General features: G+C 46.9%; 1 protein-coding gene across 2 annotated transcripts; it reads left to right on the plus strand.

The window, feature by feature from the left end:
- The first annotated feature begins 2,455 nt into the window (after positions 1-2,455).
- PLK4 (polo like kinase 4) lies at positions 2,456-40,470 on the plus strand. 2 transcript variants are annotated; one of them, XM_077279110.1, is made up of 16 exons: positions 2,456-3,001; positions 4,723-4,818; positions 4,944-5,039; positions 5,127-5,241; positions 6,154-7,177; positions 11,187-11,287; positions 15,209-15,516; positions 15,618-15,722; positions 17,460-17,562; positions 18,789-18,938; positions 27,864-27,997; positions 28,349-28,440; positions 31,584-31,731; positions 39,585-39,716; positions 39,878-39,984; positions 40,065-40,470. In XM_077279110.1, the coding sequence occupies exons 1-16, from the start codon at positions 2,972-2,974 to the stop codon at positions 40,162-40,164; spliced, it is 2,841 nt and encodes a 946-aa protein (XP_077135225.1). In that variant the 5' UTR covers positions 2,456-2,971; the 3' UTR covers positions 40,165-40,470. The 2 variants fall into 2 exon arrangements, with proteins under 2 accessions (XP_077135225.1, XP_077135224.1); XM_077279109.1 differs by lacking the exon at positions 2,456-3,001 and adding an exon at positions 3,076-3,324.
- Positions 40,471-61,365: the final 20,895 nt, after the last annotated feature.

The raw sequence follows: 61,365 nt of genomic DNA on the forward strand, positions 1-61,365 counted from the left end.
ATCAAGCTGGCTAACAGATGTAAATACTGGCTAACAGATGTAAATATACTCGAGTAACGAGTATATTCGCTCATCACTAGTGTGCACGAAATCTAACGACTAGTGGTCTGATAAGTTTTTCCTATGTAATAAAATAAACATACAAATTTACTTTTACATGAGATGAAGTCGCAAACCCTATGTTGGATCGATTCAATTTGCCGAGGATTTCTGGTAATATGCAGATAGCAGTAATTACAATTTCTACATTTGTAATTGCCTTGTGGGGAATTATTTTTTAACCTTTTTTAACCAGTTATTGTCTGTTGGCAGAAGGCGATTATGAACTAATAAATCAGCCAAATTATGTGTCCTTTTATAAGCAAATTGTGGACTTACAGAACTTATTCTGCATAAGTCTTGATCTGACTGTAACACATGGCAGTTTTTCCAAATGGCTGCATGGACAATGCTATCAATAGGACTGTTTAAAACGATAGATAATTCTCCGGCCAAAATTAAGGTACCGTCACACTCAGCGACGCTGCGGCGATATAGACAACGAGCCGACCTAAACTAGATCGCTGGAGCGTCGCTGTTTAGGTAGCTGTAGAGACGTCAAACACAGCAACTCCAGAACGATGCAGGAGCGATCCAGTGACGTAACGGCGACTCACTTCTCGTTCTCGCTGGTTGTTAGCTCCATTACATCCATTGTTAGCGTCGTTGCTTTTGATGTCAAACACGACGATACACGCCGACCTGGCGACGAAATAAAGTTCTGGACTTCTAGCTCCGACCAGCGATGGCACAGCGGGATCCAGATCGCTGCTGCGTGTCAAACACAACGAGATTGCTATCCAGGACACTGAAACCTCACGGATTGTTGTTGTTCTCTTTGCAAAGTTGCCGAGTGTGACGGTACCTTTAGTGTCATTATGTCCTTAGGCTATGTTTCCACGGTCAGGAAATGGTCAGGATTTGCTGCAGATTGGACTCCGCAGCGTCCAGATATCACAGCATAGTGGATGTGATTTTATGAAATCCCTTCTCCACTATGTGCGCCCGGCCGCATCCGGTGGCCCTGCGTATCCGGACATGTGGCGCGTCTTTAGCGACCGCAGCAGGTCTGTTCACCTTGCGGCGACGCTCCGTCTCTGCAAGATAAATAACCCGGTCTATGTATAGAATGCGGTGATTCCACGTGTTCAGTGAGCAGATTCAGAATCACCACGCGTACAACAGGGGGCGGCACTTTGGGCGGAGCAGGGTACCTGCTGTGTCCAAAGCACAGAGCTTCCGAACCATGGAAACATGCCCTAACTAACAATGGCTGCTGGCGGAGCAGCATGTCACCAGACCTGTCCAGCAGTGACCTCCAGTTATAAAACACCTCACATTGGAAAGCTGCTTTTCTTTTGGAGGAGGATGATGGACAGATCTGGTCACATGCTCCTCCGCCAGCAGCCATTGTATGAGGAAAGCTGCACTAAGAGCATGTTCACACATCACGTTTTTTTTTTTTCACAAAAAAGCAGCATTTTACTGTGGCAGCAAAATGAACGAGTCCTCTAAGGCTGTGCGCACACGTTCCGGATTTTTCACTTCCAGTTTTTCACGTTCCAGGTTTTTTTTTTTCGGGCATGCACAGTTGCGCTGCCCTTCGAACTTACAGCGCAGGCGCCAGGGACGCTAATGAAGGAAGAGGAGGCGCCCAGAGGCCATGAGTGATGGCTGTGAGGCGTCTGTATTAGGGGGAAAAGACCTGCCCCGTGGTGATTTCAGGGTATGAGGGACACATTTCAAAAACGATTCTTTCAGCAGTGCCAGGGACCCGAAATAAGAGCCACCTTGTCAGAATGAAGCATTAGTGCTGCACAAGGTGGCTCTTTTAGGCTACTTTCACACTAGCGTCGTGCACTGCACGTCGCTATGCGACGTTGCGGCGCACCGACGCTAGCAGTGAAAGCGCCGCACAACGGGGGCAGCGGATGCTGTTTTTCAACGCATCCGCTGCCCCATTGTGAGGTGCGGGGAGGCAGGGGCGGAGTTCCGGCCGCGCATGCGTGGTTGGAAATGCTGGACACGACGCACCAAAAAACGTTACATGCAACGTTTTTGGTGGCGACGGTCCGACACAACAAGGTTGCGACGTGTGGCACAACGGTTGCGACGTGTGGCAATGCGTCGCTAATGCAAGTCAATGGAGAAAAAACGCATCCTGCAAGCACTTTTGCAGGATGCGTTTTTTCTACAAAACGACGCATAGCGACATGCAGTGCACGACGCTAGTGTGAAAGAGGCCTACAAATTCCCGAGGGGGGGTGACAAGTTCCCTTTAAGTGGTTTTCACCCATTCTAAGAACTGGGAAAAAAAGGTGCTACATGGCGCTGAGCCACAGGCGGCAGGGACCAGGACCCGGAGTGCCAGGACTCTGCCCACACACATGCACATGCGGGGAGAGGCCGCTAGGGGGCCCCTGTCTGGCGGAGCAGTGTCGGGCCCTGGCGGTTTTCTGCTTTCCTCTGCGGCCCGGCACTGTATAGCCGTGTGCACACATAACCTAAGGAGAAAGCGGCCGCCCCTGTAATGCACGCTGCAGACCAGGCGTCACACACAGACCGAGCCACCAGTGCTCACATCACGGGGAGACAGTGGCCGTCCGTGCAGCCCCACCCGGGACACTACGAGGACCCGTACGGCCTCGCACACGGGCACGGTCACCGCATTGCTGGAAGCAGCGGCGGAAAACAAACTTTTCCCATAAAACTTTATTAAAAACAGACACGGAGCTCCTCACAACCGCGGGCACTGCAGCGCGGCGCTTCCTCTGACGTCACCTCCGTCGCGTCACGTGACTATAACGGGCGGAATATTCAAACAACAACTTTTAGTCACGGAAATGGACCCGAGAGCCCCAGCCTTCCCCGCCGACATCCCCCGGTCACCGCCACAGTCCCGGCTCCGGCAGTGAGACAGCGAGGATGAGCCATGGCGAGCAGCATTGGCGGGAGGATAGAGGTAGGCGCTGCCAGGGCTCCGGGCCTCCCCGGTTGCTATGGTGGCAGGGAGCCGTAGTTACTGTGGCGTCCCCGGGGGCTGTCATGTTGTGCAGCTGTTGTCATGTTGTGCTGCTGTCGGTTGGGGCAGCGGGAACAGCACCGGGATGTAGTGCCGAGTCCTGTCACTAGTGTCTGCGCACTGCTGCTGGCAACATGCTGGAGAGGGTCCTCACCTTCCTCTTCCCCAACCTCACCTCCAGGGAGCCGTCCCCAGAGGGAGGCCGTGGCCAGCAGGACGGAGGGGGCTGCAAACCTCTGCTCCAGGGGGAGAACAGCATCGAGGTAACTGGGGCTCCCCCTGTACTCTGGGATCAGACTGCGGATCTGGGGGCTCCCCCTGTACTCTGGGATCAGGCTGCAGATCTGGGGGCTCCCCCTGTACTCTGGGCTCAGGCTGCGGATCTGGGGGCTCCCCCTGTACTCTGGGCTCAGGCTGCGGATCTGGGGGCTCCCCCTGTACTCTGGGCTCAGGCTGCGGATCTGGGGGCTCCCCCTGTACTCTGGGCTCAGGCTGCGGATCTGGGGGCTCCCCCTGTACTCTGGGCTCAGGCTGCGGATCTGGGGGCTCCCCCTGTACGCTGGGCTCAGGCTGCGGATCTGGGGGCAACCCCTGTACTCTGGGCTCAGGCTGCGGATCTGGGGGCTCCCCCTGTACTCTGGGCTCAGGCTGCGGATCTGGGGGCTCCCCCTGTACTCTGGGCTCAGGCTGCGGATCTGGGGGCTCCCCCTGTACTCTGGGCTCAGGCTGCGGATCTGGGGGCTCCCCCTGTACTCTGGGCTCAGGCTGCGGATCTGGGGGCTCCCCCTGTACTCTGGGCTCAGGCTGCGGATCTGGGGGCTCCCCCTGTACGCTGGGCTCAGGCTGCGGATCTGGGGGCAACCCCTGTACTCTGGGATCAGGCTGCGGATCTGGGGGCTCCCCCTGTACTCTGGGATCAGGCTGCGGATCTGGGGGCTCCCCCTGTACTCTGGGATCAGGCTGCGGATCTGGGGGCTCCCCCTGTACTCTGGGATCAGGCTGCGGATCTGGGGGCCCCCCCTGTACTCTGGGATCAGGCTGCGGATCTGGGGGATCCCCCTGTACTCTGGGATCAGGCTGCGGATCTGGGGGATCCCCCTGTACTCTGGGATCAGGCTGCGGATCTGGGGGATCCCCCTGTACTCTGGGATCAGGCTGCGGATCTGGGGGATCCCCCTGTACAATGGGATCAGGCTGCGGATCTGGGGGATCCCCCTGTACAATGGGATCAGGCTGCGGATTTGGGGGCTCCCCCTGTACACTGGGATCAGGCTGCGGATCTGGGGGCTCCCCCTGTACACTGGGATCAGGCTGCGGATCTGGGGGCTCCCCCTGTACACTGGGATCAGGCTGCGGATCTGGGGGCTCCCCCCTGTACACTGGGATTAGGCTTCCCCTGTACAATGGGATCAGGCTGCAGATCTGGGGGCTCCCCCTGTACACTGGGACCAGCCTGTGGCTGCAGATTAGTGGGGGCTTCACAGTTATACCCCACTGCTCTTCGACCTGCCGTAACACTAGGACACCCTGGAAACGTATGCTGTGATGGCAGCACGTCCAGAGATCGATTATCCTTGTAGACACTCTGACTGATCGTTACCTGCTGGCAGCTATAGCCCCTTCACTGGGTGATTGATCCTTTTTATCTTTTTATTTTCAAGGACTTCAAGGTCCTCAACCTCCTGGGAAAAGGCTCCTTTGCCTGCGTATACAGGGCACAGTCCATAAATACCGGCATCGAGGTTGCAATCAAAATGGTAAGTCCCATGTAAATTTGCATAATATTGCATGTGTTTTGAGTTTGACACTCCTTAATTATATCAGTTTAATATGATTTGTGCCCTACATTTAATGTGATGTCCTTTTTTGTTCCGTACCTTAGATAGATAAAAAGGCCATGCAGAGGGTTGGCATGGTGCAGAGGGTGCGCAATGAGGTGGAGATCCACTGCCAGCTAAAACATCCGTCTATTTTGGAGGTATGAGAGTTTATGGCTTGGAGTCATTGTGATTTTACAAACATCTTTTTAGAAAATTTCATCCACATTTTCTTTCCCCGTTTTTAGCTTTACAACTATTTTGAGGACAGCAATTATGTTTACCTGATACTTGAGATGTGTCACAATGGAGAGATGAACAGATATTTAAAGAATAGAAAGAAGCCATTTGCTGAGAAAGAAGGTGAGTGTAACGTGTTACGTGATGTTCTGTTATAGGCTTTATAAATGATGATTTGTTTAATACACCTATAGGGTGTAACATGTAATGCACCATGGCAAAAACCACATGGACCCAGTTATGGTCAATAGGGTCTGTGGGGCGCTGCTGATGGCTGGCATTCAGGGGCACAGTGCTACACTTATATGTCAGAAATACCTGGCACAGATGTGAACAGGGTCCTGTAAAAGACTTCATTTTGGAAAGTCTTGTGCTTATGCATTAAAGCACCACTTCAGTGGACTGGTTTTTTTTATATCCCGCCTCAGTGCTGCTTTAAATGTAAGTTCCCCACCCCTGGTCATATACTCTCATGAGCGTAGCTTCTGGAGGGCCGGGAAGTCAGAAGCTACGTCACAAGCTCTCAATGCAAGTCTATGAGAGCCAGAACGAAGCTCTTATAGACTAACATTGATTAGTGACCTCCGGCGCGCTCCATAAAACATTGGTAGGTCACAAACGGCAGGAGATGGAGTGGCGGCGAAAAATTTCCTTTATGAAAGATGATAGTGCACAAATACCATCTTTACCCTTTCATTAGGATTATGTTTGATCACTGGATCCACCTCCAATCACCAGAACTCTGGTCCCCAAACCCTGCATCAGAGGAGGTGGAATTAGCACTGTAGCTTCATTCATTGTCTATGGCACTGATCAAGAGAGAGCCAAGTACAGCACTCCACTGTCTCCGTCAGTCCCATAGACCGCAAATGGAGCAGTTCCCTAAGTCTAGTTATTGATGGTGCCCCTAGTGATCACCTATCGTGTGGATCCTGATTTGTGAGTTGCAGTAGTGTTTGATCTTACTACACCTAGTAAACACAGTGGAAGCCTTGGCCTTATACATTTCTTACATGGTGTCTTCTTCTTCCACAGCACGTCATTTCATGGAGCAGATAGTGAAGGGGATGCTGTATCTCCATTCTCATGGCATTCTGCACCGGGATCTCACCCTTTCCAACCTCCTTCTCTCCAGTGATATGAACATTAAGATTGCAGACTTTGGATTGGCAGCTCAGTTGAAATTGCCCAATGAGAAGCACTTCACAATGTGCGGCACACCGAACTACATTGCTCCTGAAATAGCCACCAGGAGCGCTCATGGCCTTGAATCCGATGTGTGGTCTTTGGGTTGCATGTTGTATACTTTTCTTGTGGGAAGACCTCCTTTTGACACTGATACTGTGAAGAACACTTTGAATAAGATCGTTTTGGCTGACTATGAGATGCCCAATTTTGTATCAAGGGAAGCTAAGGAACTGATTTTTCATCTCCTGCGCAAAAACCCTGCAGATCGGTTAAGTCTCTCATCTGTGCTGGACCACCCATTCATGACAGGGTATTCTTCTTCCACCTGCGATGATATAGGAGCTGTTGAAGACTCCATTGACAGTGGCCATGCTACCATTTCTACTGGATTTACTGGTTCTTCTGGGGTTAGTGTTAGTGGGCGCTTACAGGAGAAAAGGATTTTATCAGGACCTTCACTTCCCAGCAAACTGAATGTCTTTCAGTTCAAGGATAGACAACCAAATGATGTCTTGACGATGGATGGTGGAAGCTTTCACAATTGTCAAAGAGAGGAAAATGACTCTTCTGACAAGAGGGGGAGGAAGGCAGTTGCCAGTGAGGACAGGCCACATTCTCGTTACCTCCGGAGGGCTCATTCTTCTGACAGGACAGGGGCCTCTCGTAGCCAAACACACAGTAAAGCAAACAGCTACGTGGACAGATGTCACTCTGTGGAGACATTGAATAAAGCCGGTCAGCTGAGTGGGTACCGGACCTCCGCATCTTCTCCTGCCAACAGTTATGGCGATATCCCCCAGATGTTTACAGAAAAAGCTGCCCACGGCTCTTTGGATAGACTTGCCTCTCCCCCAGTGAAGGAGAAAAGTCCGTAAGTAAAGTCTATTTATTTCTTTTTATTCTTCTATGCAACACATCCCAATCTACAGCTTTTCATAGGTTTATACATAGTGCAATTACAATAATGGTCATATTTCTAAGTTGGCAGAAACTTTCCTCCCTCCATATCTCATTGGTCAAGAGGATATATTTTTTGGACAGTAATCCCTGTAAATACAGTTGCCTTAGGCAGGATTAGACAAGTGTAATTGGGTCAAATCTTGGTACCCATGTTGGAGCCAAGTGTGTAGTATAGTGACCTAAATGAGCAGCATTGAAGGGAACTTGTCAGCAAGTCTTTGTACCCCAAATTGATATTATCTATGTTTTAGGACGTGGTAATGCAGAATAAATCCATACCTTTGCTTCATTAATCCTTGATTCTGTTGTTGGGAAATCCCTATTCCAATTTTAATACTAATGAGACACAATTTCAGGGGGCTTAGCCCTATACCTACAACTCTCCAGCCCCTCGCGCTTTCTCCACCTGCCGTTTGCCTTCTGTCACTGACTGAGGGGTCACACTTCTATGTCACATGCTTCCCTGCCCGAGACCTCGCCAAAGCCCTGTCATTCTGAGTGGTGGCGCATGTGTTGTAAGGTCCTGATGATGTGGCGGTAGCTCATCTATTGGCCTGACCATACTCCAACCCCAGGAATGACAGCGCTTACGTGTCACCTCTTGTGGGTTAGCAGGCAACAAAGAAGAGTGACCTGTAAGGCGGGTGAAATAGTGACGAGGCCGGAAAGCTATGTGTAGGGCTAAGCCCTTGGCACTTGTGGGTCATTAGTATAAAAATTGGACAAGGGGTTTCTGTGCCACCGAAACAAAGATTGATAAAGCAAAGGTTTGAAAATATTCTGCATTACGGCAACCTAACATAGATTATATCAGTTTAAAGTACAAATATCTGCCAACATGTTCCCTTTAGGGTATGTGCCTACGTAAGAATTTCTTGCTGAAAATTCCCGAAGAAAACCGGACATTTTCTGCAAGAAAACCGCATGCGTTCTTTTCGCGTTTTTACTGCGTTTTTTTCACGTTTTTTTTCCAGAGCTTTCCCAATGCATTGTATAGCGGGAAAAACGCGAAAAAACTCGCAAAATTAATGAACATGCTGCGTTTTTTACCGTGATGTGTTTTTTCGCGGAAAAAAAACGCATCATGTGCACAAAAATTGCAGAGTGCATTCTAAATGATAGGATGCATATGTATGCGTTTTTATAGCGAAAAAACGTGGAAAAACCGCAACGTGTGCACACAGCCTTTAAACCTAGTCTGGGTTAGTAATTTAAAAATGGCAGAAAAAAGTCTCCACGTTTTTTGAGATGCCGTAATTACGAACATTGTTTAAAAATGTATGGCATTTATTTATTTATTTATTTTTTAACAAGTGTTATAAAATTGCAGAACAAAAAGGTGTTTGACAGATCATCTGTCAGATAACTTTACAAATGGCACCGTGAAGTATATTTGCTGCGTAGTGATAGTCAATCAATGTTCGTCAGTCCTTCAGAAGGAATAACTGCTAGGTGATAAAGCCCTACTGTATATGGAGCCTCTTCCATTCCATGGTGCTTGTTGTGGGTCTTGTACTGGGCACCACACAGGTGGTGGCGTCCCCAGTGGGCAGCTAGTGGGCATCTCCTGCAGATGGCTGATGCAGCCCGGGGGATAGCGGTAATGCTCCGGGTGTGTGCATGGTATAAATCCACATCTCGTTTAGATTTCCAGTTTCATGACAGCAGCATGACTGTATGGTGCTCCGCCGGTTTGGAAAGGTAAATTATCCATAGGAGAATATTTAGGATGCTATTCCAGTCTCATTGCCTGTTGTATTTTGTTTCTGTCTTTAAACAGAAAATCTAGTTGTGTTCTACTGTAATCGAAGTGCAATTATAATGTGCATGAAGCATTGTAATGTGTTGTGGGGGTCCCTATAGGTCCTGTACCCAATATGTCTGACATCAAGAAACTGAACTATTGCGGATGTTTCCAGTGTTCAATGTGTCTTAGTTTCCAAAGTCTTGAGTCTTCTCTTGGCATCACTTGGCATAGATGCGATTTCACCATAGACTATATTGGCAATGGGGAACGCTGCAGAACTTGCTCTAGAAGGGTGGCGATCTGGTCCTAACTTGAAGCATGCCCTCAGCTCTCCATATACAGGTCCTTCTCAAAAAATTAGCATATAGTGTTAAATTTCATTATTTACCATAATGTAATGATTACAATTAAACTTTCATATATTATAGATTCATTATCCACCAACTGAAATTTGTCAGGTCTTTTATTGTTTTAATACTGATGATTTTGGCCTACAACGCCTGATAACCCAAAAAACCTGTCTCAATAAATTAGCATATCAAGAAAAGGTTCTCTAAACGACCTATTACCCTAATCTTCTGAATCAACTAATTAACTCTAAACACATGCAAAAGATACCTGAGGCTTTTAAAAACTCCCTGCCTGGTTCATTACTCAAAACCCCCATCATGGGTAAGACTAGCGACCTGACAGATGTCAAGAAGGCCATCATTGACACCCTCAAGCAAGAGGGTAAGACCCAGAAAGAAATTTCTCAACAAATAGGCTGTTCCCAGAGTGCTGTATCAAGGCACCTCAATGGTAAGTCTGTTGGAAGGAAACAATGTGGCAGAAAACGCTGTACAACGAGAAGAGGTGACCGGACCCTGAGGAAGATTGTGGAGAAGGACCGATTCCAGACCTTGGGGAACCTGAGGAAGCAGTGGACTGAGTCTGGTGTGGAAACATCCAGAGCCACCGTGCACAGGCGTGTGCAGGAAATGGGCTACAGGTGCTGCATTCCCCAGGTAAAGCCACTTTTGAACCATAAACAGCGGCAGAAGCGCCTGACCTGGGCTACAGAGAAGCAGCACTGGACTGTTGCTAAGTGGTCCCAAGTACTTTTTTCTGATGAAAGCAAATTTTGCATGTCATTCGGAAATCAAGGTGCCAGAGTCTGGAGGAAGACTGGGGAGAAGGAAATGCCAAAATGCCTGAAGTCCAGTGTCAAGTACCCAGTCAGTGATGGTGTGGGGTGCCATGTCAGCTGCTGGTGTTGGTCCACTGTGTTTCATCAAGGGCAGGGTCAATGCAGCTAGCTATCAGGAGATTTTGGAGCACTTCATGCTTCCTGGCACCTGCTCACAGTGCCAAAACCACTGGTAAATGGTTTACTGACCATGGTATTACTGTGCTCAATTGGCCTGCCAACTCTCCTGACCTGAACCCCATAGAGAATCTGTGGGATATTGTGAAGAGAAAGTTGAGAGACGCAAGACCCAACACTCTGGATGAGCTTAAGGCCGCTATTGAAGCATCCTGGGCCTCCATAACATCTCAGCAGTGTCACAGGCTGATTGCCTCCATGCCACGCCGCATTGAAGCAGTCATTTCTGCCAAAGGATTCCCGACCAAGTATTGAGTGCATAACTGAACATTATTATTTGATGGTTTTTTTTGTTTGTTATTAAAAAACACTTTTATTTGATTGGATGGTTGAAATATGCTAATTTATTGAGACAGGTTTTTTGGGTTATCAGGAGTTGTAGGCCAAAATCATCAGTATTAAAACAATAAAAGACCTGACAAATTTCAGTTGGTGGATAATGAATCTATAATATATGAAAGTTTAATTGTAATCATTACATTATGGTAAATAATGAAATTTAACACTATATGCTAATTTTTTGAGAAGGACCTGTAGAGGTCACCTAAAACTGATATTGGGCAATCATTTGAGCACCTCTCTTGTCAATTTAATAAAAGTAACATGGTCAGTTTCAAACTTGCTTAGTTGAGCCACCTGGTCCACAGGTTCTCCCTGGCATCTCGATGGGCGCTCTGCTGTGTCCCTGAGGTTCTGATTTCAGGCACAGAGAACAATAGACTGTACGTTAGATACTTGGACCTTGTATTGCTATATGACTCTCTTCTTCATTTTTTTTAACATTGCTTTTTTTATTTTTGTTTTAAGGTCTGAATTTTTCTGTCCTCCAAAACTCTCAGGTGTCCGGTCTGATGAAAGGGGCCAAGCTGAAACTGTGCAGCAATGGTTTGGAGCCATGCAATTAAATGGTAGGTGTCCATTGTGGTATCATGGATGATTGCTCTCAGCGGGAGAAACAAATAAGAATATTTTAGTTCGGATTCCTTTCCATTGTGGTCTGAGCCAGAATTTTCTGAATAATGCCGAGTTGGAAGCTACAGTCCTCTGACAGTTAAGGTACCGTTACACTAAACGACTTACCAACGATCACGACCAGCGATATGACCTGGCCGTGATCGTTGGTAAGTCGTTGTGTGGTTGCTGGGGAGCTGTCACACAGACAGCTCTCTCCAGCGACCAACGATCAGGGGAACGACTTCGGCATCGTTGAAACTGTCTTCAACGATGCCGAAGTCCCCCTGCAGCACCCGGGTAACCAGGGTAAACATCGGGTTACTAAGTGCAGGGCCGCGCATAGTAACCCAATATTTACCCTGGTTACCATTGTAAAAGTAAAAAAAAAACACTACATACTCACATTCTGATGTCTGTCACGTCCCCCGGCGTCCACAGGGTTACGCGCTGCTGCTCAGAGCTTCCTGCACTAACTGAATGTGTCAACGCCGGCAGCAGCGGTGACGTCACCGCTGTGCTCTGCTTTATGGCCGGCCGGCAGTCAGTCCGTGCGGGAAGCCGCCGGCGGGGGACGTGACAGACATCAGAAGGTGAGTATGTAGTGTTTTTTTTTTTTTTTTTACTTTTACAATGGTAACCAGGGTAAATATCGGGTTACTATGCGCGGCCCTGCACTTAGTAACCCGATATTTACCCTGGTTACAAGTGAACACATCGCCGGATCGGCGTCACACACGCCAATCCAGCGATGACAGCGGGTGATCAGCGACGAAATAAAGTTCTGGACTTCTAGCTCCGACCAGCGATATCACAGCGGGATCCAGATCGCTGCTGCGTGTCAAACACAACGAGATCGCTATCCAGGACGCTGCAACGTCACGGATCGTTGTCGTTCTCGTTGTAAAGTCGCTTAGTGTGAAGGTACCTTTACTGTGTCTTATCCTTAAAGTTTTAACCACTAAACCACCTGCAGTGTATACAATATGCATGGTTCACTATTGGGTATCCCCCAGCTTGTGGTGTGACTTAGTGACACATTTCAATTCTTATAAGGGGCTTTATCATATTGTATGCTGGCATTTTGCTAAAATGCGGCACTTATTGAAGAAGAATTCATTTTTATTATTATGTTATAGCATACCTTCTACAATGCCATGGAAACTTAAAGGGAATCTGCCAGCAGGTTTTTGTTACCTCATCTTAGAGCATAGAAAGAAACAAAAGCACCAGAAAGCCAATATTTAAAAAGTCAAAGCTTTATTGAAATCACATATATAAAACACATAAGGTTGAGGAGGTAATGACAGTCACAAGCCAGATTGTGGGACCGCAGATCGAAAAGGTACCAAACAAGCAAATTAGCATAATATATATTGCTCAAAAGTGCATGTGCAACCAAATGTTCCCATATAGAGTAATGCAAAAGATTACAGGGTGCAGTGGTTCTCACACAGTCAGTTTTTAGATTCTGCAATGAAGCAGAGCTGAGAAAGCTAACCCCGCCCACACCAGGCTCTCAGTGTAAAATGTCTGTATACAGTGAGCTGCCTATCACAGGAGGGGGTGTGTCCCACGAGCATGCAGGTGCTGCTGTGTCCCAGCAATGATGAGGTGATAAAACAATCATTGCTAGTAAACACAACCAAGGAGCTTGGTATTTACCACACCAAGCCATGCATATATGTGGCATGATGATGAATCCGGGCACAGGCATTATGCCCATGCCCTCCGCAGCAGGACCCAGCTGTTATATACAGGGTGAATGGCTGGGTGAGGGCTTATTTTTTTGCTCCCTAAGCTGACGTTTTTATTGATGCCATTATTTGATAGATAGTGTTTTGATTGCTTTTTATTGCAGTGTTGCTGGTGCTTATGTAATTCTGGCATTTCAATTTTTTCTCTTGTGACGCTGCTTACTGCTCAAATTGTATTATATTAATTTATATCTGACATTTCTGAATACAGCAATACCAAATGTTATTTTTTTTACATTTTTATTTTCAATGTTGCAAAAGGGGGTGGGGTGTGATTTGAACTTTTTTGTTGTTTTTTTTCATATGTTTTTAACATATTTAAATAAAAAAAAAAAAACTTTTTTTTTAAAACTTTAATTGCCTTAGACTTGAAGCTGCAATTGCTCAAGTGCAACAGCACTGGGCCGGCGTTCACAGGAGTATCATAATGACAAGCACGTGGGTCGTCAGTAGAACCCCGGCTGTCATGGCAATCCATCAGCGCTCCGCGATCACGTCACAGGCGCACTCTTGGGAGTGTGGAATGACACATGCCCCTCTCAGCTCGTGTTAAATCCTGCGTTCAGAGATTGACAGCAGGATATAACAGGTTAACAGCTGCGGGCAGATCACCGCACCACCTGCAGCTGTGAAAGGCACATGGTGGCTGATTAAATCAGCCATCATTTGTTAGGAAAGGTGCGGGCTCAGCAAGTGAGCCCGCATCAAAATCAGGGACACAAGATGTGACATAAATATGTCATATGTCCTGAAGGAGTGAGAGAGAAAGAGAACGCTCACCCTATAAATCTATTGGCACCAATGCAGCACAGGGTGCAGATTGGTTACTATGGCATCCAGAAGCCGAACAGTGCCCTTCATTTCTCTCATATACCTCCTTCTATCATTTGCCAATTGTATAATTCAGATGGCACTCACCGTATATGGATCGGGCTCAACCCCTGAGCATGCTCCATACACTACACGTCATGTAAATCACTTTATGAAGCCGTTAGTAAACACAGGTAGCTGTTATGTTGTATACCGTTACTCTTCCCTGGCCTCCTCCCCTTATCTTAGTAGGCCATGCTGTTAAAGGGGCTGTCAACTACTAGTACAACACCTCCTTGGTCAAAATGTTTGGCCCCCATAAAATAATAAAGCCTATACTCTCCTCCTGTGCTGGTGCCGTTCCCGCAGTGTCATTACTCGCAGTCTGGGGCTCCTGTTCGGTTGTTGTGACATGTGACCCCAGCGGCCAATCAGTGCTGGCGTCACTGTCCCTCCCTTTGGACAAATTGAACATGAAGAGGAAGTCCGGGCTGCAGCTGCTCTCTCACTTCCTCTTTCTGCTCTATTCGACAGGAGGCGGGGACAGTGACGCCGGTGCTGATTGGGCACTGATTGGGCGCTGGGGTCACATGTCACAACAGCATGGGAGCCCTGGTAGACAGAGTGCCTACACTGGGGGAATGGCACCAGCACGGAAGGGGGAGTATGGGCTTTATTATTTTATGGGGCCAAACATGAGGTATGAGAAGAAGTTGTCCAGGTAGTGGACAACTTCTTTAATATTGGCTTTTACATATTTTTGGGTTATAGACTTAGGCTATATTCACACATTCAGTGTTTGTAACCCAAAACCGGGAGTGGGTGATAAATCCAGAAGTGGTGACGTGTTTCTATTCTACCTTTCCTCTGACTGTTCCTTTCCTGGTTTTGGATTACAGATACTGATGTTAAATCCTGACTAAACACTGAACGTGGCCTTGACTGGACTATTCCTGTAATCCTTTTCCTGGCATATTTGGTCATGCTTCACCCACTTCTGTATTAATATTGTGTCTCAAGAGCACAGAAAATTCTTTAAAATGTTTTGGCTAAAAGTCTGACCCAAGCATAGCCAGAGGTGGGGTTCTTGACTTACATTTGTGTTTGGGCTGCCATACCCGGGTTAACTGCAGGTCCCCATTATGTGAAGCCCTTGTTTCAGGTCTGGAGGCCGTTAGTGGTGTAAATGCGCCCTTAGGTTACATTCACATCTGTGTTGGGGGCTCTGGTAGTTAAAAAAAATAACAACTTGGGCAATGTTTCTGGACAAAATCTAAAATTTTTCATACTAATATTTATTTTTCTTTTTAGGTCAAATGCAAAAATCCCAGGATGTGAGCAATAGAAGCGACTCGGCAGCAAATTATTATGGCCACGTAGCCGCACAGCCTGAAGCTCTCTTGTACAACTGGAACGAGGTGAAGAAGAATGTCGCCGACTCTTCCCTTTGTGGGGCACAGAAAGGAATGAGGAAATTTCCGGTATTGGAAGAAAATCCACCAAATATTAAGTCAAAGATGCCTCAGCAAGCTGCGAGCTATCGCTCCTTGAGGAGCATCATTTCTCCACTTAATTCAGAAAGATTGAAGCCAATCAGGCAGAAAACCAAGAATGCCGTGGTATGTGCCCGTAGCTGGTACTCTGCCTTAGTTCTGTGGTGTGGGGACTTGGATCCCTCTCTACCAGCTCATGTCTGTGATACGCGAATCTTCTTTGGCAGGTGAGCATTTTGGATACCGGAGAAGTTTGCATGGAATTTTTGAAAGAACAAAACTCCCAGGAACGAGTGAGAGAAGTCCTCCGCATATCCTGTGATGGAATTTTGGTAGGTATTTTCTATATATCTAAATATCTGTGGGGCAATATCAACTACCCTATGGTCAAATAGAATACCAACACGAATATTAATATTAAAAGGACTTTCCAGGTTCAGGATATTCATCGACTACACGCTTCTGCTCTGTCAATAGAGTAGCAGCTATGCTAGGAATTTTAAGACTGCTCCATTGAAGTGAATGGGTCCAAACTGCACTTCCCAGCTCAGCTGTTAGCACATGGGTAGTATGCAGGTAAACAGCAGAAGAGGCTGCAGAGCTCTGAGTGCCGTGGTCCATTCATGCAGACCAGTGTGGAAGGGGGTAGATTGGGATGTGTTATTTTTTTAAGGGGAGTGTGTTGACTCAATCTGACAGTATACACTAGGCACATGGCCTTATAATGGAGATGGCCCCTATTTATATTACACCTTTAGTGTTGTAATCACTGCAACTTCTACAGAAACTGATGTTTAAAGGGAATCTTTCAGGAACGTTTGCCCTAGGCTAGCAGAGGTAGCAGTGTAAAACTTTTCCTTGGATACCTATTTTGCCTTTATTTAATGCTCTGTAGTGCAGAAAGTTGCAATTTATACTCAAAACCTCGCTGGTTCACTTTCAATTTGCAGCTTCACTTTGCTTCTCCTTGCTGGTGCCACCCTTTGTTACTTGATTGTCAGTGGAAAGCAAAGGTGACGTCTTGCAGCAAAGCCTTTGTTAGCGGTCATTGGGTAGTGGAGAGTGGCACTGGCGGGAAGAAACAAAAAAGAGCTACGGCCACCACTGGATTTGGATATTGCTAACTTGTTCCTTTTAATCAAGTTTGCTGATTAGGACTCTTGGGTTTTCTGTGGCTCAGGGCACTCAGGGTTTTGCAGCATGCCTCACCTCTTTATGTAACTCTGTGGTTCAGGGCACTGTTCTGCCCAGTGGTTTTGCAGCATGCCCCACCACTTTATGTAACTCTGTGGTTCAGGGCACTGTTCTGCCCAGTGGTTTTGCAGCATGCCCCACCACTTTATGTAACTCTGTGGTTCAGGGCACTGTTCTGTCCAGTGGTTTTGCAGCATGCCCCACCTCTTTATGTAACTCTGTGGTTCAGGGCACTGTTCTGCCCAGTGGTTTTGCAGCATGCCCCACCACTTTATGTAACTCTGTGGTTCAGGGCACTGTTCTGTCCAGTGGTTTTGCAGCATGCCCCACCTCTTTATGTAACTCTGTGGTTCAGGGCACTGTTCTACCAAGTGGTTTTGCAGCATGCCCCACCTCTTTATGTAACTCTGTGGTTCAGGGCACTGTTCTACCAAGTGGTTTTGCAGCATGCCCCACCTCTTTATGTAACTCTGTGGTTCAGGGCACTGTTCTGCCCAGTGGTTTTGCAGCATGCCCCACCACTTTATGTAACTCTGTGGTTCAGGGCACTGTTCTGCCCAGTGGTTTTGCAGCATGCCCCACCACTTTATGTAACTCTGTGGTTCAGGGCACTGTTCTGCCCAGTGGTTTTGCAGCATGCCCCACCTCTTTATGTAACTCTGTGGTTCAGGGCACTGTTCTGCCCAGTGGTTTTGCAGCATGCCCCACCACTTTATGTAACTCTGTGGTTCAGGGCACTGTTCTGCCCAGTGGTTTTGCAGCATGCCCCACCTCTTTATGTAACTCTGTGGTTCAGGGCACTGTTCTGCCCAGTGGTTTTGCAGCATGCCCCACCTCTTTATGTAACTAACTGACTTTTTACTTTCTTTTCTCAGGTTTATATTTATCTTCCAAATGAAGGCAAGGGGTTTCCTTTGGTTGATCGTCCTCCATCTCCACCTGAAAACATGTTAAGTTATGCTTTTGACAGTTTGCCAGGTAATGGATCTCTCTGGTATTATCTCTAAGCCATTTTTAAAGGGAACCTGTCACCTGTTTTATACCTTTTAAAAGCCATGCCCAGCATTGTTTACATGCTTTTAAAAATCACGTTATACCCTCATAGGTGCCCCTGCATCCCTCCAAAAAAAGTGTTTTAATCATGTCCAGTGGGCAAATCCAGATTTTGCTCAGTGCTGCCCTAGTCCCTTCAAATGCCACCTCTTCTGTCTTGATGGAAGTGGATTACGTGTCCTACGCCATCAACACAGGGTTAAGTCCTGCGCCTGTTTAGTGGAATCAGAGACCCACTGCACAGGCCTAATTGAACAGCCAGGAAACTGGTGACGTAGAAGAGAAGCCTCTGGAGTCTCTGACTCTACTGCGGAGGCGCGAGACTTCCAGCACTTGTGTGAATAATCTAGGAGTCATCTTCCACTTAGACGAAGATAGAAGAGGCGGCATCTAAAGGGATTGGGGCAGCGCTGAGTGCAATCTGGATTTGCCCATCGGACCGGGCAATTTGTATGCAGCGAGACATGAATAAAACACTTTTTCAGAGGCACGTAGCCACACCTGTGAGAGTATTAAGGTTTTGTAGGAATCCTGTTTACAGATGATGGGCAAATTTTTAGAAAGTTTAAAACTGGTGACTGGTTCCCTTTAACATTCTGCATCATGATAATCAGAACAAATTCTTATAACCTATTGTAATCTTAGTAATATACAATTTGTAGTACTATTTGCTGTACAAAATCAAAAATTATATTGATAAAAACCGTGCAACATCTGTGGTGTTACAGCTCAAATTCTATAATTTCTGTGGAGCTGAACTGCAGTACCATGGAAAAGTGTGATACTGCCATGATTTCCTAATCCTCAATAGCCTCCAGAAAATGTTGTGTGTCTGCCTCTGATCCCTTCTGAGTCGGGGGTATGCACCTACCAGGATGCTGCGCGATCATCCGGTATCGTGAACGTGTCTTTGCTGAATGAATGCTATCGATGCACGATACCTACAGATAGTGGTCAACTCTTAAGGCTGAAGTAGTGGTGTCAGACATCCACTTTAAATGTAATTGCTCCTATGTTTTACTAAATTAAAATTGATAATGCTGTTTGTTTTTTTTAAAAAAAATCTTGATGCTATAAGGAATGATACTTGATCAGGCTGATGGCTTACTTATTACCAACATTATGTTCATGTTTTATTCTTTTTCATATAGAAAAGTACTGGAAAAAATACCAGTATGCATCAAAGTTCATCCAACTTGTAAGGTCCAAGACGCCAAAAGTTACCTACTACACTAGATACGCAAAATGTATGTTAATGGAGAACTACCCCAATGCTGATGTTGAGGTCTGCTTCTACGATGGTAAGTCCGACGTTCCAACACACTAGTCAGATCAGAGGAATAATACATCTCCTTATTTAATATTCCAGCTCAGGCTTCTATTACTTGTCTTGTAAAATTTCAGAATAGATTGCAGTTTTTATTAGATATGCTGGATTAAAGGAATTTCCTAATAATGTGCAGGGTGATGCTCTCATTACTTTACCCAGAACAATTGCTGTAACTTCTAAATGAGATTGTTGACCGTACTCGCATATGGACCGTACATAATAAATGGTTCATAATAAGTGAGATTGCAAAGAACCTCAGCGACGTGAAGCCTCCTCGCCCGTCGGTCGTTTCCACCACGACATAGACCTGCTGCCGCCATCTGGTAGTTTGTGTGGTGCTCGCATTTCTCTCCTGCCGAAATCCTTCTTCATTTGTTAACTATGTACAGATACAGCTTAGAGGAGCGTGTTTTCATTGTCAAAGCTTATTGGAAAACAGAATCCTTAAAGAGGTGCCAAAGTGAGTTTCTAAAGAAATTTGGAGGTTGAAATCTGCCATCCAAACCGTATATTCTGCCATCGGTGAATAAGCCAGAACGTGCAGGAACATTATTAGATGGGCATGAAGGAGAACGATGTGAAACGGCTATTTCCGGCAGCTCCATGTAAATCATTGCACATCCTATCCCAGCAAGCAGGCATGTTGTATTCCACATGTCAACGAGCAGCCAAGAAAGTCGTGTTCACCTGTACAGAGTCACTCTTGTTCAGGAATTGAATAGGCCCGATCAAGTGAAAAGAACTAGTTATTGCCAGATTTTTTTTTCTTTGGGGCCATTTTGAGGGGTTTGAGTGTATAGTAACAAGCCACGAACATTACAGGCACTACGAGAGAACATACAGTGATAAATTCAGGCTATGACCCCAGAAGCCCTGTGGAATACATTGAACAATATGGACCAGCATGTGCAGGCGTGCTTGTATGCAAACGGTGGACATTTTGAACACCTGCTTTAAAGCATCAGTTTCTCATGAATCAAGGTATGTGTAGTCCAGATGTCAGGACAATGGATCATCTTTTAGAAGTTACAGCAATTTCCCCCAGTAAAAAAGTGAGGGAATAACCCTGTGTAAGGCTACAAAGAAGAATGAATGATCATTCCCATTTGAGTTAGTTCCATCAAGGTGCATGACTGATGAAGATGAATTTATGAGTAAAATACAAAGGGAGACTGAAGGAGCAAAATTTTTGAGGCCCGCTGTGCACATGCTAACCTTTAAGATAACCTGTCACCTCAGAAAATGCCATTTACTTGCAGATATAGGGTTAGTCTGCAGGTAGAGTTTCAATTTTGCACAGCTACCCGGAGAAAATCAACCTATTTCCTCCTGTGAGCCGCCAGCTTTTAGTCATAGTGGTATGCACTTGATCGGCTATGGTCAACGCTCACTATACTGTGGCTCTATGCATGCCCGATCACCTTGATTGACAGCCTGCTGTACAGCGCATGTCTCCACAGCGAGCTGTCCCTAATACTGCCTAGGTATGCTTACAGACCCAGTCTTGTGAGCTTTGACTGTTGTCGCTCCATGTTTGCACCTTTGACTGAAAGCTGGCAGCTCCCAGGAGGAAATAAGCTCATTTTCTCCCAGTAGCTGCACTTTCAGTAAGGTGGCCGGGCAACATTGTAATGCTACTTGTCTACTGATTTAAAGTTATCGCTTTCCAAGATGACCGGTTTACTTTTAAGCAGGTAAAAGACGAATTGTTATATATGATGTCTGCTGTATCTCTGTGTATAGGGTATATTAAAGAAGCATACAGCATTCACATATGTAGAGAAAATAACCAGCTTGCCCTTCCACTGAGTGCATGGATCCAGGCTCCCCTTTAATGGCAATCCAAAAGATGGCAGGCAATCCAGCACATTGGGGGAAAAACAAGCTTTTATTTGAAATACTGAAACATACCCGACATGGCAAGATCAGAGACAGGAAAAACTTCCCACAAAAAGCTGCTATTGTTCGCGTTATGAAGCGATTTTCTTAGGCCGGGGTCACACTTGCGAGTGTGATGTGAGAAACTCGCACGAGGGGTCAGCTGCATAGCTATACATGCAGCCACACGTTCCGGTCCCGAGTGCCGGTGGCAGTACCGGGTATTGATGCGAGAGACTCGCATCACACTTACAATTGTGACCCCGGCCTTACTTCTAACCTATGAACAAAGGGAAATCCTAACATGATGAAGACTTTCTACAAACTAACGCCTCTCCACCCGCCTGACAAAGAAAATGCAATTATGTGAGAGCTAGTGATGAGCGAGTATACTCGTTGCTCGGGTTTTCCCGAGCACCCTCAGGTGGTCTCCCGAGTATTTTGGTGTGCTCGGAGATTTAGCTTTTGACGACGCAGCATGATTTATGGCTGCTAGCCAACCTGAGTACATGTGGGGGTTGCCTGGTTGCTAGGGAATCCCCACAGGTATTCAAGCTGTCTAGCAGCCGTAAATCATGCAGCTGCGGCAACGAAGACTAAATACAAATACTCGGAGACCACCCGAGCATGCTCTGGAAAACCCAAGCAATGAGTATACACGCTCATCACTAGTTAGAGCTCATTAAGATCATCAAAAAGCCTCAAAAGGCATTCAATTTTAATATAAAAAAATAAAATAAAATGACATTCCCTTCTCAAGTTAGTAATGCAAGATTAAATCATTTTTTCTCTGTCGCCCATGACGGCACCACGGAGAGAGGGGATCCGCCCACCAAGGACAGGAAACCTACAGATAAAAAGGGCGGTACCACTCTCCCGCATCAGTTGGTTTCCTGTCCTTGATGGTAGACCTACAGACTTACCAGAAGGAAGATCGTCGTGGGATTCCGGGGCCAATCAGTCCGACTCAGGCAGCTGGGGTCCCTCTGCCTCGGCTGGTATGGTCACCCGAAGCGCCACCGCTGGGGCTAGTGGGCCTCTAGGGTGTGCGGGGGAGGTGACATGGAGACGCGTTGGGTTATGCAGCCACGCACAAGGTATATCGTGGGTCTACCATTTCACATTTTTGTCTTGGGCCCCAACTCTGGCTTATAAGTCCTAGTGGTTTTGTACCCAGTTCCAACTTCTGTTGATTCATTCTTTACAACAGGGCTTAGCTGAGCTTTGCTTGAATTGGCTGAGTAAATTAGCAGTTCTTCGGTATGGAACAGTTTTTCTCAACCTATAAAGGGACATACTACTGTCCTGGGAGCAGAAAATACCAAGAGGTGGAAGGAAAAAATCCTTACCAATTCCACATGTGATAATCGGGCTGGTTTCCTTGATTAACATCCAGTAGACAGATTCTCGTCCCATAAGTCTATTGTACTATGGTTACCAGGGACAGCATGTCTGCCTTTGGCACCTTGTGGCGAATCAGCACCTCTCTGGTGGGAAGAATCCTGTTTTTCTCTAGCCATAGAGTATGGCTACTCCCTCCATGGCTGATAACACTGACAAGCTTGCCTTTTAGGATATGTATGTGTGTGTAATGTCAGTAAAATAGGAGCGATGATCCACGTTTCCCTTTCAGCGTTTCTAATGAGAGGCCATCTCTGGTAATGTTAGGAAATATTACCTGCCGGATTGTGTATTCCTTAGTTGCAATAATATCCAACCCTTGTTTGGGGTTTAGACACCTAAGGATTCGGAATAGACGTGATCTCCTGGATGAGTAATGTGTGTACATCCTAATGCTCTGCCATTATCCATGTACTAACGGTTATTGGTTTGATCTTCCCGCAGTCCAGGACCGGAGGCTAGTGGCACGCGCGGGGTGAGAGCGCGCCCTTATGACGCAAGCAGACGCCGCGGTGCATGACTGGGTAATCCAGTCTGAACAGGCACATGTTGCTTCTCCAAGTCCCCTCCTCGTGGAAATATAGAGCAGGTGGTCGGGGGCCGGTACTCTGAGCCCTAATATGTGGAAATGGTCAAAAGGCTGGTCACCCAGACTTCTCTGGTGCATCTCCTCAGAATGTTAGCCATAATATTGATTGTGAATGTTTCCAGGAGTGGAGAAGACCATATAGGAACCACCAAACTGCTGGGGGGGGGGAGAACCTGGAGGAACTTCCTTTCAGGTTCCAAGTTAGAAGAGGGAGTTTCCAATAACAGCTGTCTTAGAGTTTCTGCAAGGAATTGGAACAGGGGCTAGCCACAAATACTTTGAAAGTTCAAGTCTTGGCTTTAAGGGCCCTGTACAATTACGACCCGGCTGGGTATCGGAAAGCGTTGGCCAGGTCTAGACCCATCCCCTCTCGGTTTACTCCTCCTTGGAATTTAAACTTGGATCTTATATCCCTATCCAAACCTCCTTTTGAACCCCGGTCAGAGGCTTCTCTGGGAATCTGTCCCTTAAAACATCACTTTATGAATCGGTGGGTTTCCAGGTTAATCAGGGCAGCAGGTAGTTCGAGGCCACTTCCAGTAAAAGTTCCCTTCAATGGGATTTATTTTTGGTCCTTAAAACCCTGTCTAAACCGCCCTTCAAACCCTTAGAGGATATCCCATTAAAACTCCTATCCCTCAAAACATCCCTGCTCGTCGCCCTCTCATCTGCTCGTAGAATAAGCGACATACAGGCACTATCTTCTAACCCTCCACTGTTTTTAGAGGATAGTGTTACTCTCAAAATAGATCCTGCATACCTCCCGAAGGTGGCATCCCGGTTCCACCGAACTTAAGAGATAGATATCTCTTCCCTCCTTTTGTCTTAACCCTAAAAATAGGGAGGAGGAATCATTGCATACACTAGATGTCAGGAGATGCTTCACGTAGTACTTAGAAGCCACCAGAGAGAGTAGGGAGGATGCCTCTCTTTTTGTGTGCTTTCAGGATCCCTGGAAGGGGAAAAAAGCCTCCAAAGCTACTCTGGCGAGATGGATCACAGATGCTATCAGCCTATCATACTCATCAAATGGAATGTCTATTTCCGGGGAGGTCAAGGCTCACTCAACGAGAGCAGTGGCAGCTTCTTGGGCGAGAAGGCCGGAGCTTCGATTTACCAGATATGTAGAGCTGCTACTTGGTCATCACCTTCCACATTCTATAGGCACTATAGATTGGACCTTATCTCCTCTTCGGACCTTACTTTTGGTAAAGGGTTCTGGAAGCGGTGGTCCCTCCCTGAATGTACAAATCTATGAAATCTCTCCGTGGTGCCGTCATGGGCGACAGAGAAAAATATAGTTCTTACCGATAACGTTATTTCTCTGAGCCCATGACGGCACCCGTACATTCCCTCCCTTCACTCATGGGTGTGCACGTTAATATAGTGCCATAGTTTATTTTATGATGGGTCACGCGGTATCTCAATTAAGTTAAGTAATATTGAAACTAATAAGCTGTTCCATAGTCTCCAATTGTTCTCTAGTAAACAACTGATGCGGCAGAGTGGTACCGCCTTTTTATCTGTAGGTTTCCTGTCCTTGGTGGGCGGATCCCCTCTCTCCGTGGTGCCGTCATGGGCTCAGAGAAATAACGTTATCGGTAAGAACTATATTTTTTTTTCATTTAATCCCTGTGGATATGATGTATTTGTATCCACATATATAAATGCAAAACAATTTAAAAATCTTACCTATGTTAAGAAATTGTCTGGAAATATTATTTAGCGGTTCGTGTCACCCAAGACATTCCACAGTTAGACTCCCTGTGGGGGAAGTGATTGGGGCCCAAGAGGAACTGCTCAGAGAATGACCAATATTGTAAGGAAAGAGATCTCATTTGTAGTAGCCTATCCAAATATAAACGCTGGATGTGGGATAGGGCAACATATACAGTAACAAATCGCATAGTGATCTGCTAAATAAATGTAGAAAAATGGATAAAAAAAAAACCTATTCATAAGCCGGTGTATATACAACGTATAGCCAGGGCGAAATGATCATTAATTAATACTTGCCGATGGTATATAGTGACGGACAGCTGAATCAAATTGTATCTAATGCTTGTCTTTTTTTCCGCAAGGAAATCTCCAATACTATCAAAACTTTTATCTCCTAGTTTGGTTACATGAAAACCATAGAAGAGAACCTGGCTTACGGCAGCGGGTTTTCATAAATGCGGTAATGACTAATGCATATCGTGCAAATATGCTAAAAAGAACCTATGATGTTTTCTTGATTACTTTAAATTAATTTTTTTTAATTTTCAGTTTGTATTATTTTAATTGCAGTACCATATTGTATCCAATGTACAGAATACACACCTTCTCATTTAAAGATTTTTCTGTATTTTCGGGACTATAAAAACTGTAAATTCACACTAAAGGCATCAAAACTATGAATTAACACGTGGAATTATATACTTAACAAAAAAGTGTGAAACAACTGAAAATATGTCTTATATTCTATGACTGCTTTGCACACTCTTGGCATTCTCTTGATGAGCTTCAAGAGGTAGTCACTGGGAATGGTTGTCACTTCACAGGTGTGCCTTGTCAGGTTTAATAAGTGGGATTTCTTGCCTTATAAATGGGGTTGGGACCATCAGTTGTGTTGTGCAGAAGTCTGGTAGATACACAGCTGATAGTCCTACTGAATAGACTCTTAGAATTTGTATTATGGCAAGAAAAAAGGATCTAAGTAAAGAAAAACAAGTGGCCATCATTACTTTAAGAAATGAAGGTCAGTCAGTCTGAAAAATTGGGAAAATTTTGAAAGTGTCCCCAAGTGCAGTTGCAAAAACCATCAAGCGCTACAAAGAAACTGGCTCACATGAGGACCGCCCCAGGAAAGGAAGACCAAGAGTCACCTCTGCTTCTGAGGATAAGTTTATCCGAGTCACCAGCCTCAGAAATCACAGGTTAACAGCAGCTCAGATTAGAGACCAGGTCAATGCCACACAGAGTTCTAGCAGCAGACACATCTCTACAACAACTGTTAAGAGGAGACTTTGTGCAGCAGGCCTTCATGGTAAAATAGCTGCTAGGAAACCACTGCTAAGGACAGGCAACAAGCAGAAGAGACTTGTTTGGGCTAAAGAACACAAGGAATGGATATTAGGCCAGTGGAAATCTGTGCTTTGGTCTGATGAGTCCAAATTTGAGATCTTTGGTTCCAACCACCGTGTCTTTGTGCGAAGCAGAAAAGGTGAACGGATGGACTCTACATGCCTGGTTCCCACCGTGAAGCATGGGGGAGGAGGTGTGATGGTGTGGGGGTGCTTTGCTGGTGACACTGTTGGGGTTTACTCAAAATTGAAGGCATACTGAACCAGCATGGCTACCACAGCATCTTGCAGTGCCATGCTATTCCATCCGGTTTGCGTTTAGTTGGACCATCATTTATTTTTCAACAGTACAATGACCCCAAACACACCTCCAGGCTGTGTAAGGGCTATTTGACCAAGAAGGAGAGTGATGGGGTGCTACGCCAGGTGATCTGGCCTCTACAGTCACCAGACCTGAACCCAATCGAGATGGTTTGAGGTGAGCTGGACCGCAGAGTGAAGGCAAAAGGGCCAACAAGTGCTAGGCATCTCTGGGAACTCCTTCAAGATTGCTGGAAGACCATTTCCGGTGACTACCTCTTGAAGCTCATCAAGAGAATGCCAAGAGTCTGCAAAGCAGTCATCAAAGCATAAGGTGGCTACTTTGAAGAACCTAGAATATAAGACATAATTTCAGTTGTTTCACACTTTTTTGTTAAGTATATAATTCCACATGTGTTAATTCATAGTTTTGATGCCTTCAGCGTGAATTTACAATTTTCGTAGTCATGAAAATAAAGAAAAATCTATAAATGAGAAGTTGTGTCCAAACTTTTGGTCTGTACTGTAGGCTGTACTACCCGCAAAGTAAGACAGCGAATTAACAAACATCGGGAACTCCAGTAATCCGGAAGCTGGTGATCCATCAAATGTCTCTAAATATGTTTTCCAAGGAACATAAGGGCAGTTTGGGGAGCTTTGAGTTCTTTGGTGTTAAAAGGGCAAATGCTCACTGGGGAGAGGAGATCACAGGGGAGCGCTGCTAAACAGAGAAGCTTACTGGATTCTTATGATGAGTACACATCCACAGGGATTATATAAGAGAACTGATTTATTCTTGTATTACTAACTTGAGAAGGTAATATATTGTTTTAATTAAAAATGAATGCCTTTTGTAGCTTTTGATGATCCTCATATAATTAGGTTTCCGTCGCCATCTGAGTGGAGATGTGTTCGTTTGTAGGAGGTCTTTTTATCATGTTAGGATTTCACTTTGTTCTGAGGTTATTATGAGTAAGAATATCACTTTGAAACTTGATTCACCGTGGATTTAGTGCAGATTTCACCTCCGTTTTTACAACTGCAGATTCCTATGATGGAATAGGTGTAAAACGCTGCGGAATCCGCACAAAGAATTGACATGCTGCGGAAAATACCGCAGTGTTTCCGCGCTGAATTTTCCGCAGCATGTGCACTGCGGATTTTGTTTTCCATAGGTTTACATGGTACTGTACACCGCATGGAAAACTGCTGCAAATCCACCGGGCCAAATCCGCCGCCAAATCCGCAACATGTGCACATATCCTAACGGTCTTCTTTGGGACATTTTTATTTTTTTTTTATTTTTTTTTATTTTTCTCTCTCTCTCTCTCTCTCTCTCTCTCTCTCTCTCTCTCTCTCTCTCTCTCTCTCTCTCTCTCTCTCTCTCTCTCTCTCTCTCTCTCTCTCTCTCTCTCTCTCTCTCTCTCTCTCTCTCTATATATGTTTTAGTATTTCAAATAAAAGCTTGTCTTTTTTCAAAGTGCTTGATCTCCTGCCATCTTTTGGATTGCCTATATTAAAGAACCCCGAGCAGCAGGGCATTCCTCAGCCTTTAAATATCCAGTGCATTTGTTATATCAGATGGTAAAATGACATTGCAGCCAAACTGACTGTAAAGAAATTTACTGTATACATTATTTTACTTGCATTTTTTTTTTCTTAGGAGCAAAAATTCACAAGACAGTCCACCTTACTCGAGTAATAGAGAAGTCTGGAAAGTCCTACACGCTGAAAGATGGGAGCAGAGCTAACGGCTTAAGTGATGAAATAAAGTGTTATGTGGACCATGCCAATGAGGTAATGTCTACCCTCCAACATAACCTATACTAAACTGATCCAAAGGGGTCTATGGGTGGCGTGTGCTAGTGTCTGGTGTATAGCTTTGTTTGTTGCATATGCCATGTAGCCCCTTAACATGAGAGGAATGGAACCTGAGCTGTTTGTCACTTCGTTCACTTTCACATGGTCAAGTGGGGGACACACTGATCAGTGGGGGCTGTTCACCAAGGATTGCTTTGCTTTATATAGGGAGTGAAGAATCCGCTGCCACGTCAGATCCTTTTATTATTTCCCTGAATCATTTTAGTAGGTATCCTATCTGCCAATCACTTGGAGGTGGTTATTTTCTGCTGTGGTTGTCTATTATAGAGCCATCGGGTTTGTCTCTCTTTGGAATCCGCTATCAACATAGAAGAAAAAAAGGGAGACAATATCTCCCTATTTCCAATCACCTTCGGGAGGTAAGATTTAATAATTTTTCATGTACTAAGGCTTTTATATACATTTCTTAGTTGAGTCTGAGGACTCCATACACAAGAGACAGCTGTCCGCTGCATTATTTGGCAGCCAACTCTCCCATCTCCTCCAAGCTGCCAAGCTCTTTAGTGTTCTGTTAGATGGCCATGGTCAAACTTCTCTGGCAGTGGTTTCTCTAGTCGAGAATAAAAGCTAGACCTACCATATGGTAAGTTCACGTCTCGCAAGTGTCTGCTTTAGCAGATTGTACCTTGTCTTGTAATATTACATCCTACAGGAGCAACCGCGGTGTGTAGCTGTATCCTGTGGAAATGCTATAGATGTTTGATAGGTGCAGGACCCACATCTATCTCTAGAACAGGAGTCTCAAACTCCCATCTCATGGATTATAGGAATTGGTAAAACATTTGAGCATGGTTTGCCTTGTTGTATGCAGAATTTTTGTGGAAGGGAATGGAAAAATATGGGTCCCATCTCAAAGATTTGCACCCATAAGACCTTCATGGCACATCCACAGGATCACCCATCAATGTATAAGATGGCAATAACCCCTTTTAAAGAGGTTGTCTGACCCCAAAATCATTTTTTTTTTTTTTTTTTTTTTTTTTTAAAGCTAATCTGTTCTGTATTGTAATATACAGCACCCCTATACTTTTTGTTTCTGCTTTTTTGTTTTTCTTGAATTTCACTTTCCAATTACATACTCATAGGAATAATTTGTACAAACTGTAAAGCGCTGCGGAATATGTTAGCGCTATATAAAAAAATAAAGATTATTTCTATTATTATTAATTCCCTGCACCCACTTTGTTTACTTGCGGCTTTACCAAACTAGACAGCTCCCTGTGCTTTTTTTTTTTTTAATCGAACCTCACAGCCAGAATTGGCACCGCCCTCTGCACACTCTGGCTGTCAGTAATGTGCCCCAGCTCTGACCTCAATCATCACTCTAGTATTGGAATAACAGAGCAGTGATCCTGTGTCCTTGTCTGTGGAAACCGGTACAATCGCTCCACTCCAAGTCTACAGTGGTGATGGAGCTTCACGTCTCCACTCCACATCTACACTGGTGATGGAGCTTCACATGTCTCCACTCCACGTCTACAGTGGTGATGGAGCTTCACATGTCTCCACTCCACATCTACACTGGTGATGGAGCTTCACATGTCTCCACTCCACGTCTACAGTAGTGATGGAGCTTCACATGTCTCCACTCCACGTCTACAGTGGTGATGGAGCTTCACATGTCTCCACGTCTACAGTGGTGATGGAGCTTCACATGTCTCCACTCCACATCTACACTGGTGATGGAGCTTCACATGTCTCCACTCCACGTCTACAGTAGTGATGGAGCTTCACATGTCTCCACTCCACGTCTACAGTGGTGATGGAGCTTCACATGTCTCCACGTCTACAGTGGTGATGGAGCTTCACATGTCTCCACGTCTACAGTGGTGATGGAGCTTCACATGTCTCCACGTCTACAGTGGTGATGGAGCTTCACATGTCTCCACTCCACGTCTACAGTAGTGATGGAGCTTCACATGTCTCCACTCCACGTCTACAGTGGTGATGGAGCTTCACATGTCTCCACGTCTACAGTGGTGATGGAGCTTCACATGTCTCCACGTCTACAGTGGTGATGGAGCTTCACATGTCTCCACTCCACATCTACACTGGTGATGGAGCTTCACATGTCTCCACGTCTACAGTGGTGATGGAGCTTCACATGTCTCCACTCCACATCTACACTGGTGATGGAGCTTCACATGTCTCCACTCCACGTCTACAGTAGTGATGGAGCTTCACATGTCTCCACTCCACGTCTACAGTGGTGATGGAGCTTCACATGTCTCCACGTCTACAGTAGTGATGGAGCTTCACATGTCTCCACTCCACGTCTACAGTAGTGATGGAGCTTCACATGTCTCCACTCCACGTCTACAGTGGTGATGGAGCTTCACATGTCTCCACGTCTACAGTGGTGATGGAGCTTCACATGTCTCCACGTCTACAGTGGTGATGGAGCTTCACATGTCTCCACTCCACATCTACACTGGTGATGGAGCTTCACATGTCTCCACGTCTACAGTGGTGATGGAGCTTCACATGTCTCCACGTCTACAGTGGTGATGGAGCTTCACATGTCTCCACTCCACATCTACACTGGTGATGGAGCTTCACATGTCTCCACGTCTACAGTGGTGATGGAGCTTCACATGTCTCCACGTCTACAGTGGTGATGGAGCTTCACATGTCTCCACTCCACATCTACACTGGTGATGGAGCTTCACATGTCTCCACTCCACGTCTACAGTAGTGATGGAGCTTCACATGTCTCCACTCCACGTCTACAGTGGTGATGGAGCTTCACATGTCTCCAGGTCTACAGTGGTGATGGAGCTTCACATGTCTCCAGGTCTACAGTGGTGATGGAGCTTCACATGTCTCCACGTCTACAGTGGTGATGGAGCTTCACATGTCTCCACTCCACGTCTACAGTAGTGATGGAGCTTCACATGTCTCCACTCCACGTCTACAGTGGTGATGGAGCTTCACATGCCTCCACGTCTACAGTGGTGATGGAGCTTCACATGTCTCCACGTCTACAGTAGTGATGGAGCTTCACATGTCTCCACTCCACGTCTACAGTGGTGATGGAGCTTCACATGCCTCCACGTCTACAGTGGTGATCGAGCTTCACATGTCTCCACTCCACGTCTACACATTAACTCCATTCCGTTGGCACCTGTTCCATGGTCCCACCGGGGCTTATGTCTAAACCCCCTGAAAAAACGGGATTTGGGTGTATGCACCAACGGGGCCATAGAGTATAATGGTGCTGACAGTCAGTGTGCTGTCGTGCTTCATTTTCAGGTGTTCACTCTGTCAGCACCATTATATTTTATGGCCCCTTTGGCGCATACGCCCAAATACAATTTTGTGAGCGGGTCAGACATAAGCCCCTATGGGACCAACGAACGGGTGCCAAAACACAGTGTGAAAGAACCCTTACGGATAGTGTTAGACTGTGTGTCTTTTTCTGTTTTGCATGTTGAATGTTTACAAACTGACTTAAGATCAGGAATAATCATGATTTTTACAATTTTTTTTTTTCTAAATACAGGAGACCAATAAGCACGGACTCCCCGAAACCTCCAGCACAAACTGTGTCTTCTGGGGAGTCAGTTTGTGGAGACAAGGATCAAAGCCCTCCTTATCGGGCATTGGTCAGCCCAGCCTCACCTCCCCAGATGTCTAACATCAATCCTTCTGTGAGTGATTTGGGACATGGATAAGTTTGCACATCAGTCGCTTACACGTTTTGATCAAATGGGACTTTTTACATTCTAGAAATCATTTCTCTTTTGTTATATTATGACAAAATGCTCTGATGATCACCGGCTCTTACTTTGTTCTGTATCCAAAGACTGTTTCTACATTAACCACTTCCTACCATCGCCAATATTTGTTTTCCTTTTTCCAAGTTCAGTTTTCCATCAACATAGGCTTGTATTTGTTGGGATGAGTTGTAGCTTTGAATGATACCATTCATTTTACCATTCAATATACAGTTAAGATTTGATAAGCAATTCTGTAATTGTTTTTTTGGGCTTTGTTGTAAAGGCATTCATGCATCACCTGGCAAAGTGAATATTCAAGTCAGTATAATTACAGCAATAGCAAATTTGTATAGTGTTTTTTTTTTTAATTGCAACTTACCTGCCTGTTGTGCAGGGAGCTGTTCTTCCCTGGCACAGAGTGGTCACAGACTGCTCAGGCCGGGCATGCAGAAGCGTCTGTCTATGGGGCGGGACTTCCGATGTCATTCTGATGGACAGCCAAATCCCTGCTGCCTAACTGGGGGAGCCAGATGTCCATCAGAATGACATTGGAAGTCGCGTTGCATCACCAGAGGTAGCGCCGAGCACAACAGGCAGGTAAATTGCAATTTCCTGCCTGTTAGAGCTTTGATACATTTTTTATATATTTTTTTATAAAGTCCCGGATATGCCCTTTAGGTAATGTGAAAAATGAGCACATTTTGAAAATATATGTACATTTTTACAAAATTTCACATGTGTAGCTCTTTTGAGACTTTTTTAACATTTTAATTTTTAGGTAGATGGAGCTGCGTGAGGGCTTGCTTTTTTGTAGTGAGCTGCCATTTTTTTTTAATATTTTGTAGTAGATGTGACGTTTTTCATCTCCTATTGCATTTTTCTGCAATTTATTTTTTTGCAACGAGAAAAAAAGGAATACTGGTTGGGTTAATTAGCTTTGGTTTAAGAGTAAATACTTTTTCCCCACTGTATAAAGTACAGTCAGCCACCAGTTGTGCAAGTTCTCTCACTTCAAATGAGAAAACAAATCCAGAAAACCACCTTTTTGACTCTCATAGTTGTGGTCTACCTATGATGCAATTACAGGCCTCTCTCATCTTTTTAAGTGGGAGAACTTGCTCAATTGATGAGTGACTAAATACTTTTGTTCCCCACTGTAATAGTGCAAAGGGGCTTGTTTTAAATAAATATATATTATATTTAATTAGTTTATTATATGTAATTAGTTTTTTTGCATATAAAAAAAATACATTTTAATGCACCTTTCAGTCCCCTTAGGGGATTTGAGCCTGCTAGTCTTCACAACAGCACCGTCATGGTAGGTATGGGGAACTGTATCAGGACCCTTACCTGCCATGGGTACCCACCAGAACCCTATGATTGTGGCGTGCTTTTCCTCTGAACCATGCACTTTAGATACCATTGTGAAAAACTGACAGTGCTGTTTAAGGGGTAGTGCTCAATTCCACTTGCTGTTGTTGGAGGTAGAGGATGGTTGTGTAACAGCCATCATGTGCTGGGAAATGATGCAGGTTCAGCTACTGGGCCTTTACTGAAGTGGGGCCCAACATGTGACTTACCATAATGTTATATATGGGAAACAGTGTCCTGAATAAATTACATAACCATTCTTATTTCTTTCTCGCTTCATTGGGGGACACAGGTAACCATGGGTGTATGCTGCTGTCACTAGGAGGCTGACACTATGCAAATAAAGAAGTAACTCCTCCCCGGCAGTATACACCCTCCGACAGGCACCAGGCAACTCAGTTTTTGCTTAGTGTCTGTAGGAGGCGGACCTGGATCTAACACCAGATCCGCATTTCTTTTACAGGGATTTGTTGTGTGTTATTAATCATTTCCCCTTTCTTTTTCAGACTCTTTCTTCAGGGTAACAGGGTGCAGTTTTCTCACCCTGTCTTCCCCACTTTGAGCGACCGAGAGAGCAGTGTGGTATCTCCCACATCGCACCCTCTCGGACCCGCTGGGCAGGACTTTGTCCCCTGTCACCCATTCGGGTGTTCAGGGTGACCCTTTCTTCGGTGGCCTGTCCTGCCCGTTTCCCCTCCTCATCCCTCTCCTCGGAGCGGGCTGAGTGGAAGACGGCGGTCACATCCAGTGACCCTCTCCCCCTGTTCAGGGGTCGACGCCGTCTTCTGCGCCGGAGAGTCGTGGCGCGGGAAGGAGGACTACTTCCAGGACCCTCTATCTACCAGGGATCCTGATGATTCCTCATCTGCAGGTAGGGAATCTTCAATCAACAAACCCCCCATCCCCACCAATACCCTGCCCAGCAGCGATCTCCTCTTACCATAGGGGAGCATCTGACAGGGAAGTGGGCTGCATATTCGGGCGTTGAGACCACGTAGGAATGAGAGCAGGAAGGCTGGCATCTTTTCCCCCTCCTTATTCAAACGTGCAGGCTCGTTCGCCCGCCATTTCTCTCTGCCTCATGTTCCCTTTCTTAGCGCTTGAGCGCCCTCTGGTGGTGGCCGGAATTAGTGCGGCCGGGATGTGCAGCGTCTCCCTGCTTTTCCCTTTCTTGCCGCTTGAGCGCCCTCTTGTGGCGGTCGACGGTATAGCGGCCGGATTGCTTTCAGTTTTACAGGGGGCGTTCCTTTCTTTCCCCCCTTCGGTCCTGTGCACGCCCACAGCGTCGCTCTTTCTCCGCGCTCTTTTCTCCTGCTTCCTGCTCCCTGTCAGCGTCTGCTCATCGCGTGGGACACAGGATTTCTCGGGGGAACACAGGCACCTGCGGTTACCGCTGTCTTTCACCAGGCTCAGCGCTACCTCCTACTCCACCTGGCAGTATTCTCTGGGGACAAGGTAATATCCACCTATGTCCGACCCCACCCCGGCCTTTGCCCCTACGGCCATCCATTACGCCTGCGCTCACTGTAAGAAAAAGTGGGTTTCAGGTCAGCCATCTCCTTTCTGCCCGTCCTGCGTTCCTCCCACCATGTCAGCTCCCCTGGAAGCTTCAGGGTCCCGGGATGAGTGCACCCCCCCTCCCCCGGAGTGGGCTGTTGCTATGTCTCAATCTGTGTCCGACCTGACTAAGGTTTCTCAGTCCCTGGTCCAGGCACTTGAACGCATCCCGCTTCTTTCTAATGCCACCAGTGCCACGAACGCCTCTCACGGTGATTCGCCCGCACCTGTCCTAGACTCTCACAGAGGCAGACCGGACAAAAGAGATAGAAAACGGACCTTATCTAGATCCTTCTCCAGTTCACCGGACCACATCGGGATTTCCCTATCTGCCCGTTCCCCTTCCTCACAGGCGGACCTCGGGTCTGATGTCACCTCTCAGTCGGAATCTGACTCGGATGCAGATCAGACTTCCGGAACACAAGACATGGTTGATAGCCTTATCTCAGCTATCATTCAGACGCTTGATCTTAAGGAGGATGAGGCAAGCTCTCAGGACGTCTCTGTTGCTTTTAAACGGATTAAACGTCCCTCTAGGGTTTTCCCTAATCACAAGGAGTTTGACAACACTACCGCCACTCACTGGGAAAACCCTGGCAAGCGTTTCCCAGGCAGGAAACTGCTTGATGTGTTACACCCTATTCACTCCGACCTGGTCTCCAAGTGGTCCGAGTCTCCTAAGGTAGACCCGCCTGTGTCCAGGCTATCCTCACAGACAGTTCTGTCTATTCCGGACGCGGCTTCCCTTAAGGACCCCTCGAACAGACAAATCGAGGCGCTAGCAAAATCAGCATTTGAGGCCTCCGGAGCCTCCCTTTGCCCTAGTTTCGCCTCGTCATGGGTAGCCAAGGCTGTTTCAGCCTGGGCCAAGACCCTGCGCAGGGGCATTTCGGCCTCTGCTCCTGCTGAAGAACTGTCTGAATTAGCGGATCAGATTTCACTGGCAGGAAAATACCTGATGAATGCCTCCCTTGATGCAGCGGCCTGCTCTACCAGGGCTAATGGCAACATTGTCGCCATTCGCCGGATTCTTTGGTTAAAGGCGTGGAACGCTGACCCCGCATCTAAGAAATCGCTCACGGGTCTGCCCTTCCAGGGCTCCAGACTCTTCGGCTCGCAGTTAGATCAAATGATCTCGGACGCTACTGGCGGTAAGAGTACCTCCTTACCCCAGTCCAAGCCTAAACGTCCCTTCAACAGGAGGGGTCCCCAGTCCTTTCGTCCCTTTCGGTCTTTTGCCTCTTCGGGAAACCCTGTCCAGGACCGTTCCTCCTCACAAGGGGACCGAAGAAAACCTTCTTTCAGGCCTCCGCCACGCTGGAGAGCCAAGAGCCACCCCGCAAAACCATCGGGATCTCGGGGCCGCAGGTTTTCTAATAAATGACGGGTCGCCCCCACCTGGAACTCCTTCCAGGGTGGGAGGCCGCCTTCTTCTATTCTCAGAGGTTTGGCTTTCAGTAGTCGACGACGCCTGGGTCAGGGAGATCGTCACGTCAGGCTACAAAATAGTTTTCTTCGCCCCCAGGAAGACGTTTCATGCTCTCTCGTACTCCCAAAAAGCCCTCTCATCTCCCAGGGCTTCTCCAAGCCGTCGATTCGCTCCTCGCCTCGGGAGTCGTAGTGCCGGTGCCTTTTCGTCAGCGGTTTTCCGGGTTTTATTCAAACCTGTTCGTGGTTCCAAAAAAGGACGGCTCTCTCCGTCCGATTCTGGATCTCAAACGATTGAACCGCCACCTTCGGATTCAACACTTCAAAATGGAATCTCTGCGCTCGGTGATCGCGTCCATGGAGCCGGGAGAGTTTCTGTGCTCAGTGGACATTCGGGATGCGTACCTTCACATTCCTATTTGCGTGCAGCATCAGAGGTTCCTCCGATTCGCGATCAGGGAGCATCATTACCAGTTCACTGCCCTCCCCTTCGGGCTGGCATCTGCTCCCAGGGTCTTTACGAAGGTCATGGCAGCTGTCATGGCCATCCTGCGTTCAAAAGGGATTCTGGTAATCCCATACCTCGACGACTTATTGATCAAGGGCCCATCCCAGGGGGATTGCAGCCAGAGCCTCCATCTTACTCTGGACACCTTAGTTCGCCTAGGCTGGTTGATCAACTACCAGAAGTCTTCCTTGATTCCAACCCAACGGCTGGAGTTCCTAGGCATGGAATTCGATACCTTTCGGGCTCAGGTCTTCCTTCCCAAGGAGAAGTTTCTTTCTCTTCGTCGGGGTGTCAGAGCGCTAAAGGGTCCGAGTCCTCTGTCCCTTCGTCTAGCCATGAGAGTTCTGGGGAGAATGGTCGCTTCTATGGAAGCGGTCCCCTATGCTCAGTTCCACTCTCGTCCCCTCCAGCTGGCTCTTCTGTCTGCCTGGGACAGGAACCCACTTTCCCTGGACCGTCCGTTTCGCCTCTCCCCCAGGGCGAGACAGTCTCTCTCTTGGTGGACGCTGTCCACCTCCATTCTGCGCGGGAGGTCATTTTTACCCCCCCACTGGCAGGTGATTACCACCGACGCCAGTCTCCAAGATTGGGGAGCGGTCTTTCTCCACCTCACAGCCAAGGGCCGCTGGACTGCTCAAGAGGCGTGCCTCTCGATCAACCTCTTGGAAATCAGAGCCATCTTCCTAGCCCTCATCCGCTGGGAGTCTCTCCTTTTGGGAAAGCCGGTCCGCATTCAGTCGGACAACGCCACGGCCGTGGCATACATAAATCACCAAGGGGGGACTCGCAGCAGTCAAGTCATGGCGGAAGTAGCAAAAATTTTCCGCTGGGCGGAGGGTCATGTTCCCTCTCTGTCAGCCGTCCACATCCCAGGAGTGGACAATTGGGAGGCCGACTTTCTAAGTCGCCAGGGTATCGTGGCGGGCGAGTGGTCTCTTCTTCCAGCTATCTTCAGCCAGATTTGCCAGCGGTGGGGCGTTCCGGACGTCGACTTGATGGCCTCCCGGGCAAACCACAAAGTTCCCCAGTACGTCGCCAGGTCTCGGGACCCGATGGCCGTCGGATGCGACGCTCTCGTGATCTCTTGGGCCCAGTTCCGGATGCCCCATCTGTTCCCGCCTCTCCCTCTGATCCCAAGGGTCGTAAAGAAGATCAAGTCGGAAGGGGTCCCCGTACTCTTGGTAGCTCCAGATTGGCCTCGCAGAGCGTGGTACGCAGAGCTGATAAACATGTTATCGGATGTTCCGTGGAGACTTCCGGATCTTCCGGACCTTCTTTCACAGGGGCCTCTCTCCCGCCCGAATTCTCGGTCGCTGAATTTAACGGTATGGCCGTTGAGGCCGCGGTCCTGAAGAATGCGGGTTTTTCTCATAGCGTCATCCAGACTATGATAAGAGCGAGAAAACCGGCCTCATCGCGTGTCTACCACAGATGTTGGAAGGCATTTTTCCGGTGGTGTCAGGATAACAATCTGTTTCCTATGACCTTTTCCCTTCCTTCCCTTCTCAGCTTTCTTCAAACGGGCCTAGATTCGGGTCTTTCCCTTAGCACCTTGAAGGGTCAGATCTCCGCTCTATCAATTCTTTTTCAAAGAGACCTGGCTTCCCTGCCTCAGGTGAGGACCTTCATCCAGGGGGTCGCTCATATAGCTCCCCCTTACCGGTCTCCTGTTGAGCCTTGGGATCTCAACCTCGTCTTAGATGCCCTGCAGCGGCCGCCCTTTGAACCGCTTCAGGATGTTTTCTTCTCGCTTCTATCCTGGAAGGTAGCCTTTTTGATCGCCATCACCTCCATTAGAAGGGTTTCAGAGCTGGCGGCTTTATCCTGTCGTTCTCCTTTTCTGGTCCTGAATCAAGACAAGGTGGTTCTTCGTCCGGTTCCTTCCTTCTTACCGAAAGTTGTCTCATCTTTTCATATCAACGAGGACATTGTCCTCCCGTCCTTTTGCCCTTCCCCGGTTCATCCATTGGAGAAATCCCTTCACAAGCTGGATGTGGTCAGGGCTATCCGGATTTACATCGCCAGAACTGCCTCTTTTCGTCAGGCCGATCCTCTGTTCGTCGTCTCGGATGGGCGTCGAAAGGGTCTTCCTGCCTCCAAATCCACGATTGCTCGTTGGATCCGTTCAGCGGTTCTGGAGGCATACCGCGTCCAAGACAAACAGCCTCCTTCGGGGGTGAAGGCTCACTCTACCCGGGCAGTGGGAGCTTCCTGGGCAGTTCGTCACCAAGCTTCGGCCTCGCAGGTTTGCAAGGCCGCTACGTGGTCTTCCATGCACACCTTTGTCAAATTCTACGGGGTGCATACTCAGGCTTCCGCGGACGCGAGCCTGGGTAGGAGGATACTGCAGGCGGCGGTTTCTCACCGGCCAACCTGACTCCTCTTTTTCTGCAGAATACCCGCCCTAGGGACTGCTTTGGGACGTCCCATGGTTACCTGTGTCCCCCAATGAAGCGAGAAAGAAAGAGGGATTTTTGGTTCTTACCGTAAAATCTCTTTCTTGGAGCCTTCATTGGGGGACACAGCACCCTCCCTTGAAGTTGTACCGTGTTGGCTAACGTGCCGTTGTTGTGGGTTGGTACATAGGTTGAGTTTTATATTACCTGTTCCTACTACTGCTTTTGCACCAACTGAGTTGCCTGGTGCCTGTCGGAGGGTGTATACTGCCGGGGAGGAGTTACTTCTTTATTTGCATAGTGTCAGCCTCCTAGTGACAGCAGCATACACCCATGGTTACCTGTGTCCCCCAATGAATGAAGGCTCCAAGAAAGAGATTTTACGGTAAGAACCAAAAATCCCTCTTTTTCCATCTATGTATGAAAAAAAACAGCACCTTTAATCATTGACCATATTTGTGACTTATATGTTTTTTGGGGTTTTTTTTTAATACTGAAATTGTAGCTCTTTTTTTCCTGTCTAGATTCTTTCCTATGAAGGATCTGTATTTTCTGCTCAAAGTGCCCCTTCTTCCAAAACGTCAAAAAGTCACACTCCAGATCCTGGCCAAGTCTTGAAGTCTGTTTTTGTTAAAAATGTTGGCTGGGCGTCCCAAGTAAGTATAAGTTTTGTTGCATTGCACAGTGTTTGTAATGTTACAGTGTTGGTACAAAGTAATAATTAAAGTAATATGGTAATAGGATATGGACTGTTGAAAAGGGGTTGAAAGACCAAACTTGCCAACGTTTTCAATCCCTCCCGTCTTCTTCTTACTAGTTGAACACGGGGGCTGTATGGGTGCAGTTCAATGATGGCTCCCAGTTGGTTGTCCAGCCTGGAGTTTCATCCATTATATACACAGCACCGAATGGACAAGTAACCAGGTGAGGAGAAAAGCTTAGACCGGGTCTATAAAGTCCATGTAATGTATTCTAGCTTATAACATGACATTTTTGTCTTACAGACATGGAGAAAACGACAAACTCCCAGAATACATCAAAAATAAATTACAGTGTCTCTCCTCCATCTTGATGCTCTTTGCAAATTCTTCAAGCCACTCCTGACTCTGAGCCTTCTGTTATCCAATAAGTGCCTTCTCTCGCCAATACATGGCCATTGGTCTTAAGTCTTCTTATCAGGTGTTTTTTTTTCTATTTCTTTTTAATAATGACTTTACATTGTGGCGTAAGATGCACATACATGTGAGCGAACCACCATCAGGAATAATACCGTGGTAGAACTGTCTATATGTAAATGTTGTATGTCTTGTAATATGGAAAGTATTTTTTTTATTCTTGTTAACTTATATATTGTAACCATCATGATGAAATCTTCCTGCAGAAATCTATATAATAAATGCAGTGACCAGACTTTTACCAGATTTTCTTTCCATTAAACGGTTCAATAGCATTAAAGCAAATAAGCACTACACGTTCATTGCAAATCCTCCAGTATTTTGCAGTTAAAATAACAGTGAATTATTTCATTATCCCTGTGCTCTGAGGCTTCACTTCACATGCATTTTTGATACTGCGTACATTTTTAATGCGTTTCGTTTTTTGGGTTTTTTTTTTTCCAGCTGCGGTATGTCACTACCTGGTATCTTGCATTTTAAGCTACCGGTACTTTGTTTTTTGTTACTTGGCTTTGATGAAATGTTATTGATAGGTTGTGTGTGGATTACACCCTCTGCAGAAATGCACTAAATACACAAATTAGGGGTTTTTTTTTATACCCACAGACTTTCCTCGTTTCATTCAAGTCTATGGGGAAAACTTGCAAATGAAACAGATATTTACAGCAAGAAAAATTCACGTGTTGTAGACTTTAAAGGGAACCTGTCACCACGTTTTTGGAAGATGGGATAAAAATAGCGTTAAATAGGGGCAGAGGTGGGCGTTACATTAGTGTGTGTGTTATGCGTTTATTACCCACCTAAGTTGCCGAAATAACTTTGCAAAGTCTCCGTTTTCGCCTGTCAATCAGGCTGGTCAGGTCACATGGGCGTGGTGTCTTCACCCAGATTTGGCGTAGTTTTCCGTTGGTGGCGTAGTGGTGTGCGCATGCCCAAAGTCCGGAATCCTCTTCCAGGGGATTTAAAATAGCGCGGTGTTCGTTATTGCATTGGTGATCGGTGGGCGCGGCCATCTTCCTTTGGCCGCGCGTGCGCAGAAGCGGCGCTCTGCTGGCCGCGGCTTCAGGAAAATGGCCGCGGGATGCCGCGCGTGCGCAGATGGATATCGCGGCGGCCATTTTCCTGAAGCCGCGGCCAGCAGAGCGCCGCTTCTGCGCACGCGCGGCCAAAGGAAGATGGCCGCGCCCACCGATCACCAATGCAATAACGAACACCGCGCTATTTTAAATCCCCTGGAAGAGGATTCCGGACTTTGGGCATGCGCACACCACTACGCCACCAACGGAAAACTACGCCAAATCTGGGGGAAGACAACGCCCATGCGACCTGACCAGCCTGATTGACAGGCGAAAACGGAGACTTTGCAAAGTTATTTCGGCAACTTAGGTGGGTAATAAACGCATAACACACACACTAATGTAACGCCCACCTCTGCCCCTATTTAACGCTATTTTTATCCCATCTTCCAAAAACGTGGTGACAGGTTCCCTTTAAGGCTATGTTCACAGTTTGCGGGTTTTACCGCGGATCCGCAGCGTTTCTGCAGCTGTGGGTCCGCAGCAGTTTCCATTGCGTTTACAATTACATGTAAACCCTATGGAAACCGCAATCCGCTGTGCACATGCTGCGGGAAAAACCGCGCAGAAACGAAGCGGTTTACATTCCGCAGCATGTCACTTCTTTTGTGCAGAATCGCGGCGATTCTGCACACATAGGAATGCATTGATCCGCTAACTTCCCGCATGGGGCTGTGCCCACCATGTGGGAAGTAAGCGGATAATGTGCGGGTGGTACCCGGGGTGGAGGAGAGGAGACTCTCCTCTAGGCCCTGGGAACCATATTAGTGTAAAAAAAAAAAAATTTAAATAAAAAATCATGATATACTCACCTCTCAGCGCTGCACGCGGCCGTCCTGTCGCTGGGTTGCTGTGTGAGCAGGGCCTGAGATGACGCAGCGGTCACATGACCGTGACGTCACGAAGGTCCTTCTCACACAGCATCTTTGGAACCGGACCACCGCGTGCAGCGCCGAGGAGATTGGGACGTCAGAGGGTGAGTATAACCAATTTTTATTATTTTTAACATTACTATTGATGCTGCATATTGCTGCATATGCAGCATCAATTGTATAGGAGTAAACCCGCAGCGGAAACCGCAAAACAAACCGCGATAAATCTGCAGGGATAACCGCAGCGGTTTTGCCCTGCAGATTTATCAAATGCACTGCGGGAGAACCGCAGAGGACCCCGCAAAGTGTGCACATAGCCTAAAGAAACACTGCAGTGTAAAAAAATAAATTCATAAGACTTCGATAAATCTCATATACTTTTAAGAAACTCTTAATACACTGCGTTTTTTTTTTTTTTCCTCAGTGAAAATACACATCACAAAAAACGTACCAAATATTAATCTTGTGAACTCGAGAGTTTGGTTATTCCTCACTCGACTGTCTGATAGCTGGAATAATTCTGCGATAGAGAAATCTGTCAGCAGGTTATTACTACCTCATCTGAGAGTAACATGATGTAGTCAGAGAAGCTGAATTCTTTGGTGTATCACTTAATTTACTGGGCGCAGCCAGAAGCTCACACCAGGCTCTGTACATACAGTGTCCGTAGACAGTGAGCTGCCTATCACAGGCGGGGCGTGTCTGACCAGGAGGTACACACTGCTGCATTCCAGCAATGATAACCTCCTGGTGCTAAAACAATCATTACAAGCAAACAAAACTAGAGCTTGATCATCAATGAAATCTGTGTTTTAACCCCTACGGTATGCCTCCTTCAGATTGTATTGCAAAAGCTTGCTGACAGATTCCCTTTTAAATACGGCAGCAACACACTGGTTATTTGCTACAATGTATCAGTCTGAACTACCGGTATTATTAGAAGATTGCCTAGATTTGATACAATTGTATCCACTTCTCAGCTGAAAACTGGACTAGGTATGTTCAGACTTACGATTGTTACGCAGTTACTATTCTTCAAAAATGACACCTGTCCATCAGCTTCAGCCCAGGGATGGGAAAGGAGTAAGGCATGGGGCGTATGTACAGCCACAATGCATGATCTGCTCTCCTAAATAGGTAAGTTAACTTTTCTCTCCCAATTCCAATTTTCAATCCACTGGACTAAATATTGAGAAAACAAGTGTACACATTTACATTAGCATTTGTTATTTTCTTCTAAAAAAACATGCATCTAAGCCTTTTGTGAAACCATCAGCAGTTCCTACTGCTCCAATCAGCCTACGCCTGCTGCCGCTAATAAAAGCGAGAGCAGGCGGCACGCCAAATGGGGAAGAAAAAAAAAAAGTGGGTTGCCTTGTACAGTGCCTTGCGAAAGTATTCATCTTACTGGAACTTTTCAACCTTTTCCCACATATCATGCTTCAAACATAAAGATACCAAATGTAAATTTTCTCTTCGCCACGACAGCACCCACTTGAGAGAGGGGATCCGCCCCTAGGAACAGGAAACCCTATGGAGAGATAAAAGGGGCGGTCCCCCTCGCTCCCACAGTTGGTTTCCTGTTCCTACGGGAGACGCTTGGAGAGAAGCCTGGATGCCGCTTGCGCAGTTTACCTTTATGGGACGGCAAGGGCTCCAGAAGCTGGAAGCAGCGTCGGGGGTCCTATGGCAGTTTCCCCCCTCTGCTGGCAGGTACCGTGAGGCCGGGTCCGGGGAGTCGCCTGGCTCACGAAGATCCACCCAGCGGACCTGCAGGGACCGACTCGCTGGGGTAAGGTGATCCTGCGGCGCCATCTCGTATGGTGCGCAGGCAGCGTGGGTCCGGTGTATTGTCCCCCGGAAGCAGTATTGCGAACTTCCAGGGTGAGTCAGGAGGGACGGCGCCTGCGCTGAAGCTGCTGGAGGCGCAGGCGCATACAGCAGAGCCGCGACCCGGATGTAGCGGTCACTTCCGGGTGCGGCAGGAAGCAAGATGGCGGCCCCCATTAGAAAAGGACGCCGGCACTGATCCTCCGGCGTCCATCATGGCATCTCCGCAGGACCCGGCGATGGCTTCATCTGAAGTCACCGCTATTACGCCTGGCAGCCACACAAGCAGCAGCCGCAGATCTTCTTCTAAGAATGCCAGAGACAAAAAGTCAGGCCGGTCGGTTCCATCTGTGCCTCCGTCTCCTCATCAGCCGGTATTGTAACAACAACCTCACTGGGTGAGTGTGTGTGTCTGTACCCTTTTTAGGCTGATTATACTCCCCCTCTTTGTCTATATTCCTTAGGCAAAAAGAACGGGGAAAACCAAACACATACAATGTGCTTTATGCTCTCAGCCGCTCCCTGATAATTATTTAAAGAAGCTGTGCCAGCCTTGCATCGAATCCACCTTACGTGAGGAATCTTCAGTAAGGTCGGAAGATATAAGGAGTATGATTAGAGAAGAATTGCGGGCCTTCCGAAGCTCAGAAAAAATTCCCGAGAGTAGGAAAAAATATAACTCCCCTAGGTCTGAGCAGTCCTCTGACATTGAGGATAAAGATTCGGATGGTTCCCAAAATATCATTTCCTCAGATGATGAGCGAGATACATGCTTTCCCACAGACAGTATCGATAATTTAGTAAGATCAGTTTGTAACACCATGGGTATTGAGGACACAAAAACCCCTAAAACCCCACAGGACGTGATGTTTGCAGGCCTGTCAGAGAAGAAAAAACCTTCCTTTCCTGTAATTCCAGCAATAAAAAATGTAGTAAAAAAGGAGTGGGAAAGCCAGGGACAAAGAGGATTACCGTCTTCGTCAAAAAGACGCTATCCCTTTAATGATGAAGATTTCTCCATATGGTTAAAAGCCCCGAAGGTGGATGCAGCAGTGGCCTCCACTTCTAGGAAATCTTTGCTACCCGTGGAAGATTCCGGCTCCTTGCAAGACCCGCTGGACCGGAAGGCGGATACCCTCCTAAAAAGAGCATGGGAATCCTGTACGGGAGCCTTCAGGCCGGCTATATCAGCCACATGCACTGCCAGGTCCATGTTGGTCTGGTTGAACGATTTAGAAGAAGGATTAAAAAGCGGCCTTTCCCGAGATAGATTAATCTCTTCCATGCCGTTAATTAGGGGAGCTACAGCCTTTTTAGCGGATTCCTCAGCTGATTCCATACGACTAGCGGCCAAATCGGCAGGTCTGACTAACGCGGCTCGTCGAGCCTTATGGCTAAAGGGGTGGAAAGGAGATCCCCAAACAAAATCTAAATTATGTGGTCTTCCATGCCAGGGTGAGTACCTATTTGGTACTAAGTTAGACGAAATACTAACTAAAGCGGGTGAGAGGAAGAAGGGGTTCCCCAATAACTCTTATCTTCCATCCTACAGGAGAGCGTTCCGAAAGCCCATCTTTAATAGGAGAAAGGACTATAAAAACCAAGACCGCTGGGCTAATAAAGATTTTAAACAAAAAGGAGCGCTTTTTGGGAAACGTCCATTCAAACCTGAGGATAAACCCCGTTAGGACAGATCTACCCGTTGGTGGTAGGTTGTCTTTCTTCTCATCACAATGGCTGACAATAACTTCCAATCCGTGGGCAACTAGCCTTATATCTACGGGTCTAAAATTAAAGTTTGCCCGAGTCCCTCCGGACTCATTCTTATTGACTTCCTTAAGGTCTCAATCACAACAAGAGGCCTTGGAACAAGAAATAACAAATCTCCTGTCCAAAGGGGTACTAGTGGAAGTACCTTTTCATCAAAAAGGAAGGGGTTTTTATTCCCCTTTATTTTTGATTCCGAAACCAGACGGATCGTTTAGAACAATAATTAACCTGAAGAGACTAAACGTCTTCTTAGAAAACCAAACCTTTAAAATGGAATCTATACGATCAACCATTAAGCTTTTTTTTCCCCATTGCTTTATGGCAGTGCTTGACCTTAAAGATGCGTATTATCATCTACCAATCTTCATCGAACATCAGCAATATCTTCGGGTGGCAGTTATGATGGGGGGTCAAGTAAGGCATTATCAGTATACAGCAATGCCCTTTGGACTGTCGATAGCCCCGAGAGTCTTCACAAAATTAATGTCGGAAGTAATGTCATATTTGAGATTAAAAGACACACTTGTAATACCATATTTAGATGACCTTTTGATAGTGGGTAACTCCTTTTCCCAATGCCATCAGCGAGTACTTCATACAATTTCGTCCCTGCAGGAATTGGGGTGGTTAGTAAACTGGGAAAAATCCAGATTATCCCCCACAACTCGTCAAACATTCCTGGGACTTATTCTAGATTCTACTAGTCAGAGGTGCTTTCTTCCCGACTCTAAACAAATAACAATTATAAACAAAGTACATTCGGTGATTAATAACCCCCTAATCTCCCTAAGAGAAGGGATGTCTCTTCTTGGTTCCTTCACATCGTGTATCCCGGCTGTCCCATGGGCTCAATACCATAGTAGAAAATTACAGTATAAAATTCTACAAGAAGAAGAGAGGTTACAGGGCCAATTAGATAGTCGGTTATATTTACCAACAGACGTGTTAAATTCTCTTACCTGGTGGTTAGATCAGAGTCATTTCACCAGTGGGGTTCCCTGGGTGGTTAAACCTTCAAGAACAATCTTTACCGATGCCAGTCCTAGTGGTTGGGGAGCACACTTAGGAGATCAAATAGTTCAAGGTCTGTGGTCTCTTGAAGAATCGAACGATTCTTCTAATAAAAAAGAACTGAAGGCTATCTATCATGCCATATGTAAATTTCTTCCACAGCTACACGGAAAGCATACAAGAATCCTTTCAGACAACATGACAGCAGTGGCATACTTAAATCACCAAGGGGGAACAAGATCAGAAGCTCTCATGTCTATAGCCGCCGACATTCTATCCATAGCAGAAGAGCACCTCCTATCCTTGTCTGCACTACACGTGAGAGGAGTCGACAATCCAAAAGCGGATTTCCTCAGCCGCCACACTCTCCGCCAAGGAGAGTGGGTTCTCAGCCGACGTATCTTTTTAATGATAGTCAAAAAAATGGGGCACTCCCGAGATAGACCTCTTTGCGACGAGACAAAACAGACAAGTCAAAAGGTTCGCTTCATTGTTCCGATCCGACAATCCAGATATCTTCGATGCTCTGCAAGTCCCATGGACATTCCAGAAAGCATATGCCTTTCCCCCACTAATACTTCTTCCAACAGTGATCAGGAAGATAAGGGAAGACAGAGCTCATGTGATCTTAATAGCTCCATTTTGGCCCAAGAGGCCATGGTTTTCCTGGCTGAGAGCCATGTCAATCTCAGACCCATGGATCCTTCCGGAGGATCAGGATCTTCTCTATCAAGGCCCCTTCAACCACCCTCAGGTGAAGGGACTGCGGTTGACAGCCTGGCATTTGAGAGGCAGCTGCTAAAAATGAGAGGATTTTCTAACAAAGTAATTGACACTCTGCTACTAAGTAGGAAAAAATCCACCACATCCATTTATGTGAGAGTGTGGAAAAAAATTTTAAACCTCTACCCAACAGCACTATCAAACAAAATTCATATCCCTATGGTCCTAGAATTTCTTCAAAAAGGGCGCGATTTAGGTCTGGCAGTCAGTACCTTAAAAGTACATATTTCTGCGCTTGGTGCTTTATATGGTCACGATATTGCAGGTGACAGGTGGGTAGCTAGGTTTATCGCAGCTTGCCAAAGGTCAGAGACAGTCCAAATTCCCCATGTACCACCTTGGGATGTTAATTTGGTCCTCGAAGCTCTAACAGACCACCCCTTTGAGCCACTACATTCAGCTCACATAAAACATGTCTCCATCAAGACAGCTCTTGTTGCTTTGGTGTCAGCCAGAAGAGTAAGCGACATACAGGCATTATCGATAGATCCACCATTTATGTCTATATTTCCAGATAGAATTGTCCTAAAAACAGACCCTTCCTACTTGCCCAAAGTATGTACTAAATTCCATAGGTCACAAGAAATTTTTCTTCCCTCCTTCTATGATAACCCTACGAATCAGGAAGAACAAAAATACCACACATTAGATGTGAGGAGAGCCATATTAGCCTATTTAGATAGAACTAGCGCCTGGAGGAAGAGCAGGGCTCTCTTTATTTCCTTCCAGGGCCATAGGAAAGGAGATGGAATCACGAAGGGTACCTTATCTCGGTGGATTCGGGATGCAATATGTCTGGCCTATTCATCCAAGGGGGAGAACCCGCCTGAGACTGTAAAAGCACATTCCACTCGGGCGATAGCATCATCCTGGGCCGAGCGAGCGGAAGTTCCAATAGAACTGATATGTAAGGCCGCAACCTGGGCTTCTCCTACTACATTCTATAATCACTATAGATTGGATTTGTCTTCTTCATCTGACCTGTCCTTTGGTAGATCAGTTCTTAACACTGTGATCCCTCCCAAATGACTATCTCTGAAAGTCTCTCAAGTGGGTGCTGTCGTGGCGAAGAGAAAACACCGGATTACGTACCGGTAATGCTCTTTTATAGAGCCACGACAGCACCCCTTTACTTCCCACCCTATTAAGTTATTTTTATAAAAGCACGATTAAGGGTGTTTTTGGTTCTTGTAGTTAGCCATACTAAGTTAACTAATGATAAATGATGAAATCAAATTGCCTACTAAATCTGGTGGGCGGTTCCTCGCAATCTCTGTAACCCAACTGTGGAAGCGAGGGGGACCGCCCCTTTTATCTCTCCATAGGGTTTCCTGTTCCTAGGGGCGGATCCCCTCGCTCAAGTGGGTGCTGTCGTGGCTCTATAAAAGAGCATTACCGGTACGTAATCCGGTGTTTCTCCTTCGCCACATTGGGGGACACAGGACCATGAGTTAGCTCCTCCCCTGCAGTAAACACCCTCATGCTGGCTTCCAGAGACCCAGTTCAAGCTTAGTGTCCGTAGGAGGCACACTGAATTTAAACCTTTCTGGACGAAGGGGCGACGAAACCTTTCAAGGCTCCGATTTTCCCGAAACAGGCGAGCACAGAGGTTTTACCTCTCCGTATCCTCTCCTGCGACGTGGGATGCCACTGCCTGAGCTGACCATTTTGGGCGACGGGCCCCTTCAAGGGCACCGATCTCCCCCCTGCTTTACAGACGAGCACTGGTGTGTCACCTCCAGTATCCTCTTCTGCAGCCAGGCCTTTTTTGTCGGACATCTGCCCTGCCCACCAGGTCTCACCCTCGGCTGTTCAAAGGCACTCATCCACTGTATCACCACTGAAAACAAGCGGATGATGGAAGGAGGCGGACGGTTCCTCTCCACCCAACTTTTTATGGGGATGGTGGATGGAGGCTCCCCCAACCCTGCGCCGTCCTATTTACCCCGGGCACCTTCATTTTGGGGTAAGTGCACCAGGGGTCGTTTTTTTCCGGCGGTCACCATGTATTTAGAGGGCTCCATAGCGGCAGGATTCCCCCCCAGAGCGGCGCGATTCTTTTCCCGGTCCGCGGGTGCGCGCCGGCTGAAGCCAGAAATTTAGTCCCTGGCTTCGGCCTAGTGTAGGCCGCACTCCGGTAGGCTCCACCCACCTCACGCATCATTCCTGCGGCTCCGCCCATGCTTCTGGCGCTTCTCGCTCCCTGCGAGACTACCCACAGACTCTCAGCCATCTTCCTTCTGCAGCAAGCAACGCTGGCCGGCTTCCTTTCCACACGGAGGTTTTTCCCACTCAGCGCCACCTATCCGATTGCGGGGCACAGGACCTGGTAAGGAGACGGCACTAAGTGCTTCCCTGCAGCGTTACCCCTCAGCTTTGACTAGCAACCTCTTTTCATCACATTGGGGTACAACATGTCGCAGTCAAGGGTTAAAAAGACCACTAAGGTACATACCACCTTTTTCTCTGCGTGTACCACCTGCCAGGCTCCTCTCCCCCAGCCTCAAAGCTCCCCGCTCTGCGCAGCCTGTGATGCCCAATGTGCCCAGGAGCCCTCTGCCGCTACCGACCCCAGTGTATCCAGCCCCCCTGAGTGGGCCGCGTCACTGTCACAATCCATGGTTTCGCTAGCCAAAGCGATTGAATCCCTTCATGACCCCTCTGGAGAGCGGGGCGTTCGTTTTCCTGGGTTAAGGGACCCCTCTATAACAGGGGAATCATCGGCCAGCAGGGGCCGCTCTCACCTGAAGTAGGTTCGGACATCCAAAAAACGGATCCGCAGTACCTCTCCTGAGCATTCATCACACCATTCAGCCTCGGGTAGCTCCACTTCTCGCTAACCCTCTCCAGGGGAGGAGCTAACTCATGGTCCTGTATCCCCCAATGAGTGGCTCAGAGAAAAGGATTTTACGGTGAGTACACAAAAATACCTATTTTTGGTGAAGAATCAACAAGTGGAACACAATTGGGAAGTTTAACAAAATTATTAGTTATTTTAAATTTTTATGGAAATTCAAAAACTGAAATTGGGGGTGCAATATTATTCGGCCCCTTTACTTTCAGTGCAGCAAACTCACTCCAGAAGTTCATTGTGGATCTCTGAATGATCCAATGTTGTCCTAAATGCCTAATGATGATAAATATAATCCCTCTGTGTGTAATCAAGTCTTCGTATAAATGCACCTGCTCTGTGATATTCTCAGGGTTCTTTTTGAAGCACAAAGAGCATCATGAAGACCAAGGAACACAACAGGCAGGTCCGTGATACTGTTGCGGAGAAGTTTAAAGCCGCATTTGGATACAAAATGATTTCCAGAACTTTAAACATCCAAAGGGGCACTGTGCAAGCGATCATATTGAAATGGAAGGAGTATCATACCACTGCAAATCTACCAAGACCCGGCAGTCCCTCTAAACTTTCATCTCAAACAAGGAGAAGGCTGATCAGAGATGCATTGGATGAACTGCAGAGATCTACAGCTGAGGTGGGACAGTCGTACACTGCACAAATCTGGCCTTTATGGAAGAGGGGCAAGAAGAAAGCGATTTCTCAAAGATGTCCATAAAAAGTGTTGTTTAAATTTTGCAACAAGCCACCGCGGAGACACACCAAACATGTGGAAGAAGGTGCTCTGGTCAGATGAAACCAAAATCGAACTTTTTGGCAACAATGCCAAAACGATATGGTTGGCGTAAAGGCAACACAGCTCATCACCCTGAAAACACCATCCCCACTGTCAAACATGGTGGTAGCAGCATCATGGTTTGGGCCTGCTTTTCTTCAGCAAGGACAGGGAAGATGGTTAAAATTGATGGGAAGATGGATGGAGCCAAATACAGGACCATTCTTGAAGAAAACTTGTTTGTCTGCAAAAGACCTGAGACTGGGACGGAGATTTGTCTTCCAACAAGACAATGATCCCAAACATAAAGCAAAATCTACAATCGAATGGTTCACAAATAAACGTATCCAGGGGTTAGAATGGCCAAGTCAAAGTCCAGACCTCAATCCAATCGAGAATCTGTGGAAAGAGCTGAAAACTGCTGTTCACATATGATCTCCATCAAACCTCAATGAGCTCGAGCTGTTTGCCAAGGATGAATGGGCAAGAATGTCAGTCTCTCGATGTACAAAACGGATAGAGCCATACCCCAAGCGACTTACAGCTGTAATTGCAGCAAAAAGTGGCGCAACAAAGTATTAAGTTAAACGGGCCGAATAATATTGCACGCCCCACTTTTCAGTTTTTTAACTTCCACAAAAATTTAAAATAACCAATAAATTTCATTCAACTTCACAATTGTGTCCACTTGTTGATTCTTCACCAAAAATTTACATTTGGTATCTTTATGTTTGAAGCATGATATGTGGGAAAAGGTTGAAAAGTTCCAGGGAGATGAATACCTTCGCAAGGCACTGTATTTTTGATAACCAGCAAAGCAAAACTGACAGCTGAGGGCTGCAACCCTCAGCGGTCCGCTTTGGCAAGGTTGGTTATCGAGAATAGAGGGGTTCTCATGCTGTTTTTTTAATATACATAAATACGGTAATTTAAAAAACCCAGTGTGCCTAACATTGTAAATAAAAGATTTTTCTTGCTGTGTCTTTATTTGAAATAAAAAAGGAAAAGTATGTTTTGTTTTATTTAAAACAGGCGAGTATAAATGTTTGTTAAATGCCCATTCCATTGAAGCCATCATCTGAGACCCTGGAGATTCTGACGCTGCGGGGCTTTATATACTTAATTCTCAGCGCTATTAAAAAGCAGCACTGAGGAATAAGTACAGTTAACTATTTCCATTAAAAGGAGTATCTGCAGTCGTTGAGGGGTTAAACAGATCAGGTTCCTTCATCAATCATCCATGGCTTAAATTTAAAGAAAAATGCATACATTATTAATTACCATATTTCTCCTTCGCCTCATTGGGGGACACAGGGCCATGGGTGTATGCTGCGGACACTAAGTCAATACAAAAAAAGATTAGCTCCTCTGTAGTATACACCCACACACTGGCTCCAGCCGAACCAGTTCATGCTTGGTGTCCGTAGGAGGCGCATGGGTCTGGTCTCTAGACCACAATTTTTTATTTTCTGTTTTTACTACCTTTTTCAAGGCTTACAGGCGCGACTGATCCCTTCAGAGTTCCGATCTCCCCAAACCAACAACAGGCGGGACCATGGTGTCGCCTACACGTGCACCGTTGTAAGGTATGCTTGAGCTCTATTTTAGGGGCGACAGGTCCCTTGAGGGCATCGCTCTCCCCACACCAACAACAGACGGGAACAAGGAGTGTCACCTCCATGTACCCCCTTCTGCAGCCAGGCTTATTATGGCTGGACCAACAACTCTGAACCATCCTGGGGGAGTTAACCTCTAGGATGTACAGAGTCATCTATGGCAAACAAAATCTTCAGGACAGTATTAACATGAATGCAGGTGGCCTCAGGCCTAAATAACCCAGCCACCCCATGCACTAGCCATAGAACCACTCCCAGCAATATTTTAAACAAGAAAAAAATGGAGTACATGTCCACCAAAGAGTAAAATCACAGTAATTTTTTTTAATTTAAATCATACAAATAAGGCACCGAAACAAAATTATAACAGTCATATCAAGACAAGAGCTCTTTTAGGAATGAGGACTCAGGTGCAGCAAACCACGTGCAAACAGACAGTGCAGCAAAGCAAGATAGGATCAGACCTAATAAAGTGCCAGTGCTTCAAGTATAATATACATTATCATAACAGTAGTAGAGATAGCCATGTGAATACTGATATTGTCAGTGACATATAATACCATGTAATATTTAATACATTATCCCATGGCTCCCACTCAAAGTATGTATACAACTAGTATTTCTCACCCATAGCTGCAGTGTCCGCCGCAAGTGTACCCCTACGCGCGTTTCGAGTGGGCTTCGTCAGGGGGCAAAAAAAAGAACAAAAACCATGATTGTGGCGCCATATCTGTTCAAAAGGTTGAACGTAGTATCGCAACTGGGTGCTGCAGTCATGCGTTTTCCAGAGGTACGACCACAAGACCGGGAGAAGATAGGTCCTGCCACAAAGGCATCAGTACTATGGCAGATAGACCAGGGCCGTGGAGTCGGAGTCATGGAAATTGAGTCGGAGGTTTGGCTTACTGACTACACAGCCCTGGCAGAGCTGTGGAGTCGGAGTCATGGAAATTGAGAAGTCTTGAGTCAGACGTTTGCCCTACCGACTCCACAGCCCTTGGATAGACAATGCGGGGAGATGAGAGCCCCTGCGCCTCGTACAGCCCCCTGTCGAGTTAAGGCCGGCGCTGAAAATGTAGGCCCCAGTTTTGGCCTATTCTAGGCCGCAGACCAGAAGAGTGCTTCTGCCAACCACAGAAATTTAGGCCCCGGCTTGGGCCAGTTCATGGAGAAATCAGAGGCTCTGCCCACCGGACGATGCCAATCCCATAGCCCGCCACCCGATCTGCTGCTTCTCGCTCACTGCAAGACTTCCGCACGCAACTCCCGGGGCCCATCTTTATCCACCCGGATGTTCTCACATGCTGGTGCAACGCTGTGCAGATGCTGGTGCAACGCTGTGCAGATCCCGGCGCACTTAACAGGGGGCACAACGGACCTGCAGCACTTACAGGCAACAGGACCTGGGTAAGTGCTCTGACCCAGCAGCAAAGACATCAGCCCCATTGGCCCTTCGCAGCAGTGGATATTGGGGCATACTGTGCTGCATTATGTCACCTCTATTGGCCGGGGTCTTTACAAGTCTGCCTTGGAGGACTTCTCTATTTCACGGTCAGTAGGGGTTGACCTCAGCGAAAAATCCACAGATTACACGGGCGACGGATCAAAACGCGGAGTGTCGCCTCCACGTACCCCCTTCTGAACCAGTTTTTTTGTGTTATCGGCATGCCTGTGATGTTCCAGGGCGACTGATACCTTCAGGGTAGCATAGTAACATAGTTAGCAAGGTCGAAAAAAAGACATTTGTCCATCCAGTTAAACTTATATTCAGTCAGTATAAATCCCCAGATCTACGTCCTTCTAAAGATCCTAATTAATGTAAGATACAATATTGTTATGCTCCAGGAAGACATCCAGGCCTCTCTTGAACCCCTAGACTGAGTTCACCATCACCACCTCTTCAGGCAAGGAATGCCAGATTCTCACTGCCGTTCTCACATTGCGGATTTTTCCGCATCGATTCTGCAGAATCTGCAGGTAAAACGCCCTGTGGTTTTTGTGCTGAATTCACCTGCATTTTTACACCTGCGGATTCCTATTATGGAATAGGTTTAAAATGCTGCGGAATCCACACAAAGAATTGACATGCTGTAAAAAATAAACCGCTGCGTTTTGGCACGGAATTTTCCACAGCATGTGCACTGCAGATTTGGTTTTCCCTTGGGGTTACATGGTACTGTACACCACATGGAAAACTGCTGCGGATCCGCAGGGCCAAATCCACAACACGTGCGCATACCCTAACAGTAAAGAATCCTCTTCTATGTTGGTGGAAAAACCTTCTCTTCTCCAGATGCAGAGAATGCCCCCTTGTGACCGTCACGTTCCTTGGTATAAACAGATCCTCGGATAGATATTTGTGTTGTTCCCCTTATATACTGATACATGGTTTTTAGATCGCCCCTCAGTCGTCTTTTTTCTAGACTAAATGATCCTAATTTTGCTAGTCTCTCTGGGTATTGTAGTTCCCCCATCCCCTTTATTAATTTTGTTGCCCTCCTTTGTACTCGCTCTAGTTCCATTATATCCTTCCTGAGCACCACTGCCCAAAACTATACACAGTACTCCATGTGCGGTCTAACCAGGGATTTGTACAGAGGCAGTATAATGCTCTCATCGTGTATTCAGACCTGAGTCAATAAAAAAGGTTGCCGCGCTGAGAGGCACTGACAGATCGATGTGTAGTCCTGTGCAGGGAATGTCCACTTGCGTAGCGGTTTTCTCCCCCACTGTCCAATAGTGTTGGTGATGGGAGCGTCCTCCCCAAGGTTGCAATCCCCCGTGTAAACCCGCCGCCGTAACCCCCGGCACTCCAGCACGGTAGGTGGACGTCTACTTCTATTTCATCATAACTGACTCTCCGTCATTCACGAAGAATAGGTCAGAGACCAGGTGTCTTCCGGATTCAGGTTAAAGTTTTCTTCCCTACCTCCGGCATGAAACAGTAAACCCTTAAGTTACTCCAAAGGTTTCTGCGTTTCACCGTTATTGAGGAACATTTCCAATTTTACGGACCTTCCAGCTCTGCTCCCAGAGTGTTCACAGGGTCATGGTGGCCGTCATGTCCATTCTGCACTCTCGGGGCGTGGTCATCTTTCCATACCTGGATGACCTTTTGATCAAAGGGCTTTCCTCTCAGGACTGCGTGGAGTGCGTCCGTATAACCTTGGATCCATTTTCTCGTCTGGGTTGGCTGAAACTTCAACAAGTCTTCCCCAGTCCCGGCTCAGCAGATATCCTTTTTAGGGATGAAATTAGACACCTCACGAGGGTTGGTACTTTGCCCTCGGGGAAAGGTCATAGCCCTTCAACAAGGAGCCTGGGCACTTTGTTGCCCATTTCTTCTTTTGTTCCGGTTCGGGAGGCGGGTCCTCGGAAGGATGGTGCAAGCGATGGAAGCCGTTTCCTTTGTCCTGCTACACTTCTATTCTCTGCAGATTCCGCTTCTGTCAGCCTGGAACAGGAATCCCTTTTCTCTCGATCGTCTCCGCAGATCAAGCGGGTGCTTAGGTGGTGGACGCTACGGTCCTTCCTCACTCAGGGAAACTCATTTCTCCTGGCAGGGCTGGTGGTCTCCACCAACGCCAGTCTCTTCGGCTGGGAGGTAGTCTTCCGATCATCACACCACCTGGAGGCGCTGGTCGCCTCGGGAGTCGCTTCTTCCGATCGATGTCCTGGAAATATAGGTCATCCGGTTGTCCCGTGGCAATTCCTTCACCTGTGTAGCGGGTCACTCCATCTGAAGTCAGATAACGCCACGGCTGTGCTGTACATCAACCATCAGGGGGGGCACCCGCAGCAGGGCGGCAATCCGTGAGGTGGAATACATCCTCAGCTGGGCCAAGACGAACCGGTCAGTCATCACGGCGATTCACATCCTGGGCGTAAAAAACTGGGCGGTAGACTTCCTCAGCCATAAAGGTCTCACCTCAGGGGAAGTGGTCTCTTCAACCGGAGGTCTTCCAACAGATTTGTCATCGCCGTAGGACTCCGGACATGGACCTCATGGCATCAGGTCTACAATTCCATTACCTCTGAGGGTTATCAAAAAGATCAAGACAGAAGGAGATCCGATTATCCTATTTGATCTGGACTGGCTTCGCTGGGCGTGGTATGTGGAGTTGGTGCAGCTAGTCGCCGACGTTCCCTGGCGAGTGGCGACTACTGGACTGACCAGATCTTCTTTCCCAAGGCCAATTTGCCACCAGAACGCAGAAGCCGTGTTTAACGGCCTGACCGTTGAATCCTAACCCAAGCTGGGTCCTCCCAAGAAGTGGTTTCCACTTTAATTAGCCCTCGGAAACCTGCATCGGTGCGCATCTATCATTGCACCTGGAAAGCTTTTTTTTGCATGGTGCAGGGAACGAGCCCGCTATCTTCTGGGCTCTTTATCCCTACCATTTTGGAGTTTCTTCAGACTGGTCTGGACTCAGGTCTAGCGATTAGTTCTCTCAAAGGTCTGCCTTATCAGTTTTGTTCCAGCGCCGGATTGCTTCTAAGCCACAGGTGAAGACTTTTCATTCAGGGGGTCTCCCACATGGTTCCTCCCTATAGAAGGCCGTTGGAACCTTGTCCTGAGGATCCTTCAGGAGGCTTTGAGCTGCTGCAGGACTCTCGCGCTCGCCTTCCTGGTTGCGGTGAAGTCGATAAAGGTGGGTTTCGGAGCTAGTCTCACTTTCCTGTCAAGTTCCTTTTCTAATCTTTCACCAGGACAAGGTGGTTCTCCGTCCTTCTTGCCTACGGTGATCTCTCCCTTTCACCTTAACGTGATCATTGTCCTACCCTCGTTTTGTTCGGCACTGGTGCGTCGTTTTGAAAGGGCTCTCCACACTCTGGGTCTAGTGAAGGCTCTTAGGAGGGACATCTTCTGGACGACGTCCTTCTGAAAGATGGACACTTTATTCGTTCTTCCTGAGATTCTCAGGAAGGGTTTTGCAGTTTCAAAGTCCACAATAGCCAGGTGGATATGCTCGGCTATTCAGAAGTCCACAGGCACACTCCACTCGTTTGGTGGGCGCATCCTGGGCCTTTCGGAACCAGGCGTCGGCGGAACAGGTTTGCAGGGCTGCGACCTGGTCCAGTCTGCACACATTCTCGAAACACTACAACATTCACACTCAGGCTTCCGCGGACGCAGGCCTGGGAAGAAGGATCTCGCATGCAGCGGTAGCGCGCCTCTAGGCAGCTGGCACTTGGGGTTCGTTTGGTTTGTCTTTTCCCTACCCAGCGACTGCTTTGGGATGTCACATGGTCCTGCGTCCCAATGAGGTGAAGGAGAAACAGGGATTTGTGTGTACTCCATAGTAAAATACTTTTCTCCAAGCCACTTATTGGGGGACACAGCACCCACCCTGACATCACTGCCATGGACCCTCACATGCTGAGGTCAGCTGCAGGAATAGTCACTGCTCTTAATGCCAGGGATTATAGGTGTGAGGGGCAGTGAATATTCATTTTCTTTAATAGCAGGCACAGTGTTAGCTGCAGGCACAGGCTCCCTACAATGGGTGGGCGATTACATGCGCCCATTATTAAAGAGAATGAATATTTACTGCTCTCCACTCCCATAGGAATATATTCCCTGTGGGTGGGAGACCAGCGGGTCACAGAAGGCAGGAGCCGGCTGCTGCTGCAGCTACCAGGTGTGCCCACTGTTGACCCCTTAATGACCGCCGATACGCCTTTTCACGGCGGCAATTAAGGGTACTTAAAAAGTGGCTTTAACAGCACTATGGAAAAAGTGTATAGTGCCCCCCAGAGTGAGAATTTCTCCAGGGTCTCAGCTGCTGGGGGTAGCAGAGACCCCAGTAAACATAATTCGGGTCTGTTTTTACCGACCCCGGGGTTGTGATCGACGTTATTAACCGTATAACGGCGACCGCAAAAAAAAAAGTCCTATTTGCCATTTAATTTCTCTCTCCTCTGATATGATCGCACATAAGAGAGAGATAGGGTCCCCGACGCCCCCTGATGTCCCTGGCTCCTCCTGCTTCTACGCATCGTCGTTAGCATCTTCTTCCGGTAAGAAAATGGCGGGCGCATGCCTAGTGCGCCTGCTGAGTTCTGCTAGCCGGCACCCAGGAACAATAGATTTTTCCTATTGGTTCATTTTGATCACTGTGATATACCCTATCACAGTGATCAAAATAAAAAAATAGTAAATAAACCCCCCATTTATCACCTCCTTAGTTAGGGAACAATAATGAAATAAAAATATTTATTTCCATTTTTCCATTAGGGTTAGAGTTGGGTTAAAGTGAGCTGGGCTAAAGCTAGGGTTAGGGCTAAAGTTAGGATTAAAGTTTGGGTTGGGGCTAAAGTTGTTAGGGTTAGAGTTTGAATTACGTTTATGGTTGGGATTAGGGGTGTGTCAGGGTTAGGTTTGTGGTTAGGGGTGGAGTTAGAATTGGGCGGTTTCCACTGCTTAGGCCAGTGTTCCCCAACTCCAGTCCTCAAGAGCCACCAAAAGGCCATGTTTTCAGGATTTCCTTAGTATTTCACAGGTGATGGAATTCCTGCCTGTGCAGGTGATGCAATTATCACCTGGGCAATACTAAGGAAATCTTGAAAACATGACCTGTTGGTGGCTTTTGAGGACCGGAGTTGGGGAACACTGGTTTAGGCACATCAGGGGCTCTCCAAACGCAACATGGCATCCGATCTCATTTCCAGCCAGTTCTGCATTGAAAAAGTCAAACGGCGCTCCTTCCCTTCTGAGCTCTGCAGTGCGCCCCAACAATGGTTTACCCCCACATATTGGGTATTGGCGTATTCAGGACAAATTGCACAACAACTTTGGGTGTCTAATTTCTCCTGTTACCCTTGGGAAAATAAAAATTTGGGAGCAAAAATATCATTTTTGTGAAAAAAATGATTTTTCATTTTCACGGCTCTGCATTATAAACTTTAGTGAAACACTTGGGGGTTCAAAGTTCTCACCACACATCTAGATAAGTTCCTTAAGGGGTCTAGTTTCCAAAATGGTGTAATTTGTGGGAGGTTTCCACTGTTTAGGCACATCAGGGGCTCTCCAAACACGACATGGCGTCCGATCTCAATTCCAGCCAATTCTCCATTGAAAAAGTCAAGCGATGCTCCTTCCCTTCCGAACTCTGCCGTGCGCCCAAACAGGGGTTTACCCCTCACATATGGGGGGGCATCGGGGAATTCCGGAGAAATTGCAAAAACAAATTTTAGGGTTCATTTTCTCTTTTTACATTTGTGAAAATAAAAAAAACTGGTTCTGAAATAAAATGTTTTTCAATAAAAGTTAAATGTTCATTTTTTTTCCTTCCACATTGCTTCAGTTCCTGTGAAGCACATAAAGGGTTAATTAACTTCTTGAATGTGGTTTTGAGCACCTTGAGGGGTGCAGTTTTTAGAATGTCACTTTTGGGTATTTTCTGTCATGTACACCCCTGAAAGTGACTTCAAATGTGATGTGGTCCCTAAAAAAAAATGGTTTTGTAGATTTTGATGTAAACATGAGAAATCGCTGGTCAACTTTCAAGCCTTGTAACTTCCTAACAAAAAAAAATTGTTTCCAAAATTGTGCTGATGTAAAGTAGACATGTGAAAAAATCGTAGTTACTTACCGATAACCGTATTCCTCTGATACCATGACGGCACCACGGAGAGAGAGGGATCCGCTTTTAGGGACAGGAAACCTACAGATGAAAAAGGCGGTACCTCTCTCCCACATCGGTTGGTTTACAGAGCATTAAACAGAACTTCAGCTGTAACTTAAACGGTTAAACCAAACAAAATATTTTAATTCAAGCTTAGTAGAGGCATGGCGTGACTAAACATTAAAGGGAAGGTACCGCGTTTGTAGATCATTAATAAATCACTGTAATGTAGCATAACATGCTGCTATAACCAAGTTTTAAATGCATGTGAAACAGATTGATTTCGTGTGTTATATGAGTTTAAAGAAGGCACTGGGGGCTGACATCTTGGTTTCGCAGCAGTAGCACGACACTAACAGTGTCATATTACGGCACCTCATGGACATAGGAGATAGACCGGCGCTGACCCTATCTCTAAGGCTACTTTCACATTAGCGTCGTGCACTGCACGTCGCAATGCGACGTTGCAGCGCACCGACGCATACTGTGGAAGCGCCGCACAACGGGGGCAGCGGATGCTGTTTTTCAACGCATCCGCTGCCCCATTGTGAGGTGCGGGGAGGAGGGGGCGGAGTTCCGGCCGCGCATGCGCGGTCGGAAATGCTGGACACGACGCACCAAAAAACGTTACATGCTTTTTTGGTGGCGACGGTCCGACGCAACCGTCGCACGACGGTTGCGACGTGTAGCAATGCTTCGTACTGCGTCGCTAATGCAAGTCAATGGAGAAAAACGCATCCTGCAGGCACTTTTGCAGGATGCGTTTTTTTCTACAAAACGACGCATAGCGACGTGCAGTGCACGACGCTAGTGTGAAAGTAGCCTAACATTGCAGCAGCATTAGCAGTGAGCTGGGCACGCCTCTGTGGGCTGCACAATTCACTGCTGTAGGTGTGACTAGCAGCCATTTTATTATAGCCC

The sequence above is a fragment of the Ranitomeya variabilis genome, chromosome 1 (genome assembly GCF_051348905.1).
Source record: "Ranitomeya variabilis isolate aRanVar5 chromosome 1, aRanVar5.hap1, whole genome shotgun sequence".
Taxonomy (NCBI): Eukaryota; Metazoa; Chordata; class Amphibia; order Anura; family Dendrobatidae; genus Ranitomeya; species Ranitomeya variabilis.

What these genes read in the sequence shown, in the direction of transcription:
- PLK4 (XM_077279109.1), top strand. Translation starts at nt 3,196, where the DNA reads ATGCTGGAGAGGGTCCTCACCTTCCTCTTCCCCAACCTCACCTCCAGG. An exon ending in TCGAGGTTGCAATCAAAATG is followed by an intron (nt 4,819 to 4,943) that starts GTAAGTCCCATG and finishes TCCGTACCTTAG; the next exon opens with ATAGATAAAAAGGCCATGCA. An exon ending in TTTCCAATCACCTTCGGGAG is followed by an intron (nt 28,441 to 31,583) that starts GTAAGATTTAAT and finishes TTCTAAATACAG; the next exon opens with GAGACCAATAAGCACGGACT.